The sequence below is a fragment of the Anolis sagrei genome, chromosome 2 (genome assembly GCF_037176765.1).
Source record: "Anolis sagrei isolate rAnoSag1 chromosome 2, rAnoSag1.mat, whole genome shotgun sequence".
In the NCBI taxonomy this organism is placed as follows: domain Eukaryota; kingdom Metazoa; phylum Chordata; class Lepidosauria; order Squamata; family Dactyloidae; genus Anolis; species Anolis sagrei.
Window position 1 is genome coordinate 76,293,688 of NC_090022.1, and position 55,199 is coordinate 76,348,886.

General features: G+C 42.5%; 3 protein-coding genes across 3 annotated transcripts; 1 reads left to right on the plus strand and 2 right to left on the minus strand.

The window, feature by feature from the left end:
- The first annotated feature begins 3,941 nt into the window (after positions 1 to 3,941).
- CDC23 (cell division cycle 23) lies at positions 3,942 to 17,028 on the plus strand. Its single transcript, XM_060765688.2, has 16 exons — positions 3,942 to 4,125; positions 5,795 to 5,867; positions 6,519 to 6,656; positions 6,869 to 6,911; positions 8,203 to 8,308; positions 9,727 to 9,859; positions 10,318 to 10,495; positions 10,577 to 10,674; positions 11,305 to 11,386; positions 11,514 to 11,667; positions 11,795 to 11,914; positions 12,984 to 13,059; positions 13,496 to 13,557; positions 15,261 to 15,339; positions 15,422 to 15,541; positions 15,985 to 17,028. Exons 1-16 carry the CDS (start codon positions 3,974 to 3,976, stop codon positions 16,153 to 16,155), a joined length of 1,785 nt encoding a protein of 594 aa, XP_060621671.2. The 5' UTR covers positions 3,942 to 3,973; the 3' UTR covers positions 16,156 to 17,028.
- Positions 17,029 to 17,913: 885 nt separating this feature from the next.
- Positions 17,914 to 45,034, minus strand: KIF20A (kinesin family member 20A). The gene is made up of 19 exons (XM_060765687.2): positions 44,941 to 45,034; positions 40,535 to 40,692; positions 39,272 to 39,358; positions 38,403 to 38,522; positions 38,147 to 38,285; positions 37,865 to 38,052; positions 37,640 to 37,772; positions 35,757 to 35,957; positions 35,481 to 35,592; positions 35,263 to 35,334; positions 33,826 to 33,969; positions 33,440 to 33,605; positions 26,782 to 26,943; positions 25,847 to 25,974; positions 25,361 to 25,463; positions 22,668 to 22,872; positions 21,056 to 21,147; positions 20,490 to 20,627; positions 17,914 to 18,877 (listed from the first exon to the last, which is right to left on the minus strand). Exons 2-19 carry the CDS (start codon positions 40,685 to 40,687, stop codon positions 18,536 to 18,538), a joined length of 2,685 nt encoding a protein of 894 aa, XP_060621670.2. The 5' UTR covers positions 40,688 to 40,692; positions 44,941 to 45,034; the 3' UTR covers positions 17,914 to 18,535.
- A 2,274-nt stretch (positions 45,035 to 47,308) lies between these two features.
- On the minus strand, positions 47,309 to 51,765 carry LOC132769071 (bromodomain-containing protein 8-like). The gene is made up of 6 exons (XM_067464796.1): positions 51,466 to 51,765; positions 50,677 to 50,826; positions 50,429 to 50,565; positions 48,297 to 48,365; positions 47,412 to 47,641; positions 47,309 to 47,331 (listed from the first exon to the last, which is right to left on the minus strand). Exons 1-6 carry the CDS (start codon positions 51,763 to 51,765, stop codon positions 47,309 to 47,311), a joined length of 909 nt encoding a protein of 302 aa, XP_067320897.1.
- Between the last annotated feature and the right edge of the window lie 3,434 nt (positions 51,766 to 55,199).

Consider the following 55,199-nt stretch of genomic DNA (forward strand, 5'->3'; position numbering starts at 1 on the left):
ACGGCTAGGCTGGCATGCTAATAATACGGGTGACGGTGGTACCCACAGGGATGTAGAATAACTGCAAACTGAATATGCCATCTCAAACCTCCATGGTTAGGACAGTGAAGAGATAAGAGTTCTGTGATCCATCCGAAGGTACCAAGTCCATAGAACCTCTTATGATTTGGGCATATTGGCCGTAAGACACAACAGCATAAAGGAATATTCACCTGAACCCTTATACATAGCCATGCAGAAAGCCATATATAATTTTCACAGGCATCTTGGCACAATAACACATACATAGATCTTTCACAAAGACATAGACCTCATCTCAGGCCCGTAGCCAGGATTTTGATTTGGGGGGGGGGGGGGGGAATGAGTTTGTTTCGGGAGGGGCTGAGTCTGAGTGAAAGAGGGTCTACCCTAGCAAACCTTTTGTATCGTTACCCCAATACCCCCATGCATATGGGATATATTGAGTATGGTGATCAGATCATGATATGAATAAACATAACAGTTTAAATAATGCACCAGTAAGGCCTTTTCGCAAAGCACCATGGGAATTTCGGGGGAGGGAGGCTGAAGCCCCCCAACCCCCCCCCCCCCCCCCCCCCCCCGTCTACATGCCTGCCTCATCTACACTGCCATATAATGCAGTTTGCAACTGCATATAGTCAGCTTAGACTCATATAATGCTGTTCAATGCAGTTAAACTGCATCATATGAGCCTACAGTGACTATACCATGCAGTTGCAAACTGCTATTATATGGCAGTGTAAATGGGGTCATAGTGATAATTACAGATATTTATCTTTATAGCACAAAGATGACAAGCACTATAGAGTATTGAGTCTGGATGTGCATAGTTAATAACTGGGAAGTAATTTTAAGACCCAAATTCACCACAAGATTGTTGGGAGCATAAAGTGGGATGACCTCTTGGATTAATTAACGTATTTGTACTCTCTTTTTCAGCCAAATATCTCATGGCAGCATGTATAGATTTTCAGTCTCCCAACAGCCCTGTGAAGTATATTGATATAAGAAGAATGTTAGGCCCCTTCTACCCAGCTGTATAAAATCCACTTTATCTGCTTTGAACTGGATTATATGGCAGTGTAGACTAAGATAATCCAGTTCAAATCAGATAATGTGAATTTTCCGCTGTGATAACCTGGATTATCTGGCTGTGTAGAAGGGGCCTTTTTGCTGCAGAATGCCACCTGCTGGAAATTATGGCAGGAATTAAATTTCTCCTTTCCAGGTTCAAAACTCTATTATAATATATTGCCCAAAGTCCACAAAAGAAAGAAAAAGTACAAATGTGACCAATAAACTTCCCTTCAACAGACAGGAACAGAATGAAGAATTGAAAACTAGTTCCCTATGTAGATAAAACAGTATGGGAGGTAAAGACGTGTGTGTTTATCTCTCCTCTGCATGCTTAATTGCCCAACTCCTGAAATGGGCTTTTGTGCTATAAATAGACCCAGTAGTTACCTCTGGCAGCCGACTGGTTCTTTGGCATCCCCTTCTGTAGTAGTTCCTCATAACACACACAAAAGTGCAGGGTCTCAACCACAAATCCAAACACACACAAGACCAACACATAAACAAAACAAATATATAACAAATACCAGAAACCAATACACATGATGTTTATAGTAAGTATGAACAATGGAGACTTGAAAATACAGAAAGAGCTAAATAGAATATCATACTGAGCATACAACATGGCCCAAAGTCACGTTGCATACATGACAAGACCATACAAGAAATATATAACAATGTACATATGCACAATAGAAAGACCAAGACTTATACAAGTAAACAACCCCCAGCTGTAAGATCAAGTAGTTGTAAGAATGAAGAACAAATTATAAAAAAAAACTTTATCAAAAGTCCAGCAAACAGTTACTGTTGATTGATAGCTCAAATCATATGCAACCAGAAATGGGATGGAAATGAACACTAAGCTGTGTGTGGCTTGCAAGATTCTAGCTACATATTAGCCAACCTGAAATTCATGTCCTGAGTATTATTACGTCTGCATAAGGTGGTTGGTTCTTGAGGATGCAAGGTCCAAAGCACTCTCAGCACTTTCCTCCAGCACCACAGTTCAAAAACATCTATCTTCATTTGCTCAGTCTTCCCTATGGCCCAGCTCTCACATCCGTAGGTGACTACGGGGAATACCATTGCTTTAACTGTGCGGATCTTCGTTGCCAGTGTGATGTCTCTACGTTTTACTCTTTTATCGAGATTGGTCATTGCTCTCCTCCCAAGAAGTAAATGCCTTCTAATTTCCTGGCTGCAGTCTGCATCTGCAGTAATCTTCACACCTAGAAATACAAAGTCTGTCACTGCCTCCATGTTCTCTCCCTCTATTTGCCAGTCTTGTTGCCATAATCTTGGTTTTTTTAATGTTTAACTGCAACCCAGCTTTTGTACTTTCTCCTTTCACCTTGGTTAGAAGGCTCCTCAGCTCCTCCTCGCTTTCGGTCATCAAAGTGGTATCATCTGCATATCTAAGGTTAGGTTTCTTCCAGCAATTTTTACCCCAGCCTTGCATTCATTAACCCCTCATATCACATGATGTGTTCTGCATACAAATTGAATAGGTTGGGGGAGAGTATACAGCCCTGCCATATGCCTTTCCCAATCTTGAACCAGTCGGTTGTTCCATGGTCAGTTCTTACTGTTGCTACTTGGTCCTTATACAGATTTCTCGGGAGACAGACAAGGTGCCTTGGTATACTCATTCCACAATTTATTATGATCCTCACAGGCTTTAGAATAGTCAACAAAACAGAAATAGATGTTTCTTTCTGAAATTCCCAACCTTCCTTCATAAGCAACAGTACAACAGGTCTGGGCAAACTTCGGCCCTCCCGGTGTTTTGGATTTCAATGCCCACAATTCCTTACAGCCTTTTAGGAATTGTGGGAATTGGAAGTCCAAGACACTGGGAGGTCCAAAGTTTGCCCACACCATAGCTCCATTCCTTAGTACAGTGGTTCTCAACCTTCCTAATGCCTCGACCTCTTAGTACAGGTCCTCATGTTGTGGTGACCCCCAACCATAATGTTATTTTCGTTGCTACTTCACAATTGTAATTTTGCTACTGTTATGATCCGTAATCTAAATATCTGATATGCAGGATGTATTTTCAGTCACTGGAACAAATTTGGCACAAATACCCAATACGCCCAAATTTGAATACTGGTGAGGGTGATTGATTTTGTCATTTGGTAATGCTGGAGTTGCTGGGATTTATAGTTCACCTAAAATCAAAGAGCCTTCTGAACTCCACCAATGATAGAATTGAATCAAACTTGGCACACAGAATTCCCATGACCAAGAGAAAATACTGGGAAGGTCTGGTGGACATTGACCTTGAGTTTTTTGGAGTTGTAGTTCACCTACTTCCAGAGAACACTGTGGACTCAAGCAATGATGGATCTGGATCAAACTTGGCACAAATACTCAATATGCCCAAATGTGAACACTGGTAGAGTTTGGAGAAAATGAGCCTTGCCATTTGGGAGTTGTAATTGTTGGGATTTATAGTTCACCCACAATGAAATAGCATTCTGAACCCCACCAATAGAATTGGACCAAACTTCCCACAGAGAACCCGCATGATCAGCAGAAAGTACTATGTTTTCTGATGGTCTTTGGCGACCCCTCTAGCACCCCTTCGCGACCCCCACAGGGGTCCCGACCCCCAGGTTGCGAAACACTGCCTGAGTAGGTGAGCAGGAGGACCACAATGTCATTTGTCCACTGGCCCCGCCCCTCCACCTTGACACTCTCACCTCTCGACCAATCCCCGTCCACGAGTTTGTGCTTCTCCCGTTTTCATTAGTCGAGGAACGGGACAGGGCGACAGAGGCATTGTCCAATTGGGTCTTCGTTTTCTGGTTGCGCGCGCTTCCAGGAGCCCAAACCAAGTTCCTGATTGGTCGAAACGGCCCACTCTGAAAAGATGGCGGCGGCGAGCGTGTCAGTGGCGGCAACGGCGGTGGTTGGGGCCGGCTTGGCGAGTGCGGACTTCTCCGACCTGCGGACGATCAAAAAGCAGCTGCTGGACGTGGCGGAGCGGAGCCGGGAGCGCGGCCTGCAGCACAGCGGGAAATGGTGAGAGCCCCGGCGGATCTTGGTCCTAGTTCAGGGCTCCTTGTGCACCCGTAGGTTATGGACTTCAACTCCCAGAATTCCTTGCTATCAGTCCAACTGGCTGGGGTTTCTGGGAGTTGAAGTCAAAAACATGTGGAGGGACAAGAGCTTGGGATCCATTGATCTGTATGCCATGGCTTTGCAGGATGGAGAGGGTGCTGGTTAAGACTTGGTATGAGGATGGTTGGTGGTGGCCTATGATAGTTTGAGACACATGTCTCCTGCAAGAGGGACTCATTGTGACCTGCAGAAGGGAGGGATGTGGGGCCCCTTACATTTGACTGAGGGGCTGTGGATGATGGGAAGTGGAGTTCCCCCAGGCCTTGATCCTAATTCCAATGTGGATTTGGTGCAGAGCTGATCCTGGAGCAAAGAGTTGAGTGAATGTGGCATTTTAAGTTGCTCCACGCTACAGATTGAGTATCCCTTAACCCAAGCATGGGCAAACTTTGGTCCTTCCTCCAGGTATTTTGGACTTCAACTCCCACAATTCCTAACAACCTACTGTTAAGAATTGTGGGAGTTAAAATCTAAAACACCTGGAGGGAGGGCCGAAGTTTGTCCATGTCTGCCTTAACCAGAAGTCCAAATTACACCAAAACCATTATTATTATTATTATTATTATTATTATTATTATTATTTGAAACACAACAAGATGAGTTCACAGCAAACACGATCACTCTGCAGGCTGTTTTATTGGATCACACGTCGGACACTTCCCAAGTGGCTAGAACTTAATAATAATAATAATAATAATGTATATACTGCTTTTTCTCTTAACAAGACTCAAAGTGGTGAACAGTGCTAAAAACAATACAGTATATATTTTCAAATCTAAAGACTATACCCACTAAAACAATTTTTTCCACACAGGTCGCTGAGGGTGCATCTACACTGTGGAATTAATGCAATTTGACATCCCTTTCACTGCCAGGGGTCAAATCTATGAAATCAGAGGAGTTGTAACTTTTTACTAGGCCTTCTCTGCCAAAAAGTGTTAATGCCTCGCCAAACTGCAAATCCCATGATTCCCTAGCATTGAGCCATAGCAGTTACAATGGTTTCAAACTGCATTAATTCTACAGTGTAAATGCACTCTGGGGTAGGGAAAGCTTTGCTTTCAGGTGGCTCAGGGTACACAAACTTTGTTTCATGCACACAATTATTAAAATATTGTGTATAAAATGACCTTCAAGTTACAGTATATGTATGAGACAAATAAATTATTCCTGTGTTTTGACTTGGGTCACACAGCCAAGATGTTTCTATTTCAGTGTGTGTGTGTGTGTGTGTGTGTGTGTGTAAATATTCTGAAATCCAAAATACTTCTCATCCTAGGCCTTTCAAAAAAGGGATACTCAGACTGTACTTCATTTGGGCTGGGATGGATTTCCTACCTGGCAGAAATGGGTTTGGACTGGATGGCCTTTTTGGCTTCTTCCAACTCTATGATTCTCTGATTTATGAACAATATGGATTTTTAGATTTCCAATTAATTTAAAGGACATACTGACTGTAATGTGAAAACATAAATGGCATTAGAAATCTTGACGCATGTGTATCTGAAAAGGGTTGGTGTGAGCTAGACGTGTTGCCTGCCTGTGTGTTCAGTTGACTGTTTTGTTGCAGGGCCTCGGAGCTGGCTTTTGCCCTGGACCCTCTGCCCTTGAATGAGTTGCCACCTGCTCCTGCGCTCACAGAGGTATGGACAAGAGGGGGGGTGGGGGGGGGGTTCTCCTTTCCTTTAATTTATGTATCGTTATTTTAATGTTTCTTTTTTTCTAGGTGAGTTGTGGGAAAGGCTTAGGGTGCAATCCAGATATTGAAAGACACCTTAACTCTTAGACTCCTTCCACACTGCCGCTATATCTCAGGATCTGATCCCAGATTATCTGTTTATCCCAGGTTATCTGGCAATGGGGACACATATAATCCAGTTTAAAGCAGATAATCCAGGATCAGATCCTGGGATATAGGACAGCGTGGAAGGAGCCATGGATTCCTTGTAGCAGTGCTGAGATTGTGAGTCATTAGGCAAGCAACAGTAGGGAGTTTTTTTTGCAAACAATTTTTTTTTCAGTCCCCTTTTCTTGGTTTCTCCTTTCCTTTAATTTTTTTTATCCATGAAGCCTAAAAGTAAGAAATCCTGAGAGAAGATCCATTTTAATTAGGCAATGGCACTTGGTCTTACCTAACCAGTTCTCAACCCCAGTGCCTTCACTGTCAGTTTGTGAATGTTTGGTACATTGAAAACTTAAAGGTCAAGAAAAATGATAATTTTCTTTCCTTGGAACTTTTCCTGTCGAAACGGAATTCGTTATGTTGGAATTCAAGTTGTTTTCTTCTTTCTTAGGAAGATGCTCGTGACTTAGACGCTTACACACTTGCCAAATCTTACTTTGATCTCAAAGAATATGACAGGGCTGCTTACTTTCTCCGGGGCTGCAAGAGCCAGAAGGCCTACTTCTTATATATGTATTCTAGATACCTGGTAAGTAATAAAACAATTCAGTCTCTTTTCTTTGATTTTTATTTCTTTTTGTTTGTTTGTTTGTTTTCATGAACAACCCCGTTGCATCTAGAAAGGAAAAACTAAGTTGCCACTTTTCTTTCTGCTGAGGCGGGTAGCTGAACCATTGTCATGAGTATGTGAATATGGTATGATACGAGATTTTTATTGCAATTGTCTTTTTTATTTTACAGTCGGGTGAAAAGAAGAAGGATGATGAGACAGTGGATAGTCTGGGTAAGAAATTACAAACAAATCCTTCATGTTTTTTGTTTTTAATGCTTAATTTGGTATTCTGACAAATTATTTTTCAAATAAATAAAATATGAAATACAAAACAAGAGCAAATATGATTCAATCCTTTACATTCCTTTCCTTCAGTGGCGCAGTGGGTTAAACCCTTGTGCCGGCAGGACTGAAGACCGACAAGTCACAGGTTCAAATCCGGGGAGAGGCAGATGAGTTCCCTCTATCAGCTCCAGCTCCTCATGCGGGGACATGAGAGAAGCCTCCCACAAGGATGATAAAAACATCAAAAATCATCTGGGCATCCCCTGGGCAACGTCCTTGCAGACGGCCAATTCTCTCATACCAGAAGCGACTTGCAGTTTCTCAAGTCGCTCCTGACACGGAAAAAAAAATCCTTTCCTTGCCATACATATTTCTGAGGTTAAACTGAGTATCACATTCTATCATTGAATTGTTCTTAATATGTGCACATTTCTCTATATACACTAGGGTTTATAACATTGCTTTGATAATTATCCAGATCCAAGGCATAGTAAGCAATACATCATTGCTGAATGTGACATTTTATAGTACTACTTTGATGCATCACAGAACTGTGTAAACTTGAAACAATATTATTACGTTTGGTGCAGTGGGTTAAACTGCTGAGCTGCTCAGCTTATTGACTGAAAGGTTGCAGGTGAGCTTCTGCTGTCAGCCCCAGCTTCTGCCAACCTAGATCAATAGGTACTGCTCCGGCAGGAAGATACCAGCGCTCCATGTAGTCATGCCAGCCACATGACCTTGGAGGTGTCTACTGACAATGCCGGCTCTTCGACTTAGAAATGGAGATGAGCACCACCCGCCAGAGTCAAACACGACTGGATTTAATGTCAGGGGAAAACCTTTACCTTTTACCTTAATCTTACTGGTTTTAAGTGACGAGAGACCAAAGAGTATTGATGGAAATCTTGCATGTCTGATTCTTAAATCTGCTTCTCTGGAAGATTTTGAATGTGGGAAGTCTTCAAATAAAAGCAATCCAATTTGTTATTTGTAAAACACTTGAGATGCTGTAACCTCCAGGACTTTTCACCTCAAGTCTTCACTGTCTGGAGGCAGAAATTATTGAAGGAAAGTCCATAATTGTGTTTACTGGTCATTGTTTTGTGTTGCTGTAAAATGTCTATTCCCATCTACTCTATTGACTATAAGCCAGTATAAGTTACACATTCATCAGTTTTGTGTTGGTTGGGGAGAAATGACGGACATACTAATAGCCAATTACTCTTTTGTACAGGTCCCTTAGAGAAGGGACAGGTGAAAAATGAAGTTTTGAGGGAGTTACGGGTAGAGCTTAGCAAGAAGCATAAAGCCCGAGAGCTGGATGGATTCGGCCTTTATCTGTAAGTATCTAAGAAGGACATGAATAAATAATGTAGGGACAGAGGTGGAAAAATGCATAGGGTGTGCTTTTCTGTATATCAATACAGATTGAGTGTGCCTGATCCAACATTCCTGCAACCAGAATTTTTTTGGGATTTTTTCAGACTTTGCGTATATGTCCATGATGACATATCTTGGAGATGGGACACAAGTCTAAAAATGAAATTGTTTATGTTTTATACATTCCATGTCATATAGTCTGAAGGTAATTTTATATATTTAAATTTAAATAATTGTGTGCAAGAAACAAAGTCTGCATATACTGAATAATCAGAAAGCAGTTTCTCAAGTTGCTCCTGACATGGAAAAGAAATCAGAAAGCAAAGGTTTATTAACCGTCCATGTGGACATTTTCAGATTTGAAGTATTTAGGATATCAGAATTCTGGTTAATAGGCACGTGCAACCCATGGTTCTAAATGGTTCTAAAGTACTTACAAAACTAAAGTTCTGGTGGTGAAAATTTTAGAACTCTAACAAAACTTACAAATTTCATTATAAACTGCAGTTCCTAATTGGTTCTGTCATAAAATAATAAATTTTGAAAGTTTTGTTCTTGCTGCCTATTGTTATTGTTATGGTCATTTTAAAGCTAATTGTATTGTTTTAATCTGTTTCTGTAAACCGCTCTGAGCCAAATTGGGAGTAGCGGTATACAAGTCGAATAAATAAATAAATAAATAAATAAATAAATAAATAAAATGCCTACTGGTTCAGGGGTGCTCAACCCGCTTTAATCTTACACCTCTTTTGTTTGGTACTTTGATGAAATGCACCAATACTTCCTCAAGTGCATTGCATGCAAATTCAAGAATATCAATGAAAGACTGCATACACACGTACTGCAGCCTATAGCTAAGGTTTCATTGGAAAAATGAAAACAATATTTTAAAATTTTGAATGTAACAGTAAGTCAGAATTGCTCTGCAATCTGGCTTGGTAAGAAGTGGCATGTTGGAGCATATTGCCAGATTGTTTCCTTTTGTTTTGTCCATAGGAATGCCTGAATAAATCAAGAAACCTTCAGCAGAATTAACTTCCAAACTGGGATTGGGTTTTTTTGTTCTTCTGCTAATCCAGACTGGGTTAATAACTTTAGCGGCAAAAAGCCAAGAGCAAAAAACAGAAATCTTGGTTCCAATATAACGTTAAGCAACTTACTACTGAAGGTTTCCTGCCTTGTCTGCCTTCTCCCTCTAGCAGGAGGAAGCAAGTGGCAGCAATCAAGCATTCTGTTCACAAAACAGAATGAGCAAGAGTCCTTAGTAGTTCTTGCTTACACTTACATACAAAGTCGGCTTGAGTGTCAGGAGTGGACATAGTGATGGCATAGACCCTTGGCTTTGTAATATTTCTTTTTTTCCTGTGTATCCCATCAGGTACGGGGTTGTATTACGAAAGCTAGACCTAGTGAAGGAGGCCATTGATGTCTTTGTGGAAGCTACTCATGTTTTGCCCTTGCATTGGGGGGCCTGGCTGGAGCTTTGCAACTTGATTACAGACAAAGAAATGGTAAGTTTGCAGATTCTTAAGGGATGTATATATTTTTTAGATTCAGCCTTTGCTTCCTTGTATAATTTAAACAACAACAACAACTTTATTTATAGACCACCCTCTTTCCCCAAGGGGACTCGGGGTGGTTTACATACAAAAAAGGCAAATATTTGATTGCGTTGTCAACATATACACACAGATCAAAACAATACAGAATAACATCAGTAAACTCAAATTGAAAAAAAAACCAATATTTAAATAAGGCATAATTACACATAAAGACACGTAATTTAACCATGAAACACTGATATTCTGGATGGTTTTTCTTAAGGAGAAGTAGCTTAATTTAGCTGGAAAACTGTAAATCGCAGATATCTATGTTAATCTATTCCAACCATCTAGGCAAGTGAATACTGTTCTTGGGGGGCCACTGTAGACTCCTCTAAGTGTATCCTTCTTCTGTTGGTTGATGCCAGCTGAAGTTCCTGTCCTTGCCAGATACCTGGATGAAGGAGTTCTTCTTGGCACACATCTACACAGAACTGCAGCTGATAGAGGAAGCCTTGCAGAAGTATCAGAGTCTTATTGATGCAGGATTCTCCAAAAGCACCTACATTATCTCCCAGATTGCAGTGGCCTATCACAATATCCGAGGTCAGTATCATTTCTCAGACATGGTCTACTTCCTGTCTGGCTCCTTGTAGTACTCACTTTTGTGTCTGGCTTTCTCTTCAGATATTGATAAAGCATTGTCCATCTTCAATGAACTACGAAAGCAAGATCCTTATAGGATAGAAAATATGGACACCTTTTCTAATCTGCTATATGTTAGGGTGAGTGTTTTTTGCCCCCCAGCCTCTAATCCCATGTTATCCACATAAGTACAGTGTCTCTAGAACATTAACACGTATATATGTGTATATATTGGTAAGTATAGGCACTAACAGTATGATTTTATGCATGCATTCCAAGAAATGTGTTCCACTAATTGGACTGGGGTTTATTTCTTAGTGTTGGTGCTGTAACTGTTTATATCCATCACTACCCGCAATTCAGCATCATTTTTTTTAAAAAAAATGTATAACTTAGTCCTAAACAGAAGAAAAGAACTCTAATAGTGGTTTATACTGTTATTTCTGTCTGTTTTTGAGCCTTTGTGGCTTGATCCGCTTAACAAGAGGAAGACCGCAAATATGTGTTACTTGATTTCATTGCAATGGTGTTCTTACATTTTCGAAGGGTTTATGGGATGCTTCCACAATATTACTTAGCAAAATTCAAATCTCTATTTCTTACTAGAATATCCTGATTATTCAATCCAGTAATTCAGTTTGAGGGTTGAAAGTTTTGAAGAGCATATTTTTAATTCCTGAATCTACGTCTTCTTCTCATGTTGTTTTACCTTCACATTGATTATATGGTAGCCTTTGACACCCTGTGCTTATCTACCTTTACCTCCTTAGGGAATGAAGCCTGAGTTGAGCTATTTGGCCCACAACCTGTGTGAGATTGACAAGTACCGTGTTGAGACCTGCTGTGTGATTGGTGAGAGACTGTCTCTCTTCCTTGCTGGAAGGGGGTTGTGTTGAATCCCTTGCCCCCTTTATAAATGAGCTGTTGTTTCCCAGTTCCAGGTTAACTTTGGTTCACTGATCATTGTCCTTTCTCCCAGGAAATTACTATAGTTTACGTTCCCAACATGAGAAGGCAGCACTTTATTTCCAGAGGGCATTAAAACTGAATCCCCGGTATTTGGGAGCATGGACTCTCATGGGGCACGAATACATGGAGATGAAAAACACATCAGCAGCTATTCAGGCCTACAGGTTTGTTTAAACTTGCAATTTCCAAAATGGAAGCTTCACTTTGGATTCTGCATTCAGTTCTCCAACAAGAGTCTTCTTCCACTCTGGTTAAGCCTCCACCTCCTTGACCTTTTTCTCTCTCTGACAGGCATGCCATAGAAGTTAATAAAAGAGACTACAGAGCATGGTATGGACTGGGGCAAACATATGAAATACTTAAGATGCCTTTTTATTGCCTCTATTACTATCGACGAGCCCATCAACTCAGGTAAAGAAACCATCATAGCTCTCTTTTGTGTGGCTGAAATAGTTTTAGTGATGTCTTTATCAGTGTGTGACATCATATTCTTATAAAGGTTGGGAGTCATGTGACTCTTTAGCTATTCAGAGCCCCCGGTGGCGCAGTGGGTTAAACCCCTGTGCCGGCAGGACTGAAGACCGATAGGTCACAGGTTTGAATCCGGGGAGATCGTGGGTGAGCTCCCTCTATCAGCTCCAGCTCCTCATGCGGGGACATGAGAGAAGCCCCCCACAAGGATGGTAAAAACATCAAAACATCCGGGCGCCCCTTGGGCAATGCCCTTGCAGACAGCCAATTCTCTCACACCAGAAGCAACTTGCAGTTTCTCAAGTCACTCCTGACACAGCAAAAAAAAAAAAAAAAAAGAAAAGAAAGAAAGAAAGAAGGAAGGAAAAAGAAAAACAAGAAAGCTATTGTAGCAACAGTGGTAGGGCTACATGATACCCACAAACTCTGTACATTAATTACTCTATTTATTTGGAAGCATCCACTTAAACATTGGCATAGCTTTATAGCAAATAATAAAACCATATGGTGTTGTGCACACTATAGTAGATTTACTAGAGACAGAGGATTATTTTTCGTCTTTTTAAAAAAGTCTGCATGTCACCATATGGGAAGGGCATAGTTAAATACAATTATTGTACAGATGTTAGATAGTATTGTACTGGTCCATGTATATATACATGTAAATAGATTTGCTTTATTTTTATGAATATGTAAATTGTAAAGTAATAAAAAGTATATATGTACCTCAAAAAATCATTACTTTTACAAATAGTAATGTGACTTTGACGCCATGTAGGACTTTCTGCATCTCCTCATTGGTTCTTCTTTCATTTCAAGCTGAGTTAAAATCCAGATTTAAAATAAAATATTCTGATTTTAGATCCCAGTGCCAAATTCTAGACTATTACTTGGGCATACTTTTGGATTAGTGGGAATACTGAGTGTTCAGCATGTTTAGGATGGCTTTTGAATTCTAAGCACATTGGGTCCCTTTGTCAGCTTGCTGGCTGTTTTGTGTTTTTCGCAGACCCAATGATTCACGAATGCTGGTTGCTCTTGGAGAATGTTATGAGAAATTAAATCAGCTAGTAGAAGCTAAAAAGGTATGGGGGACTGAAATTTGCAGTTCAGTATTATTTGGGTTAACACCCCAAAATTAATAAAGGCTTTGTGTTTCAGATGGACTGTTATACTGTAATATTTTGAATTCTCTCTGTCTGTGCTGAACCATATGTATTGTATAGTCTTTTTTGTTCTGTTTATGAATTTTGGACAGGGTTAAATACATCAATAAGGATCACTTCTTCAAATAGTTTTCTCATTGCTTTAAGTTCTCTGTTCCAAAAAGTAGGTGCATGTGAGTGTTGCCTGGACCTTTCTTTTTTTGGGGGGAGGGGGAGGGTTGCAGTTTCTAAATTTATTGCCATCTCTAGGCATTTTTTGACTCATTCGCCCCTGCCAAAGGGCATTGAGGTAGGCATTTCGCTTCTAATCTGTGTTAGATGGTTTGTGCTCATTTCATTCTTTTTTTCTTGACAGTGTTACTGGAGAGCATATGCTGTTGGAGATGTGGAAAAAATGGCACTGGTGAAACTAGCGAAGTGAGTAATGAATAGCATCTGTACTGCTTTGGATTATTATGGGCTTTCTCGGCTGGTTGGCAGTATATACACGTGGGATATGTCCCTATTGTTATTGGTGTGGCCATTGCGAATGCCTGAATGAAATTCAGATGTTGTGTTATTACTCTTTTGGTCTATAAATATGTGCAAATATTTCTGCCCGATAACAAATTAGATAGTTTGGGTAGTACTATCAATTCTGTATGTAGGCTTCCAGGGAATAATAATCATGTTTTCTTGGTGGATACCAAGAACGTAAAGGTTTCCCCTGACATTAAGTCTAGTTGTGTCTGACTCTGGGGGATGGTGCTCATCTCCATTTTTAAGCCAAAGAGCCAGCATTGTCCGTAGAAACCTCCAAGGTCGTGTGGCCAGCATGACTGCATGGAGTGCTGTTACCTTCCCACAGAAGCAGTACCTATTAACGTCCTCACATTGGCTTGCTTTCAAACTTCTAGATTGGCAGAAGCTGGGCCTAATAGCAGGAGGTCACCCTGCTCCCTTGATTCCAATCGCCAACCTTTCAGTCAGCAAGTTCAGCAGCTCAGCGGTTTAACCTGCTGCGCCAACAGGGGACCCTCTTGGTGGATTCTTACGCCCATATCACCTTTTTAGTCCTGCCTAGAATTTGTTATTGTGTGCCTTCAAGGCATTTTTCAACTTAGGGTGGCTCTAAAACAACAAGATTTTCTGGGCTCAGAGTGTGTGACTCACCCGAGGTCACCCAGTGGGTTTCCATGACTGAGGAGGGAACTGAACCCTGATCTTGAGAGTTGTAGTACATTTCTCAAATCTTGCTCTCCCTAACTAGAGTATACCCACTGAATTCATTCAGTCATCACTGAACAATTAATTCAAGAAGTCTGCTCTGGTTGGGATTAGCCTTGTGTGGCTTTTATATATATATACTGTAACTGTAGCTAAGTAGCAGAGATGCTAAGAATCCCTTTTAGTGAATTGTAAAGATATTCATTGGGACAGTGGCAAAAATGCCTGATGCTTATCAGGCGCTTTGCTACTTTTGCTGTACAGTAACATAACAATAGCCCTCCAGTGGATAAGGATCGTACAAAACTAGCGAGTTCTAATTCCCGCATATTTTAGTCTGTTTACATAGATGCTGTTCTTTTTAAAAAAATGTTTTACTTAAAAAGCAAAAACCAAAACCGCACAACCAAAAACAAATACAAACCCCAAAACAAAGACTTTATTTATTTATTTACGATATTTCTATCCTGCTTTTCTCGAACTGGAAAATGACTCAAGCGGCTTACAACCAGGCAGCCATTCGATTCCATAACAATATACAATTAAAACAAATTTGTAAAATCCATACAATAAAACCATTAAAAACATATAAAATCCATGCCTTCACTGTTAACCTCATTGTCCAATTAATGTACCCCAACCGATATGCACCAACATCCAACCACCATTTTCCCAATTTAAAAGATAATAAACTAAATTAAAACAATAAAAATGTAAAAATATACACACAAAGATAAAATTTAAAAACACACGTATTAAAAAACTTTTCCTCTCCTCATGCAAGAGCAACTATGAAACTACGTACATATACTTCTTGTTCTACATAAATGTAGTTCTGATGTGGGATTCCAAGTCACTGGCTTTAGTGTCCTTTGACATAGGGCTTCTTCGTGCATTTTCTTGTTCTTTTCCAGGCTTCATGAACAGTTGAATGAGTCAGAGCAAGCTGCGCAGTGCTATATCAAATACATCCAAGATATACATTCCTGTGGGGTGAGTGAGTTCCCTATTACTTAGGAAGGGAAAGCAGAGATACACAGCCAAACACAGCTTAAATATTTCTATCTTGTTCTAGGAGATTGTGGAGCATCTGGAAGTGAGCACTGCCTTCCGCTACCTGGCTCAGTATTATTTCAAGTGCAAACTCTGGGATGAAGCCTCAGCGTGTGCCCAGAAATGCTGCGCATTTAATGATGTAAGTAGACATTTGGCTGTTGGTAGACTCTTTTACTATAATTCTATCGCTGAGAGCAGGATTTAAATGTGGTCCACTCACTATGCTTCCTTAATACAATAAAACAAATCAGTGCCATTTTGAGATATCCTAGGTCAGATTGCTATTTTTGACAAGGTCAGTCAGGTTAAAAGCTGTGATAAGACTTTAAAAGCTTAGGCTGTTAGGAAGGAATTGTAGGAATAGAAGTCCAAACATCTGGAGGGCTGCGGTTGGCCCATGCCAGCCTTATCCAGAAGTTCAAATTAACCAGAAGTTCTGTGCCCTGTTGTAGGTATCCATGTCTATGAATTCCCACCACAAACCTTTCATGGAGCATGGCTGTATTTTTTCTGAGGAGCTTTGGTGCATGGTGTTTCTCATCCAGTTTTTGTTCTTTGCTAATGGTGTCCCTTCTTTTTCAGACCAGAGAAGAAGGGAAGGCCCTCCTGCGACAAATCCTACAGCTAAGAAATCAAGGGGAGACATCCTCTACAGAAATTGCCACGCCCTTCTTACTTCCTTCCTCATTGTCTGCCAATAACACTCCAACACGCCGTGTGTCACCACTGAACCTGTCAAATATTACACCTTAGACCATTCCTACCTTTCTAAACTGTCTTGAGCCAAAATAATAATCCAGCTGGAATCTGGATGTCTCCTAATGCTGGCTCTCTGGGATGGGGTTTATAGCCCGCACTGAATGCTGGTATATTGGGAAAGTTGTTGCACATCAGCAGATGTGTCCAGAATGAGCTGAATACTGTTTTCATCAACCCTTTCTTCTTGGAATGAGATGTCGTACTAGTTAAGAAGACAATTTTCCCTATATCAAAACATGTTGGAATTATTTTCCTGCCTTTCCTAGGAAGTCATCACAACATGATCACTGCTAATGTGCTGAATATATATAACTCTTGAGGAGAAATAGTGCCTTGCTCTTATTTCAAGATGCAAGACTAGGTTCTTGAGCTGCTGGTCCCTCTTCACCTTTCAACAGACCAAGCTGCCTTGGGTTAGTAGCCTAGGGGCCATGTAAATAGCACAACATAATGAAGAAAGGCCCGGTTTAAAAGCTGGTCACTAATCATTGTGAGAATGCTCAAGTCTGTTGTGCAGCCTAACAATATGAAACTATTATTTTTGTTCAGATAATTGGTTCTTGATAGATGAGACAAACCACCCCAGTTTGGTTTTTTGTGGATATAGGCGAAGCTTTTTCTCCAAAGTGGCTTTACCCAGTTGTTTGGAGAGAGGCTGATATCCGTTAAACTGATGCTCTTTTTGGGATGCACAGTTGAAAGACTGAATATGCTCTTTTAACTTAATGGCTGTGACCAGCCTTGAGTGTCCCTCAACTTACTCAAGTCAACCGTGGAGTGCAGAGAAAGCCAAAAAAGGACTGTTATGCAGATAGTAATATTAAAATAACCTTGCATTCTACTTCTGTCATTAAATTGTTATCAGTACATCTCCTTTTCACTTATTTGATAAAACAGACACATGGCTTCCTTTTTGCATATCATTTCCCAAGAGATCTTTTGTTCTCATCCCAATTATCATAGGTTATATGCAGTGGTTTCAAACTGTGGCCCTCCAGGTGTTTTGGACTTTGGCTACCAGTTCCTGGTCATTTGGACAAGCAGGCTAGGCCTTGGGGTGTTGGAGTTCCAAACATCTGGAGGACCACAAATTTGACACCTTTGAGTTATAGTGAGAGACAGACTCATGATCACTGAACAAGGATATAAGGCCAGGTCTTGCTGCTCTTTAATCCAGCACTATAGCCACCTACTACAATGAAGGCTAAGCCCTGCCACATGTGCAATGGAGGACCTTCTCACAGCAACACCAGAGGCACTCCCAAGTGGCCAGCTTCTGGTCAAAGGACATTTAGTATCATGCCAAGTTTTTAACTTTGTGTTTTTAAATACATAACTGTACCCTCAATTAGCTTATGACATGATAAACACTCAACAATAATCTTTTTTCCTCTTAGATGCTCTGGGTTTATTTTTACCTACCCTTCTGTTTTAATATTGCTAACTGTTTGAAAGCCAGCATCTATTGACCCATATTGTATCTGTAATTCTTTGGTATATTCAAGAAAGAGACAAAATGAACATATACAAGATCAAGTTCTGAAAAGCATCTAATGTAGGAAGTATATACCAAAAGAGTAAACAGAATTGAGAAAGCACCTGCTGTATTTGCCCATCCTACAGAACTGTAAAACACAGGTTGTTGTTCACTCAGTTAATTAGCTTAATAGTATGCCTTTTGAGAAAAGGCATACAAAATCATTTTTACAGATAAGAGAATTTGTTAAACAGAAATAAAACACAAAGGCAGACTGCTGTGAGAAAGTATTTTCTTTTTCATCATTAAAATAACTGTAAATAGAAGACATAAGATATATTTATACACTGCATTAAACACAGACTATGAATACATATAGAATGCAGAAACACATATATAGGTCAGGAAAACAAAAGATTATAAATCCAGGTTCCATATACCCTGGAATAGCAGCTGGCCTGAACCAGTGAAAAGTCGTGCATAGTATCTTGGGGAAGGAAAAAAAATACCGTATATTCAGGCCTCAACACTAAATATATCAGGATACATATCGTGCTTCCCTCCAGATGTTGGAAATACAGTCAGTGGTATGTAAAGCTGGAGTTTACATTCTAGCATCTGGAGGCCTCATTCCCATCTAAATCAGTTTAAGTTCCAATTGGAGTAGACTCACTAAATCAGTGAGTGTGTGATTAATCATTAATAGTTCCAGTGACTCAAGGGGTTCTACTCTAATTGGAACTAATACTTCAATTTAGACCATAATACTTTTTGATACCTTGGGTTAAATCCACGCACTCATGCCACTGAAATCAATGGGACTTAAATGCCAACAGGTCCTATAGAAGTATGGCTATATCTGGACTGCTGCTGTGGTGGCAGCAGTCTAAAAGGCTTTCAGTACTTTTTCCCAAAAGCCATGGTTTTGAATGGCGGAGACTTTCGGGCACGTAATATGCGATTGTAGGGGCTCTCTGATGTTACTGAAGGGCAGGCGACTGAGCGAGTCAAGAAGCTGCGCAAGAAAGGCTTCTTGGCAGGAGTTTGGCTTCTAGGTTGCATATTTTCACTGTTCGCACAGAAGCGTTTTTTGGCCGAGGGGGGCAGGGGTGCAGGTGCTGCCACTGCTGCTTGGAGTTTCTGTACAGTTTGGTACTGCTCTGCAATACAGGTTGCTTTCTTCCTCAAATCTATCTTCACCAGCATCATGTTGTTATGAAGTTCAGCCAGAGTCTGGTCCTAGAAAGAAGAGACAACAGAGAGAGGACTTCTGTAAAAGGTCTCACATGACAGACACAGTACTATGTTAATGAAATGCCCCAAAGTTTCAAGGGACACAATTATGGTATGAAGCTTCAGAGACAAGAGACATCTTAGCAGACACAGCCAGGCAAGATACACGATTAGCAACTTCACATAAATGAAAACAATCACATTCCAGTCACTTAGAAACAAAATTGATTCGTTTTAGCAATAAAACCTCTGATTGTCCTGCTTCTTAACCTATACAGCAGTGGTTCTCAACCTATGGTCCATGGACCAGTGGTCCACAACAACTAAAATATGGTCCATGGCCTCACCGTTACTACACTATTGCAATGACAGTGACTGGTCTCGCAAAACTCTCTTATAGTGCCGAGGCTTATTAAATATGGGTGAGCAGATGGTGACTACTGGATGGCATCTGTTCTGTATCAGAAACTAGAGCTGATGTGGTCTATCCAATGCAATTTTCTGAATTAGCACCTCAAATAACCAAACCGAATCTAAAGTTGACCAAAAACCAGTTCGTAACCCTTTTGATACTAATGTTGGAGAGTGGTTCCTGGTAAAAAAAAAAAAGGTTGGAAACCACTGCTATACAGGGAAAAGAATCTGAAGAGTTTCTTATTAGAAGCACTGAAAATGGCCCATCAATAAGGATGAGCTTGAGGAAATTCATAGCACTGAGACGAAGAGTACATAGTTCGTGTGCAATATTATCTTTCTGCTTTGTGTAGAATTATCCTGTTCAGATGTAACTGGATCAGAACCCACTTTTTTAAAGACCGAACAGAAGGAGAAATATTAATGAAGATGAAAGTAATGAAATAAACCAAAGAGAAAGAAGAAGCTAGCTTTCCTAGACAAGGCAGGGAAAAAGAATTGAGAAGGCCTAGGAAATCTTTCCTAACCTGTGATTGGAATTAGCCCTTTCTTGGAAGGCTCTTTCTCCACTGACTGAGAATTTGACAGTTCTCTGTGCTCAGGCTCGCACAAAGAAAGCGGAATGGCAGTGGAGGAGGGGATTCCAGCGAACAAAGGCTGACTGCTCTTCACTTGTCTTAAGAGGGCAAAGCAATGGCAATTGGCATGGAGGGAGGACCTCTCACCAGCTGCTGGGACCAAGGCAAGATGATTTTTTAAACACAATCAGGTATAGGCCAAGAACCTCTATCAGAGTAGCTTTCCCATGCTTTCCCTTGCCTTTCTCCCATGCCTGCAGAAGTCAAAACCCAGGAGAGGAAGGCTGAATCTGAACATGAAGCAGGGAAGCAAGGGTGTGCTTGCAAATGAAAGGAGGTTCTGGGATGGATCGTAAGGGCAAGAGGATAGCCCTCAGCTATAGTCATACATATGTCCCATGTAAGATGTCACTCTTTATAGCTCTCCAGATATTGTCTGGTTTAGGAACTATATATGATTTTATTGGACTGCTGTGTGAAGTTTTAATTGTTGAGATCTGAGGCTGCAGTATTAGTAGTTGCATTTCTTGTGGCTCTAAATCCTTTTGTTCTGCAGGGTGAGATAAAAACTGATCTTAATGAACTAACATTGTGCCATAACATTTTGGCACGATTCCTTCCCTTACCTGCTTGATCAAGATCCTGTCACAATTAGCGAGAGTCTCGCGGAGCTTCCCAGCCCCTGTGCTGTGACAACAGGCTCTTTCAGCTGACTGGAGCGACTCTTCCAGCTTCAACAACTCAGAACGCAGCAGCCTCACATTCTGAAGGAAGAAAGAGAGTCAACACCAGACATCCAGCTCCAGAACAGAGAGAATCAATTACACCAGAAAGCCCACGGCAAGAAGGGCAAAAAAGACAGGATGCAGCTAATACATGGAAACACTGTGTTTTTGGAAGGACATTCCCAGAAGTCTGCAACCACTATGGCCAAAAATAATTTCCAAGCTCTAAGTACACCCACTGCAGGAAGATCAAGATCTGTGCTAAAGGGTTGAACCATACTGTTCCTCCCAATGAAAGCAGATCCATTGAATCAATGAATTGAATTGATTTGCTTTTCAACTATGAATTCGGTGACTTTACTCTAGTTGGGACTAACCAGTATGAATGAGAACATGGTAAAATTGATTAGTGGCATTTGCCAGGGAAACGACCTTCCTCCCTCCCTCTTCTACATAAATGTAGTTACCTTTTGACCTTCTTCTAGTTTCCGATCCACATCGGCAGTTATCGGCTTTGCAGAAGGTGGAGGTTCCATCATCCTCCGGTATTTACGTAACTCTGAAGGGAAGCAGAGCAAAACACTGCAGTTGTTACCTCAACAATTGAGGATTTCATTCTGAAATTAAAACTCTACTGAGTTTTAATTTCAGAGTTAAATCCTGAAACATGTAATGCTGTCTCTTAACAAATATAAGGTACCCTTACAGTTACGGCAGATCTGAACACCAACCATTCTGGCTTTCAAAAACCTAAATACCTTGGCCCATTCCCTTCTAAACAAAGTCAGGCGGCATGACTGTAACAGGGTTTTAGAGTTTGGTCTTGGTCCAAAACCCTGACCCTACAATGATAAACAATGAGGAACCTGAGAAAGTTCATGCTGGATATTAAATAAACTCAGGAAGAGACCCTGTTTTGCATGATCTGCTCTGCAATACACTACTGAGGTTTGATAACCCCAATTTCTGTTTTGATGATTTCTAGGCCTCAGGGTATGCTGGGAGAAGCTCTTGAAGACAAGTATGCAATTAGTGTGAAAATGTTAAGCTGATGAAACACCCAACTGGCATTTCTCTCCCTCCAAGATACAGAAGAGCAGCAACTATTTGCTGGACTTAATCTCCTCCACTGCTTTCTCCTGCCCAGGATCTTTTTGATCGAAGGGTGGGATAGACGTGCTAGTAAACAGATTTCATTTTGCTCTGGCTTTCCCACTCTCTTTGCCTGCTACAATAAATCAAGCATAAGGTAGGGACCTGTAGCTTTTCCACATGTTTTTGGCCTATGATTCTCACTAGCCCTGACTAGTTGGGCATGGTGTTAAGAGAACTTTAAAAACACCTAGAGATATTTCTCTGCTCACTGGAATGCAAGGTGTGCTCTCGAATGGCGATTCCCAAACTCTAATCCTCCAAGTGATTTGGACTTTTAACCTGCAGAAGCCTCAACTGCCTTGTTCAATGATCAAGTATTATGGGAGCTGAAGTCCAAAACACCTAGAAGACCAGGGTTTGGAAAACACTGCTCTAGATTTTTTTATTGTTTTATTTTTTTCCCCACTCCCACCCTCCCCTCCTTGTATATGCAATTTATACATCAAACTACAGAAGTTACATTTGAAATATCAGTCTCAGTCTTAATTTTTCTACTCCACATCTTAGAACATTTTCTAAATATTTCCTAACTGGTTCCCACATCCCCTTAGTTATTGTGACCTTTTCAATTTTATCTATATTATTCCATTTACAATTTATTTCCACATTTAACGTATTAACTATATAGTTATACCAATTGAAAACACTGCTCTAGATTAGCAGCTTCACTGTTTGGCAAAAGAAATATTGTAAGCCACCTTGAGATTGTAAGCCACCTTGAGTCCCTGCTGGGGTAGAGAAAGGCGAGGTAGAAATGCCACAAATAAATAAATAAATAATAGGTGGTGCTTTTGGAACAATTCACTGCTAGAAACCCAATTTCTAAGTTCTTCAAGCAGAACTTTCCCCACCATTCACTATGTGGCCTGATCTCTTCTTAAAAGTCTCCTTGGAGTTTGAGCAGCCACAAAAGGAGAGCCTCACCTTCATTGGCTGTGCTCAACTCTGCCTGGCATTGCTCCAACTTGGCCTGCATCTGCTGCTGCAAATTCTGCTGCTGGTTACATGCCACTCGCTTGGACCTGCGGAATGATTCCTCCATTTCTTGAGACTTTAGGTCTTGGGATTGTTGCTGTTGTTTTGCTTCTTGCAAAGCAACTTCTAAATCTTTGATTTTTTCATCCCTTTCCTGAAGAGGAAAAACAAAGGAAACACAGGACTGGAATTAAAGGAAATGAGAAATTGGACTTACCGTGAAGATTCAACCTGGGAAGACAGGAGAAGCAATCCACTATGATCCTTTCCCCGTCTCTGACAGTTTTATTATGAAGCCTTGACTTACCTAAATTTATTTGTTTTTCTTACTGGTCCCAGGGTGTGGATTGCGTCTCCTGACATCCCAGAATGAACCTTCATGGTAAGTTCAATTTCCCATTCTTGGGATGGCAAGGAAGACCAATCCACTATGATTGGAACTTATCCAAGCCCTTCTGGGTGAGAGGATCACTTTGATGTTACAGATTGCAGCATAGTGCTTCCAAAAGCTGCTTGTGCTGACTTACATCAGTCCAACTTATAGCATCTCACAAACACTGAAGTCTTGGCCCATCCTGCAGCATCACAAATATTCTGCAAGGACACTTCAACAGACAAATCTGTTGATAATGTCCATGATTTTGTCGAATGGGCCCTGACAGAAATTAGGTCTCACTAATAAAGCTGCCTGCTTTGACAACCTTTTTGATGGTGTTATGGGAACCAAGAATGCCACTTTAAACAAAAGCATTCTTCTCAAAGCCTCCCTAATAGGTTGAAAGTCAAAGCCGTGAAAAAGCAGTCCAGGAAAGCCAAAGCTTGCAGCGAAGGTTCTCTAGCTGATGCCAAAGAGGCGGATAAAGAGAACTGGTGGCTAGCCCCATCCATGGGCTATATATATACTCGAGGGACTGGGCGGTGCTAGGGGAGGGACTAAAAATGTCTCTTTTTATATTCTAGAAGGTTCCGAAGCTGGCCTGCGCAGGTGCAGAAATACCATTATGTGCGATTCAGAGTTGACTACGACAGGAAAGTTGTCATTAACCTATTCAGAACTAAATTCAAATTCTAATTTCTCTAAATAAACCCGTCAGTATAGAATAATGGGACTTGAGAGAAGCCTCTCACAGGATGGTGAAACATCTGGGTGTCCCTGGGTAATGTCCTGGCAGACGGCCAATTCTTTCACATCAGAAGCAACTAGCAGTTTCTCAAGTCACTCCTGACACAAATAAAGTACAGAATGGAAGAGACTGCAAGAGCTACCCAGTCCAACCTGTTGCCATGCAGAAAAAGCACAATCAAAGCACACCTAACATGGCCATGCAGCCTCTACTTAAAAACCTCCAGACAAGGAGACTCCACCACCCCTCAAGGCTGCATATTCTACCACCAAACAGCTCTTCTGTTCTGTTTGTGGAACTGTAGCTTACTGACTGAGAAATAGAGATAGGATCAGTTACACTTTTGAAGAATAGCTCCCAAAAACTCTCAGCATGCAGTAAACCGTTTTTCCAAGCTCTGGGGAAAAGCAGCTGTAGAACACAAATGTAAATATCAACTCCAAAACCTGGAACCTTATGGTGCCTCTCACCACTCACAGCTTGCAGACCTATTTGCAGCATCTCCTGTGGAAGATGGGATTTGCAGACCTAGCCTTTGGAAGGATGCTGAGCTGCAGTATTTTAATTTATTTTTGTGTTGGCAACATGATCATTTTACCCTGCTTACATACATCCAGCACTCTCTGATCATATTACTCTCTCACCCAAAGGGAACTGTATCACAGACCTACATCTCCTTGTTTGAGAGAATTTAGCATGTATTGATTTCATTGTAAGGGTGTGCGAAATGGAAGAAATCTGTTCTGTTTTTGTTTCAAATCCCCCCTCCCAGGTTCTATTTTTGGGAAAACATTTCCTGAAACAGCACTCTGGAACCTGAACTACAAATCCAAACACACACACTCACACCCTCCTAATCTCCTGGAATCTTCCTGAAAAAAGAACAGGGGGCACCCAAAATTTGCAACGAAAACAGAATGGATTTCCACTGTTTCGCACACCCCTATTTCATAGTATTGGTGGCAAAAATTTAACAGATGCATATTAAATGTCAACAGTGATGGGTTTTAGACACTCTCAATGCCACAGTTTCTGTGCTTCCAGTCTATGACCCAGACAAATTGAACTATGAGCTAGTAAACGTTGAGCACTAGATTGTTTTTAGGGATTGTGATGTATAATGGATTGTTTTAATTACTGTTTATATGTTTTATTTTTTACCTTGTTGTGTCGGCATCAAATTGTGCCTTTTTGTAAGCTGCCCTGAGTCCCCCCTTGGGGGTTGAGAAGGGCGGGGTACAAGCGCGAGAAATAAATAAATAAATAAATAAACTAGCTAACTCTGTAGGTTAGGCCTGGTCTATACACACATTCATTCCACAGGAAACATTTTCATTGCCAACTTCAGCCAGTGAAAATTCTGCTGGGTTGCACAAGGCACGGATATCTCCCTAAAATGCCTTCTATATCATGTCACTCCAGGGCCACATGAGGTGAGACTGCTTTATGAATGATCTCAGCTGCAAATACTTGTCTTCAGGATGCTTTGCATTCTCTTCTCTTCTAGTTCAAACATACCTCAATTTCCTCTAGATAATAGTCTGTCAGCAACTCCTTCTGATTGTTCAGGTTGCTCTCGTGCAGCTTCTCAAGTGCCTCCTTTTCGGCTTCCAAATAATCACTGCAGGAAAGGAAGATTAAATGAGAGGGGGAATGAGAAGAAAGAGACACATTACACAGTGAACCAATGGAAGAGTTATTTTGCTGCCTGAGGTGAAATATAAAATGATATTCCTCCTCCAATACCAAAGTACCCACTCAGGAATAGTGCCCTTATCACAGCATTCACAGCTTTGCCTAATCCTAGTTTTCCTGTCGTAGTCACTGTGAATCGTACATTTGGTATCTCTGCGCAGTGCAACTTCCGGATTAAGAGAACTAATACTAGTATCTCTCTGCTGTTTTGTAGCATCCTCTGCTGGAGGCAGAATATCAAGAAAATGTCCCTGCTAAGGATTAATCAGCACCTTTCATAGATAGGACAGAACTGAAAAGCAACGGTACCTCCACCACCGTTCCTTCTCTTGGAGCTTCTCCATCATCACGTTGCAGATCTCCTCACGGACCTGCATTTCCATCTGAAACTTCTCCCGGCGCTCCTTCAGTATCAGTTCTTGTACAGCCTCAAGAGCCTGGGCAAAACACATAGTACGGGGGAAAATGATGAGCCAAGAGAGAACACAGCAAGGGCAGCTTAACCGGAAGAGTAAAAAGTATTACAGAGATCCCACAATTTGATTTGTTCGGGTTCTAATCAACCATATGGTTAGAATCCTGTGGGTGACACACGCTGGTATACGTATCTTTACGCATGAAGATCTACAGCCCTGGGAAGGAAATATTCAGTAGCACGATTTTATGCTACACCGGCATTACTCAAAATGAGTGAGTTTCCAGGAAATAATCAGTTGTACACAATGGATACGTTGGCAAAATATTCTGGGAATCCCATACATCAGATGCCTTAACTATGCTACAAAACTGCTGAGCAAGATCTCATCTTCTCAAGCTCCTGCAAGTCCTAGAGATGCTAGGTGACTGCTATTAACCGTGTTGGAATGCTTTTCTAATAATGTCCAGATCTTATGAAAATTATTTTAGTGCCTTAAATCTGGCTTGATTTTGCCAGGTTTTCAGCATGTAAGAGTTCACATCTCTGCCTCTTCTTGGCTGAGACCTAGGCATAAATCGGTCTGTCTATCTATCTAGACCAGGCATGGACAAACTTGGGCCCTCCAGACTTGGGCTGAGGAGGAAAAGGAAAGAGCCTGAGGCTGTTAGGAATTGTGGGAGTTGAAGTCCAAAACACCTGGAGGGCCCAAGTTTGCCCATGCCTGATTTAGGCCCAAGGACAGCAAGGTCTTTGCTACAAGCTTGTGTCTTTTACTCATGCCATTTGGCAACATTAGGCTTGGCCAATGACAAAGAAATGGACTTGCCTCTTTGCCAAATACAGTCACATCTACTTCATCCTCACTTCCTTCATCGGATGCTGTTTCTTCATCCAAAACATCCATGGAGACCTTGGGGCTTCGAATGCCATGCTCCTTGACAAGAGACTGGATGGTCAAGAGTCCCACCTTTGAAGGAGCCTGGATGAGCTAGGAAGGAACACAGTGTGGCAAGTAAATTCAAAGGCCTTCCTGCAAGAATTCATTTTCTTCCAGTTTTTGGCCACAGCAAGGATTGCCATCTTCCCTATCACCAACTTCTGAGAGTCTTCTGACCAAGTTTTTCCCCTGTTATGGCTTCTAAAAAGGTCTTGAGCCAAAGTGGCCTTTAATATATATGCAAAGTGCTTTTTCTTTTAATAGGAAGCAGATGGTGGCGGGATATAAATAAAGCATTATTATTATTATTACTACTATTTTAAGGTTGAACTTTATTTGTGTTATGGAAACCTTGTTCTTGTAAATAGTAAAGCCGTATTATTTTGCTATAAAGAAAACCCTCCTATGAAAGAGAGTAAGGTTGCTTACCTGTAATCATGTTTCTTCTAGTGGTAACTGTGAAATTCACACCTGTGGTATTTCCCTGCGTCCACGCAACTGACTCGGATCTTTCTTGAAAGCTTTTCCTAATTAGGGACTCCAGCCCCGCCCATCTACTCCTAATAAAGCCAGGCAGCGGGGCTTGGGGCCTTAATTCCGTACCGCGAAAGACAGTCGGAGATAAAAGGCATGACAGAATGTGGGGAGGATGGGCGGGTTGTGTGAATTTCACAGTTACCACTAGAAGAAACATGATTACAGGTAAGCAACCTTACTTTCTTCTGCGTGGTACTGTGAAATCCACACCTGTGGTAGACTAGCGAGCAGTCCCACGGATGGTGGGTGTCATGCTAGTGCAGAAAAAAGTACTGCTCTCCCAAAAGCCATCTCCTTCTTGGCAGCTAAATCCAATTTATAATGGGAGACAAAAGTATGCGGTGTTGACCATATGGCCACCCGACAGATATCATGCAGAGGCACACTGTGCAAAAAAACCATGGAGGCTGCCAATGCTCTAGTGGAATGGGCATGGATCTGAACAGGTAAGTCCAGTCCTGCCATTTCACAAGCTAGCCGGATAGCTGCAACTATCCAGGCCGCCACCTCTGGGTAGAAACAGGAAGGCCCACAGTATCCCTACGGTACTTAACAAAAAGTCATAGTGAGTTCCGTAATGGAGCTATGCGGTGGACATAAAAAGCAAGAGCCCTCCGCACATCAAGAAGGTGCAAAGACTGCTCCAGGGGAGTAGAAGGATTTGGAAATAAGGTTGGAAGGACAATGTCCTGAGACATATGAAACTATGATGCTGCCTTAGGTAAGAAGGGAATGTCTGTGCCCAGCATGACGTTATCCTTATGAAATTTCACGTAAGGACTATCGACTCAAGAGCCATAAGCTCGCTAGCGCGACGAGCAAAAGTAATAGGCACTAAAAATGCTGTTTTCCATGATAGATGGAACATGTCAGAAGTGGCCATTGGCGCAAATGGTGGTTTCATAAGGGCGGAAAGAACAATCTCCAACCTCCAAGAGGGGGGCACAGGCCTACTTGGGGCCAGAAATTTGTAAAGCCTTGCAGAAATCTCTTTACAAGAGGATCGGATAAAGGAGAGGGAAGAGAATGCTCGCTTCTAAACGAAGCTATATTTGCCAGATTGACCTTCAAGAATGATAATGAGAGTCCTGAATCTGACAGAGAGATCAAAAAATCCAGGAGGAGGGAAGTGGAAGCAGACAGAGGCTGAACCCCTTGCTTTTGTGAAAAAATGCAAAAATGACACCACTTACAAATGTAACAATGTTTAGTGGCAGGTCTCAGGGCAAGGTCAAAAATGCCCTTTACTGGTTGAGAGAGGGCTGAGGCTGGAGCTGCCACGCCGTCAACCAGAACTGAGTGATCTGGGAGTACGGGACTGGGCTGTTGCCCATAGCCAGCAAGTCTGGCCTGAGTGGCAACTGAATGTAACAGCTGCCTGCAAGTTGGAGCAGAATGACAAACCATGGCTGGCGGGGCCACCATGGTGTGATGAGAATGCAATCTACCTGCTCTGCTTGAAGACGAGAGACCACGCTGGACAGCACTGGCAATAGTGGAAAGATGTACAGGAGGGTGGATGTCCAATCCAGGAGGAAGGCATCTCCCAACAGCCTGTCTGGTGGAGGCAAGACGTGCTCCAAAGAATTGGCACTTCATGTTGGCGGGAGAGGCAAACAAGTCCAGAAGGGGAGTGTGCCATCTGACAAAGAGTTCCCATGCCTGGGAAGGAGGAAGGGACCATTAGTGGTCAGTATAAACTGTCTGACTGAGGGAGCCAGCAAGAGAGTTCTTGATGAATGGCACTGATGGTTATGGTATACCAGTCCCAGATCCTGATGATGAGGGCAAGCAAATCACAATCGTAGTGGTGGTGGTAAGCTGGACAACACTGTCCATGAGCAAATGAGAGATAAGGTGCAGTGCCATTTCTACTGCGAGTAACTCCAAATAGTTGATGTGCTCCATGCCCTCTATGGCCGCCTAAGGACCATGGATGGTGTGACCCTTGAGGTGAGCTCACCACTCTGAGAGGGAAGTGTCTGTTGCGAACATCGCCCACACAGAGATTGGAGCGATGAGTCCACTAGTTGAGAGACCTGTGGATGGCTAAAGGGACAATGACACATTCATTGGGCTCATCCTGCATGGGATGAAGTGCCCGAAGAAACCAATTCTGGAGAGGCCGAAGGTGCAAACAGGAGAAAGGAGTGGCAGCTGTGGTGAATGCCATGTGTCCCAAAAGGCACTGGACATCCCTGGCATGGATGTATGGCTTCTGCCAGATTCAAAGAGCTAATGAATGCAGATTCAGAAACCTGTCTGCTAACAAGTAGGCCCTTGCATGCCAAGAGTCCAATACAGGCCCAATGAATTGGTTGTTTGGATAGGCTGAAGAAGAGATTTTACCTTGTTGATAAAAAGACCAAGCGTCTGCTATAAAGACAGAGTAAAGTGAATGTTCCTCTGTAGATACTCACAGGACTGTGCACCAACAACCAGCCATCAATATAGGGGTAAACTACTACCCCGTGCACCCAGGGATGAACAGGCATACAGCCATCTCCTTAGTAACACCTGTGGAGCTGTGGAGATACCAGAATGAAGAACTTGAAATGAAAAAGCCTGACTGCTAGTAAAAAGTGACAAAAATCTACCGTCTTGTGGTCTAATACCACATGAAATGGGCATCCTTCAAATCAATGCTACTGAACCATGTCTTGCTGGATAACAGAGGGAGGATGGTTGGTAATGACAACACCTGAAATTTGCAATATGCAATATATGCATAAAATCCTGTAAGGTCCAAAACTGGCCAAAGCCCACTGCCTTTATTGGAAACCAAAAAACAGTTGGGGAAAAGGGAAAAGAAGGAAACATAGAAAGATGTAAAGAAGCTACTGCTCCTTTTGAAACAAAGTAATTACCTCCTGCTAGAACACAGGAGGAGGAGTGGCCCGTAGAGTCCCTACTGGGGACAGTTTGAAAAATTCAATTGCATAAACATGCTCTGTAATCTCCAACACCCATGAGTGAGAAGAGATCTAATGCCATGCATCTAAAAATGATGAGGTGGAGCTCCAAAAACTGGAGCTGAAGGGTTGGAGGCTATGAAAGAAGAGAAAATGCATGCGAAAAAACTAATGGCCCTGATCTACTTCTTCCCTGTAGTTTGTTGTCACCCCTGGATAATTAAGCTGAGGGGCTGGCCACCACAATCCAGGCTAGATTGTGGTAAAAAGCCAAACTTAGAAGCAGGCTATGTTCTGCCATGGGCAGTTATCCTGCCATTGCTCTGCCTTCTTTGGAGAGGGTAGAGGATCTACACATGCTGGTGGATGGCTGCTGCAACAGCAGCAAACACCTTTAGTACTGTATCGGTGCTGTGCTTAGCCGTAGCGTTGTGATGAGAAGCTAAGGTGAGATACTACTGACAGAAAGCCCTTGGGATCTGTTGATGTTGTAGGGGAAGAAGATCCAAATAAGGTGCTGAGCTATGCCACAAGAGCACCTGATAGGCTGCCATACAAGCATGGTAATGAATCATGCAAGTGAGTAGGCTAGCAGTGAGGTGGATCTTCTTATCACAGTGGATTAAACAACTTTGACCACAATAAAGTTCAGTTTAGTAGGCTTAACTAACCACTCTGCTGAAGAGGTGCGTATGCAGTAAAGTGCATTTACAAACTTAGAAATTCCAGACACAGATACAGGAGTTGCCCTTTGTTTTTCTCCAAGCTTAAGCGAATATGGAAGTGCTGGGAGAACTGGGAGAACTGTACTTGGAGCTTGTTTCTGCTGTTGCTCAACTGAGAAAAGCAGATCCTCTAAGCAATCAAGGAGGAAAAATTAGGTAACACATCCTCTAAGGAAGCTGGGATGGAAAAATCCTCCTCAAGAGTAGGAGAAATCTGCTACTCATAGGAGTCAGAATCTACATCAGACTCATTGACTGGTTGCAGCTGAAGGAAGCACCAGAATGAGCTTAGGAAAAAGTTTTAATAAACTCCTGAAAACCAAAAGAAGGGTCTACAAATCCTTGAAAAGGAAAGGAGGGTGCAGTTTGTGCCTATGCAAAAGAGTAGCAACCTACCTGTTGAGGCATGGGCCAAGTGGAGATGGGGCCCAAAAGACACAGTACTTACAGTCTGAGCCGTCACTGAAGCTCCCAGGCAGCATGACGCAGAGGGAGGATAGTAGCCCGAAGGCCCCTCCAAGGAGTTATATTCCATGGGCTTAGACCGAAAGCCTTGGCAGCCATCACTCACACAGGTGGCGTGGCTACCTTGAGCCTCCCCTCCCCTGAGGGGGGCAAAAGCATGGCAGGAATTGTTGCAACCCGAAGGCCCCTCCAAGGCGTTATATGCCATGGGCGTGGAGGCAAAGCCTTGGCTAGCCATCACTCACACAGGTGGCGTGGCTGCCTTGAGCCTCCCCTCCCCTGAGGGGGGCAAAAGCATGGCAGGAATTGTTGCAACCCAAAGGCCCCTCAAAGGCGTTATATGCCATGGGCGTGGAGGCAAAGCCTTGGCTAGCCATCACTCACACAGGTGGCGTGGCTGCCTTGAGCCTCCCCTCCCCTGAGGGGGGCAAAAGCATGGCAGGAATTGTTGCAACCCAAAGGCCCCTCCAAGGCGTTATATGCCATGGGCGTGGAGGCAAAGCCTTGGCTAGCCATCACTCACACAGGTGGCGTGGCTGCCTTGAGCCTCCCCTCCCCTGAGGGGGGCAAAAGCATGGCAGGAATTGTTGCAACCCAAAGGCCCCTCCAAGGCGTTATATGCCATGGGCGTGGAGGCAAAGCCTTGGCTAGCCATCACTCACACATGTGGCGTGGCTGCCTTGAGCCTCCCCTCCCCTGAGGGGGGCAAAAGCATGGCAGGGATCGTTGCAGCGTCCACTGCCTGCTGGGGTAAATGGGGCAGGGAAAGCACGGGCAGTGAGAGCAAGCTGTCCTTAAAAAAAAAGAGACAGCTGAGAGGCGTGGCTGCAACCCAAAACAAAGTTATTGGCACAAAGCCACAGTGGCAGTTTGTTGCCACAAGCTCTACCAGTTCCTGGGTCTGTAAGGGGTGGTAGGCTGGTAAAAGTCTTCTTCCCTCCTGCTTTCTGAGCGAGGGGAACAGAAGAAAAAGAAGGTAAGTTACTGCCCATTGCCAAAGGCAAAAAAGCCTGCGCCTCAGAGGACACGGCATTTTTTTTTTTTTTAGAGGGAGGGAGTGGGTTTGACCTCCCACTAGCCTAAATAGGATAAACAAAGGTCCCAGAACACAAGTTGGAATTGCTGTCTGTTAGAGTAGTCAAACTGGAGTCCTTGAGTCAAACCAATAGTTGTTTTAAGAGAGAACACCGAGTTGTTGCTGCTTTCGCGGACAAAAGGAATTAAGGCCCCAAGCCCCGCTGCCTGGCTTTATTAGGAGTAGATGGGCGGGGCTGGAGTCCCTAATTAGGAAAAGCTTTCAAGAAAGATCCGAGTCAGTTGCGTGGACGCAGGGAAATACCACAGGTGTGGATTTCACAGTACCACGCAGAAGAAATAACATTGCTCTGTGTGTTTTTGTTCTTTTTACCACTTTTGGCTACTGGTGCTGGGTCACGCTGCTGCTAAGTTGCTCTGCTGTACATTTATGAGGGTCTTTTGTTAATAAGCCCACTTGCTCAACATTTTCTACATTTTTCTTTTTACTATAATACCTTCCCACATTATCCAGGGGGTATGGAAGTAATTTAGCTATTTTAGGTCCAAGAGATCCCTTTTTAAAAAGCAGGAGAAAGCTGAAGTTGATAGCCCAGGAAGAGCCAAAGACATGGCAAATTTGCAGCTCCTAAAGTGTGGGGTATCTAGGGATTTCATACATATCTATTTTAAAATGTGTGGGCATGGCAAGGAAAGAATGTTCTCCTGAGGTTTTATGAGGGACTGAGGAAGGCCCCCAGTCCCTGTCAGTTGCTGCCCCCGCCTTATACCCTTGCAATGGGATAGAGAGAAAATAGCAAGGAAACAGCTGATGCCGGCCCTCATCCACAGAGACCCGAGGCTCACAGTGGCCACTGGTGCCTGCCGCCTTACCTGGCTGGCAATGGCAGAGAATTTAGTCACATGGAGAGTTTCATCATACGACGATGCACATGGGTTGATGTTAACAATCATACAGGACTGCCCACGCCCGGTGAAGAAGCCTTGGAAGACACGAGTTAGCTTGCTGTCGCGAAAGGGCACAACATTCTGCTTCAGCCTATTTGGGATTTTTTTTAAAGAAAGAGGGGGAGGGGAAGAGTTGACAAGAGCATCTGATAAATGCAATTCTATGAGCTGCAGAACACTTATACATAATCAGCAATTTAAAAAATTGGACTGGACTTAATACAGGAAGTACTTCTTTTGAGTTTCCAACCAACTGGGTGATGCACAGCATATTTTTTTTAAAGGTTAATTGAGGAGAAATTCAAACTCACTTAGACTGCTGGTTCTGTCGCAGAGTCCTGAGGCAACGCCCCAAAGTATGCAAAGACGTGTTGATGTTATTTGCCTCTTTCATGCGGTCCCCAGTTCTCTGCTCTTTGCAGCGCTCTGAGCCAGCCAGGTCACACAGGGACAGCCTGGGGAGAAGAGAGGATGCTGTCAGCATTAGGATTCCAGACGGTCCCAGTCCCTCTCATGGAGCTTTGTTTTTTCTCCATGCTTCAGGGGTGCATCTAAGCTGTTGATTAAATGACCCCTACCTAGTTGTCATGGCTCAATCCCGGGTGCTGTAGTTTGGTGTGGCACCAGCACTTTTTGACAGGTAAAGTTAAAGACTTTACTTGTCTTTGTAAGACTACAGTCCCCAGGACTGGCAGTTAAAGTAGTGTCAAAATGCATTAATTCTACAGTGTGGATGCACCACAGGTTAAAAATCAGATCTGTGTACGTATGGGGACCTCTTTAACCAAAGATTGAAATCAGCTCCAGAAAGGGTCTTGAGGGCTTCATTGCTTTGGGGGATAGGTGCAAATAAAAATAAATTATGAATACGCTCCTTGAGCTTCAAGCTGTTACTTCCAGTAATAAAACTAACGTCCATACAGCCGACTGCCCCCTTTGGACGAAGAAAAAAATCCTAGAACCGCTGGGAGAGAGGGCAGAAAAGTCAATTTTGGGCCAGAGCATGAGTTCCCACTCCTATTGAACTTTCAAACAGTAAAATCTGTTTAAGCAAGGAACAGACTGATTTGAAGAACAATGGATTACATATTTTTGAAGGTTGGACAGCTAATTTTTGGGAGCGCTTATTTATTATTCTTCCAGTACAGAACCCAGCAATATGCAACAAATTAAAAGTCTAAAAATACAAAAAAGAGAATTCTATTAAAACAGTCAGTTAAATAAGTTTAAAACACATGTGAAAGATAAGAAAGAACAGCATGCTCAATTAAAAAGCCCTTCTACCATATGAATTAAGAGTCAAAGGCCCCTTTTTGTTTGTGGACTGAACCAGAACAGAGCAGCCTCCAAGAAGGCCCCCTTCTCCTGTGGGATTGGGACTAGGTGGCCCTTGCGGTCTCTTTTAAATATGAGTCCATGTTCATGCAGAGCACTACAGCCCAATAAAAATTCTGTTTCAGAATTTAGGTTGGTCATGTTCAGCAGAAGAGAAAAGAGGGCTAGTTATATCCCACGTTGATTTCAATTGCCACCCAGAGCAAAGGGAAGGAAGTGACTGAAATACTTCAGATACAAAGTTGTCATTGTGAGCAAATTCTTGTATTTGGTATGGATGGTGCTTCTCTCGAATACTACACAAACCCCTGAGGCAAGACAAAAACAAAGATTGCCCTTCCTTGTTCCCACTTTCAAAAAATTCAGCCACTTGACAGCCCTGAAAGTCTCCATATGTAATTTTTTTTACTTACTCACTGATCGTGGGCACCATTTCATTGTTGCTTCCTTGAAGGTGTAGAATTCGAATAGAGAAGATGCTGTGACTGCAGAAAGCAAGAAAGTACAGCAGTTTGTTTCATACTCTTCACTCTTTTTACATTCCTGCGTATACCCCAGCCACTATGGAATTTCGAACACAAAAAGCCCTCCCTCCATCAGCACTACTGAATATAACAATAATATTGCAAACCTGCGGCTAGAATTCTGGTTCATGTGAGTGCTGGCAAAACTTTGGTTTCTCCGACCAAGTTTCAAGAGTCTCCAGGCCTCGTTAGCATCTTTAATGTTGATCCAGTTAAGATCTGAGAAGAGGGAAGAGGTCATGGAGTTCAATATATCAAGCTTTCTATCACCATTTGTATCACATGTCGATGACATTTTATTTACAGGAGTGATCAGCTGGATCCTGCAGAAACAGAGCAGCTGGACTGAGGTGACAATCCTCAGAGAGGAGGTGGATCTTTACCTTTGACATAGGGATTGCCTGTTTGGTCCTCACACAGCCGCAGAGTGGGCCTCTTGGGGTTCGGGCCATGCGGACTCATCTCCAGCAAGTCATAAATCAGCTCATTGTAGATCTCAAAGAAGGAAATCCAGATGGAAAACTGTACATCCTCTTGATCCAGTAATGATACTTGATCCGAGTCATAACAGGGCAAATGTGTCTCTGCCAAGGAAAGCCAAGAATGGATCTTGTCAGTTATCATATCACAGCCTGGCCCCGTTAACACAGATTTCCTCAAATCCCTTCAAATAGAAAGTTGCTCCTTCATCAAAGCCTGCACCCAACCTATAAACTTCAATAGCTCTCCTTATCATTGTTAAAGCGCATGTCTTGCCCTATTAAGGAGGAATCTGCAAAGTTTCTCACTTGCCCCTGAATCACAAATGCTTTCTGAGGCCTACACAGTTGATGACAAGGGTATTAGCTTTACTGAGACTGTTACAAATCTATCTTCCCAGAAAGTATACAATGTCTCTTTCAAAAAGGACAATTAATTTAGATGAAAATAAGTGATTATAAATCAAAACCCCTTGAAGATAGTAACCAATCTCACGCTAGAAGCATTGTATGGGAAAGTATGAAATGTAGCCTTAAATGACAAACTATCAATGGAAATCAGGGTATTCAGGGGGAAATTAAAAGATCAGAATTAGATTCTTATTGGTTGGTTTCCATTAAACATATTTTAGAGAGTCGTAAGGGGAAACAATACTACCTTGTTGGTCAGGAATTTTGGATATGACATTTGAACTTATGGCAAAGGAAATTATACTTGTTCAGGCCTTGGTGGTGAGGATATGTGTTTTTAAAATGTTACTTGTTCTGTGTTCTGTTTACACTGTAAGCGGTTAATGTAAGTAAATTAAAAATTAAAAATAGCAATCAAAACCTCTAAAGTCAGCAGGAAAGTAAGAAAAATATTCAAAAAGAAGTTCCAAAAACCAAAACCACAAAACTTTATTTACCTGTCTTTTTAAAAAGCCAAATGATGTGGTATCAGAGGAGCCTGACTGCAAGGGTATTGCATAGATAGAGTACCATAGCTGAAAATACACTATTTAAGATATACCCAGGGCCAGAAAGTTTACCATATGATTGCAAAGAAAGAAGATGCCAATTCAGGTAACTTGATTTTACTGTTACTTGGAGCAGCATCTTACAAACAAGCTGGAATGTGTCCAGAGGTGGGTGACTAAAATGATCGAAGGGTCTGGAGAACAAGCCCTATGAGGAGCAGCTTAAAGAGCTGAGCATGTTTAGCCTGCAGAAGAGAAGGCTGAGAGGAGACATGATGAGAGCCATATATAAATATGTGAGAGGGAGTCATAGGGAGGAGGGAGCAAGCTTGTTTTCTGCTGCCCTGGAGACCAGGACATGGAACAATAGCTTCAAACTACAGGAAAGTTATTTCCTCCTGAACATAAGAAAGAACTTCCTGACTGTGAGAGCTGTTCAGAAGTGGAACTCTCTGCCCCAGAGTGTGGTAGAGGCTCCTTCTTTGGAGGCTTTTAAACAGAGGCTGGATGGCCATCTGTTGGGGGTGCTTTGAATGCAATTTTCCTGCTTCTTGACAGGGGGTTGGACTGGATGGCCCATCAGGTCTCTTCCAACTCTGTGGTTCTATGATTCTATGAAACAACTCAAATAAACACCCAAAGGAAATGGGCATGTGGACGCTTTTGCTGAATTCCAAACATGCCAGATGTTCTTGATTACTTTCTTTTTTATGAAGTTTTCCTTATTTTGAGTTTTGATATTTTTCATTTCTTGAAGTCTCTCAACTTTGATTAAAAAAAGCAGGAAAAAAAACAGTCCCAGAAGCTGAATGTGAGGGCTGTAGGTACCTTCCAGCTGACTGGCACTGGTCTGGCTGGCAGACTGGGAAGCGGAAGAGAGGCCACCAAAGCCGCTGTCAACGCTTGTGGTTGCTTCTTGGGATGCTTGACATTTGTTCAGAGAAGTATAGAAGAGCTCCTCCTACAAAGCAAGAAGAAAGGAAGATTACCACATTATTGACTGGGTAAAACTTAAGTTACCTCCACAGAATCAAAGGACTTGGGAGCACTCACTTCTTTCATCCTGCCACACATCAAAGCCTGTTTTTTCATTTCCTCCTGTCGAACCTGCTTGCTGTCCAGCCAGATTACCTCACTCGAGAGGATGGGCTTCAGGTCTGTGGCTTGGTACAGCTGAGTCCCAATACTGTTGAATATAACAGCCAAGGAACGGGGCAGGATTCCCCCATCAGCCCCATTTCCTGTATGCCAAGGAAAAAAATGTGAGAAACCCCTCAAAGCCAGACTCTGTCTCTAGGGCAGAACTTATACCAGCAGATACAAAATGTGTATTACCTTGGATAGTATAGGTTTTCCCTGAATTAGTGACGCCATAGGTATAAACAAGCCAGTTCTTTCCATTGAGCACATCCTTTACCACATCCTTCATTGCTGCATCAAAGAAAGACTTCTGGCTCACCTCCGGTCCAAAGATCTGTATTCCAAACACAAGTTAATCCTCTGCAAGTTACTAAAAGCTGGGTGAAAGAACTTAGAAAAGTTACAATTCTTAGTATTCATCACAACTGAGAGACTAGATCTGAGTGCGTACCTGAGTGAAGGTGCATTTATGTATGGCATGACCGATGCCTCGTTCTGAGTTTTTATTTGTGAAAGAATCTTTGGGAGCTTTGAGAAGAAGAGTTTCGGGATTCTCGATACAAACGCAGCCCTGGGAAGGGAATGTTCAGTAGTCAACACAATATACTGTGACAGCACAACCACCTTACTGAAAACAGGCTTACAGATGATACCTTGCCTCACAGTAAAATGACTTCCAAGATGCCATAATAAAACCAGCCATAACAGACAAGTCCTTAGACCTCTCTCTGGTGATATTCGCCAAAATGATTTGTTATCGTAAAGCTCCGTTATTCCATTTTAAAATGTGTTTTTTTTTGTGTGTGCCTCTAACACTAAGATTGCATATTTGTTTCTAAAAACAGGCTAAACCAGGAGATCCATGCTTTGGATTTTAAAAAGGGATATGTAATTGCTAATGAGGACATTCAGAATTACTCCCCTGGCATGCAAAGAATACAGACTGTAGGACTCGTGAGGTCCTTTGAATTACTAAATCAGGAGAGATACATTCTGTTTTCTAATTCAAAGCCCTGACAGAAGAAACACCACATCCACAAACTGCCATCACCCAGAACTAGCCCTTTATAAGTCGTTGGCCTGCAACTCCTATGAGTCCCAGTCAGCAGTCAACAGTGAGGAGTGATGGACCTTCCAGTCCAACATTCAAAGGGCCAGTCATTCCACCCTGAAGCAAGTTTATGATTGCCCATCTGAAACCCTATTTCGATTTAACAGGCAGAACCCAATGCACCAATGGCAAAACAGCCAAATGCCACAGGTTCCCTCTGACAAAAGCTCTCCTAGGCCACCTTGCTTCTCTTTGTCCTAGACACTCACTTGATCTTCTTGCTTCTCCACTTCAGATGGCTTCAAAGGCCGCACCCTTGCATACACCTTCACTTTCCCACTGGCATCAGAAGCAGCCTAGAAAGAGGACAGTTATTTGTTACCTAGAGCAGGAAACACTGCCAGCCTGAGACTGCAGCTCTTTACACACTGATCTGGAAGTTAATTTTCCTTGTCATTTAGTAGACTTCTGAGTATTATTTATTTATATCCTGCTTTTCTCCCACGGTTGGGATTCAAAGCTGTGTACAGTGTTAAAAACAAAAATTACAGACATAAAATTCGACAAAAAGCATAACTAAACAAACAGATTGCACAGTTCATAACCCATATAAAACAATTAACAATTCATAAACTACAACATATACTATTAAAAAATCCCTGAACCTCAGGCAACTGAGGATATCTATGCAAGCAAACATGTTTAGCATCATTCTACAACTGTTTAACAATTCAATCATTGAATATATGCCTAAGGTCTGTCTCCAGAAGCCCAGTCCTGACAAAACAGCTGGTGTTTAGAAAGCATGACTGTGATGTTTATTGCCTACTCTTGATAATCAATTCTACTAAAGATCCAGATTTGGAACAGCTAGTTCCCAATGTTCTTTCTACATTTTATGTGGGTGCCATTAGATCAGTGGTTCCCAATCTTTGGATCTTCAGATGTTTTGGCCTTCAACTCCCAGAAATCCTAACAGCTGGTAAACTGGCTGGGATTTCTGGGAGTTGTAGGCCAAAATACGTGGGGATAACCACAGGTTGAGATCCACTGCATTAGACTCAGTGAATTCAGAGAAGCTATATTCATTGGTTCTCAGCTCACAGCCACTGGCATTCAATTCTTAGGTACAGAGTCCACATTCGGCAATTACTCACTGGCCAATACATATTTTGGTGCCTCAAATATTAGCCCTGTTTCTGGATATATTTGACTTGCTTATTTTTTTTAATGGCACAAATTCCCCCTCCCAGCTCTAGTTTTTGTGATACAGAACACATCCATCTGCTCACCCACAGAAAATCATAACTACATCTAAGAAACTAGGGCAGTCTATCCAATGCAATTTTCTGAATTACCACAATGCCAGGAAGAGGCCTAAAAATTAAGAATTTTGGTTGGGCTTTGTTGTTCTTTGCCACTGAAGTAAAAGAATTACAGAGGATCTCCAGCTGTTTACTTGGTTTGTAGAAGCCAAAAAAAATAAAAATCTAGAGGGCAAGGGTTTTTGCTCCTCACCTAATCACTCTTACCTGCTCATGGGATGTAGAGATGGCAGAAAGATCTGGCAAGAGACTTCTGCACAAGCCAGGCCCACAGTCTGCCACCGTGGATTCCAGTACAGGGGAGGCAACTCCTTCTTCATCTGAAAATACGCTCGCTGGAGACTCAAGTCTATGTGTCATAGTGACTGAAAAAAAAGCCCAGAGGAAGAAGAGTTTAGAAAGAGACTTCACTCCAGGGTTCCCCACTGCTGTCCCTTTCTGCGTGAGGACAGTGTATGGCAAGAATGGTGATATCCCCCCAGGCGGCAGGATCTCCCGCCTTCAAGCTGGTCTGAACTGCAGCAGGGAGTTCCGCAGTTCCAGAGAGCCAAGTTGGGTCTGACTGATGGAATGTGCCCCAGCGAGCAGCTCAAGCTAAATGCAAGGCTGCCAGAAGCCTTTCTTTCACTTTCCCCTCTCCCTCTCTTTGTAACAAAGCCCCTAATAAAACACTTAAGATTTGAAACTTTAAATCCTTTCCGCTTGATACTTTGTGTCCTTTACTGACTGGAACTTTCCTAACACAAAATAAACCTTTTTCTGAGCTCCGGGGAACCGTGAGCTCACCGGGGATGCCTTCCTGGCTTCCCTGGGCCCCCAAATCTGCGTTAGTTAAAACCGTGGATACGGAGGTTTTCCTAATGGGCCCCCTTATCCGCCAAAACAACAACATGGCGGATCGGCCCCGTTCAAATTTCCTATTTTTCTGCATTAAATTCTAAGACTAACTGCCATCTTGGTTTTCTCATTTTGGACTCCTGCACCCGGGAAATAATTGTTTTTGTTCAAATATTAAATCTGGCCGAGTCAACAGCTGATTGTCAAATTTTCGCTGGCTTTTCCGGACCGCTGCATCCCGCTCGCTGCCGCTTGCTCCTGTATGGTCCCCGCCGCCGGGGACCCACCGCCGCTGCCCAAGGGGAGCCTTGGGAGAGGAGGGTCGGGCAGGGAGGCCCGATCCTCGGTTGGGAGCACTAGTTCTACCAAGGACAGAGTAGTGGGACCCAGCTCCCCCTTCAGCTCCAGCTCCTGCTTCAAGGAAGAACCAATCTTCTGTTGGCCAGCCCGGACCATGGGCTGACCTCCACCTCCAAGCCCCTTCGCCCGGACTTTGGGATTTCCAGTTTTCCTTTTTTTCTTTTTTTATGAAATAAATAAAGATATTTTCTTACTGCAATGAACTGGGGCTGGGATGGATTGTGGGTTGTAAGAATATGAAATGCCTGTAAGTTTGTGATGCCTATGCCTTATGATTATGATATATGTAACCCTTATGAATTCCTCTGGATCCTCACCCCCCTTGACCCTCGCCCCACAAAGAACCAGCGTGACCAGGAACTGCCTGAGGAAAGAGCCCCAGCCTCTTCCTCAATCACCCATTGATTGACTCATCAGCACGGACAATGCTACTGGTCCCCAACCCTAGCCCTCAGAGCAAGGCCAGCGAAGGGAGGGCGTCAGCAGAGCCTCGGAAAAAGAGACTGATTAATTCACCCAGATGTTGTTGACCCTCCGGGTGGTCCGATATCGATCTAACCCATTCAAATCACTCGCCAGACCCATCAAGGACAGGAAAGCTCTTTGTTTACCAAATATCACCCTTTTCCCGCCCAAGACAAAGCCCGCATTCCAGCGGACAGGAAATCCAAATCCCATCATCTCTTCCCTTTGTCTACGGCCGTCCTGCCCTCCTCGCTCCTGATTGGCCCAGGCTCGGAGGCGAGCGGAGGGCGCCCATTGGCCCTCCCAAGGCGCGGGAACGTTCTGATTGGCTGAAAACCGAGGCGGGCCGCCAAGCCTCCTCCCAGCTGTTCCAGCCTCAGCCAATCAGCGTCAAGCCGGCCGGCAAGGGGCGGCGGGAGTTTCAAACTGCTTTCTTTTGTCCTGTACTGTATAAAAATGCCTGAAATCTTTGTATCTGTATGCTTGTAGAGGAACTATCCCTACAGTTGCATCCAACTCAGCTGAATTGCAAATAAACCTCGATCGCTGGACTTCTTCCGCCTCTGGTGAGCTGATTTCATATTAAAATATTCCTGCGCCCTTGGATTGTCTTCCGGAAAAATCTCACCAAGGTATCCAGGACTCTCTTTGGTGTAGTCCTAGGGCTCTCCTCTCCGGAGGGGCCCCCAAAAGGAGCTCGATATCAATGGGAATTATGAAGCTTTCCAGACATAGTTCATCTCCAATTTTTAGCAGTCTTTATTATTTATTTGCCATATCAATATCCCGCCTTTCTGACCCCAGAGGGGACTCAAGGCAGCCTTACAACAGGCAACAATTTGATGCCATACAAACAAGTATCAAATAAACACTTACAATCAAAACCAAACAATTAAAACATTAATTATCAGTCTTTACCAGCTTAGATAACAATAAGGAATATTGGGAGTTGCAGTACAACATCTGGAGGGCATCTTCCCTCAGCCATGTGGCACATGTACTTGAATGACAAGGCAAACTGTGCTCGGGGGAAACCATGTCTAATAATGAAGCTCCATGCAGCTTAAAAGTAAAGCAAATTAGCAACCGCCTGTCTACCCGGGGTGTGCTGACAGCACTCTTAAAGCTTACCTATAAAGCTCTAAATGGTTCAGGACCTGCCTATTTTTGTGACTGCATCCTCCCCTATGAGCCCACACAGTCCTTAAGATTTTCCGGGGATGCTCTTCTCTCGCTCCCACACCCGTCTCAGGCACGGCTGGTGGGGACGAGAGAAAGGGTATTCTCGGTGGTGGCCCCTCATCTCTGGAACTCCCTCCCCAGGGAGATTAGGCTGACACCCTCCCTACTCACATTCCGTAAGGAATTAAATACGTGGATGTTTCATTGTGCATTTGACTGACGACTCCAGTCCTGATTTTGAATTCTTATATTTCATTACTACATTTTTAAGTTAAGCTGAATTGATCCTGTTTAATTGCTCTGTGTCCGCGCTATTTCCTATGCTACTATAAGTTTCTATCCACCCTATTGACCACCCTATCCTTTAACCAGTTTTGCATAGTAATCCCCTTCCCCCCTCCAAAAATGAGTCTGTTGTTGCTTTCGATGCTTGTTTATTATTGTTTATGCTCTTTTATGCTATTTTAATATGCTATTTTTTATTTGCAGTATTTATATCCCGCCCTTCTCACCCCGCAGGGGACTCAGGGCGGATTACAATGTACTTAAACATGGCAAGCATTCAATGCCATAGACACACAACATATATAGACACTCAGAGGCTATTAACTTTCCAGCTTCTGGCCACCAGGGGAGCTGTCACTTCCTCATTCTTTGCATACTTGCATACTTCCTGGAGATTTTTTATGGTCTCGTAAATCAGTTAATTTAGCCTCCCCACAAAGTGGTACCTAATTTTCCTACTTGACAGAGGCAACTGTCTTTCGGGTTGCAAAGGTCGACAACAAGCTACACAATTTTGGTCGGGAGCTCACTTCAACCCGGGCTGGCTTCGAACTCATGAACTTTCGGTCAGTAGTGATCTTAATGCAGCTGACTCCCAGCCAGCTGCGCCACAGTCCCTATTGCTCTGTTTTTAATTATATGTTGCCTTGGGCTTGGCCACATGTAAGCATCGCAGAGTCCCTTCAGCGAGATGGAGTCGGTGTAGAAAAATAAGGTTCTTTTTCTTCTTTGGTACCACTGCCCCATGATTCAGCAGTTGGCCTACCTTAGGATGAGTTCTTCTTGAGATGCAATGAAAACCTAATAAATGTAAGGAGAAATAACACACCTGATTGGCTATCCCAGGTATGGGCAAACATTGGCCTTTCAGGGGTTTTGGACTTCAATTCCCAGCATTCCTAACAATCTCAGACCCTTTTGCTTAAGCTTAAAATTAGGATGTTGTTGTTCTTACTACTACTAGAGGGCGCCATATTGTCTCTCCAGCTGAGAAGGAGCTCAGCAGGCTCAGCCTTTCCTCCTAGGAAACTATTATTAAATGCTAATTTGCTTTACCCTTTACCTGCTTTGCTGTTTACACAGGCTGTGCAAGTAGGAAGTAGGTTTTGTTTATAGCAGCCATATGCCAACTTGGGCCCTCTGGGTGTTTTGGACTCCAACTCCCACCATTCCTAACAGCCTCGGGCCCTTTCCTTTTCCCCCTCAGCCGCTTAAGAGGCTGAGGGGGAAAAGGAAGGGGCCCGAGGCTGTTAGGAATGGTGGGAGTTGGAGTCCAAAACATCCAGAGGGCCCAAGTTGGCCCATGCCTGGTATAGACACACACAATGCCGTTGAACTGCATGATATGGCAGTGCAGATGGGCCTGTGTGCTCCTTTTCTGGCCGTTACTGATCGGCTCCCGGTGAACCCAAGCAGCAGCCACAAGGGCCTAAGTAACAAGGGCCAAAGGCAACCAAAAGAGTGTTATCCGCTGAACGGCTCACCCGGCTTCTCTCTCTCTCTCGCTTGCTCTCCACCTTCCCGATTCCTCGCTCACCTCCTTCTGGCTTTTCCCCTTGTTTCAAACCTCGCGGCCGATCCGATCAGCCAATCAGGGAGCGAAAAGCGCAGCATCCAATCACCGACCTCTGCGTCGCCGTAGTCTGACCAATAGTGAGGTTGCTCTTTACTGCCCTGACCTTGTGGGCGGGGCTTGCTTTGTTTCTTTACAGTTGGTCCCTCCCTTCGGCAGAGGCCTAAGAGTGCGTGCACGCTGCAGGTTTAATGCAGTTTGGCACCGCTGTAAGCGGAGCCCCCGGTGGCACAAGGGTTTAACCCACGAATGGGAAGCTGGAGCTGACAGATGGAAGCTCACCCCTCTCCCCAGATTCGAACCGCCGACCTTTCGGTCAGCAGTCCTGCTAGCACAAGGATTTAACCCAGGCATGGGCAAACTTCGGCCCTCCAGGTGTTCTGCACTTCAACTCCCACCGAGTGTTAGGAATTTTGGAAAATGAAGTCCAAAACACCTGGAGGCTGTTTTGGACGAAGAAATTAGAAAGCCGAAGAAATTAGAAAGGTGAGCTTCTATCTGTCAGCTCCAGCTTCCCATGCAGGGACATGAGAGAAGCCTCCCACAAGGATGGTGAAACCTCCAGGTTTCTGCTGGGCAACGTCCTTGCAGACGGCCAATTCTCTCACACCAGAAGCAACTTGCAGTTTTTCAAGTCGCTCTTGACACACAAAAACCCACTTTAAGTGCTATGAGTCAATGCTGTGGAATCGTGGGTGAGGTGACCATCACTCATTGGTGGGAAAGACTCAGGAGCTTACAACAGGACACCTTGCACAGTTAAAAGTGGTTAAATCTGTATTAAGTCTACAGTGTAGATGCGCCCAAAGACTAGTGGTGTGTCGGCTACAGTGTGTCACGCAAATGAAACAAGAAACCTCTATGTGAAATAAGCAGTAAGTCCCACCCAGATGGGTCCCTAATAGTGGTTCTCAACCTGTGGGTCCCCAGGTGTTTTGGCCTACAACTCCCAGAAATCCTAGCCAGTTTACCAGCTGTTAGGATTTCTAGGAGTTGAAGGCCAAAACGTCTGGGGACCCACAGGTTGAGAACCACTAAGTTTAGTTCAATGGTGTGGATAAGGAAAAATATGAAAACACTAAAAGGTTTCTGAGCAGCACTTAGTGGCTGTTTTAGACATTTATATGAATCTGCAGCATGCGGTGTTTACAATGGACTTTGCAGAAGATACTTCAGCTGTACTTCATAAAAAGAGAAATTAGCCCTTTTAGCAAGGCTTGCAAATGCTGGTTTGTTATCAATAAATGTTTCGATTTTTATATCTATTTTATATGCCTAGATTTCTCAGGTAGAAAGGGGTCCCAAGTGGAAAAGTTCCACTACCTCATCACATTTGAGCATGGATCCACTTAAAATACGGTTGATGCCTCCTGCAGCATTCTGGGGTTGGTTTAGTGAGGCCCAGGACCTGCCTGGCTGAGCATTACAAGCCCCAGAATTTGACCCCTCAGAGGCCTGTGGTCGGCACTTTGCCCACTCCAATTTATGCCAGTGTTGAAAATCCTAAAAGGTGAATCATATATTGGGTTGTTGTAGGTTTTTTCAGGCTACATGGCCATGTTCTAGAGGCATTTTTTCCTGACGTTTCGCCTGCATCTATGGCAAGCATCCTCTGAGGTACTGAGGCCTGATGGAACTAGGAAAATTGGGCTTATATATCTGTGGAATGACCAGGGTGAGACAAAGGACTTTTGTCTGCTGGAGCTAGGTGTGAATGTTTCAACTGACCACCTTGATTAGCAGTTGATTGCCTGGCATCATATATAATATATGAATCATATATTGTTGGGGACACCTGTATAATCTTCCTATTATACTGCCCATATAGCAAGCTAACAAAAAAAAATCAAAACAGACATAGGCTCTACATTCTGCAGCAATCTAGAACAGAACAGGTCTGGGAGAGTTAAAAGTCAACACAACATTTATTATGGGAAAACAAAAATACTTTAACCTCTTGTGGGCACCAACTATCCAAAAGGGCCCCAAACCTTTGGTTATGATGCCAATAGACATTCTTTGGTTTAATGCTCTGAGCTTCTCTTTCCCTACATTTCTTCTTCACTAAGGTTCAGTTAAGAAGAGAATTATTTTCCAGGAATCAGCACTAACCAGAATATAATTAAATTTCAAGCTATAACGAAGCCTGCTAAAAAACAAATGGGGGAAATATGAGATCACAAAGGATCTTAGGGAAGGGACTGGTAAACTTTATTGAACTATCAAGTAATGCTTCAGGTGGGTGGTCTGAGCTCTGGCACCTAAACTTCAGATGGGTTTTAGTAGTCCGGGTCCTCAACACCTAGAAGGAGAGAAAGACAGTAAATCTCCCTACACCAGGATGACTAATATGAATGTTCCCACGACATGCAAGCTCCTTACCTCTCAGGAAGCCTTGCATTTCTTCTGAGCACAGCAGGACCTCACCCAGCATCTGGAGCTGCTCCAGGACCTCTCGCTGCATCTCCACAGCAATGCGGTGTATGTGGTGGTTGGAACTATTGTACATGATTGCATTCTGGAACATCAGCATGAGATCCCGCTGCAACTCAATCATGTTTTGAATCTGGCCTTTGGACAGGTTCCTCTTTATGGAGGAAAGATCCATAGGCCTATAGGAAGCAGGGAGATATGAATGTTAATGGTTTATAGCTGCTTTCCCAACCTGCTGAAATCCCCATTTAATATGATTTCCACTATTCGGTTATTCATAATGTCTGAGGATGGTGGGAGTTGCAAAAGTCACTTTGGAGTAGATTACAATTTACATTGGACAAATGTCTTTTTTAAAAAGCATTTTTTGCAAACTCTGGTTACAGTAATCAGTTGCAGAGCCAGAAAAAAGGAAAAATTCACTTAGGATTACAAAATAAGTTGCACATAAGAACTCTTCCCTGGTTCCCAAACGTTGAGAAAATGGCACTACATAGAACTGTATACAACATTACATCTGGGTGTCCCTTGGACAATGTCCTTGCAGATGGCCAGAAGCAACTTGCAGTTTCTCAAGCCACTCCTGACACACACACACACACACACACACATTGTATAGAACAGTTCTGATATTACTTTTTGTTCCAATGTATCAGGAAGCACTACCATATTTGTGGGTGATGGGTCCAATTGTTTCTTTCCCAGAAACTTGCCAGTGGCAGCCAATGGTACCAGTCCAAGTAATATCACTGGTGTAGGACACAGATGAGATAAAAATGCAATCTCACTAAAATTGTGATCCACACCAGCTCTCCCGTTTAGTCCCCAACTGACCTCTTCACGACTTCATTGTAACCAGGAGCCTGCCTCTCCGAAACAGCCTTCAAGAAAGGTCCACTGAATCTAGGAGGAGAAAGCCAGATAGGATAAAGAAAGCTAGCTAGGCTTTTCTATGTTCTTTGTCCAATGACTGAATGCATCATAGGACTTCATTCCATATGTTGATTGTGCATTCCTGCATGGCGGGGGTTGGACTGGATGGTGCTTGTGGTCTCTGTCAACCCGTTTGATGATTCTATTGTAATCTTTCCTACCCCCCTGGAAACTAATACTAATACCAATCAGATGGGAGGAAACAATGCTAACAAACAATGAATTAGGTGCTCAATATAAACCATGGATGTTGTAGTGAATAATTCCAGAAGCTACACAGGGTTGAACCAAGAGGATCAGACTAGTATGCTATTGGCCCAGTGCACTGGACTGACTCTAGCCCTAATTCCTGAAGTTCCAGCCATGCATCGTCTGCATCTTCACTCACAGTACTTCTCACTCTCTTCACATCTCTTCAGCACAGCATGCTCTGCTACACTTTGCCCTCCCCCATCACCATTTTCAACTCTGATCTTTACAAGTAAAGTGCACTTGGCTGCATTTAACTTGTCTTTTACAATTTCCAATTATTCCAGGACTATCAGGGGCAAGTTTCCTGAACACATATGCTCCCTCTTATATTTGAAAGATGAGTCCTCCTGTCCTCTCTCTCTGCACCTTAATGAATACTGGATTTATACAACTGGACGCGTCCAATCAATTAGATGCGGTTTGCCAAAAAGGTGAGAGATAATCTAAGAAGGCATTGTGAAGAAACAGGGCATCAAGGTCATGAAGTAACCTAGAAATGATTTTTGAAAAAATAAATTAGCAGATGTCATAACTAAGCTGTCTGCCAAACCAGTGTATTTATTTAGTTATTATTTATTTACTTACTATATTTATATACTGCCCCTCTCAGCCCGGAGGCAACTTGAGGTGGTTTACAGTTGGCAATCAATGTCTTGACAAAATAAAGTCAAAACATTACATACAATATAAACCACATAAAAACCAATAAAACAATTAAAACTATAAAGTACAAGTCCTCAGCGTCTCATCATTAAAATAATTTTCCGTTGCATCATCCAAGCGTTCCATGACTCTCAATTAATCAGTTATACTGCGTCTGCAAATGCCTGCTCACAGCCAGATTTTAACTCTCTTTCAGAATGTTAGGAGGGAGGGAGCCAATCTAATGTCTCCAGGGAGGGCGTTCCATAGCCAGGGGCTACCGCTGAGAAGGCCCTGTCTCTCATTCCCGGCAATCGGATCTGCGAAGAAGGCGGAATCGAGAGCAGGGCCTCTCTGGATGATCTTAAGCACCTTAGGGAGAGATGTGTTGGGACAGGTAAACTGGGCCAGAACTGTTTAGGGCTTTAAAGGCTAAAGCCAGCATTTGAATTGTGCCCCGTAGCAAACTGGCAGCCAGTGGAGCTGGCACAATAGAGGAGTTGTATGCTCCCTGAGCGCCGCTCCTGTTAACAACCTGGCTGCTGTCCGTTAGACCAACTAAAGCTTCCGAACAGTCTTCAAAGGCAGCCCCACGTAGAGAGTGTGTACAGTTCACGTTCACCATTAAAAGCACTAAGAATAAGATTCTGAGAGTAAAGGAGAAAGCTGAAGCATCAAGCTTTTCTCCAGGCCAGAGCTGTACAAGAATGCACCCCTTTAATTAGATATGAGGGATGGGGGAGAGGGGGAAGGGTTGCATACTTTGGTTCTCTTCCCTTCCCCAAACCACAGTAACACACCTGTGTCCAGTCACCATCTTCCAGATGGACAGCAGAGTTCTTCTGAAGACCAAACGCTGTTGGAGCAAATCTTCTTGACTTGGTTGCATCCTAGACAGTAAAAGATGCAACATGAGCCATAATATACTTAAGGAGAAGTGGTAAGAGTGGAATGGGAGTAAAATGGTACAAGTAGTTAATGTATACAATTCCAAGTGTGAACTTTTGACAGCAAGCCTCAAGTCATTTACTGGGAATGAGTCCCATTAACCCCAAATGTGCTTACATTTGAGAGGGAACAGGACATACTGCTTTCTTATCACAAGAGACTTGAGATATAAATGTGCCAGCAATACTCACAAAGGCAAGGAGGATGTACTTGTAGAAGGAGAGCTCATCTGGGAGGTTCCACAGGGACTGGTGTCATCGTTTCCGTAACTCATGTGGAAGTCACTGTCCTCAACTTGCTCTTCAATGTTTTCCACAGCCACCTCCTCCTAGTAACCAGAGAACATGCATGGGCTCACTTGGTAAAGCAGCAATGAGAACCCCAAATTCAACCCCAGATCTTGCTTTTTAAATATATGGAAGGTACTTTCTTCTTTTACTTCTTCCTGTATGTGGGCTAGAAATTCCTTTGTGTCTTCTTTGTGAGTCAGGCCTCCTTTCCCATTCTTCTCACCAGCGGTATCAAGAGCACGAGGACTTTGTGTCAGATTTGTGCCACCAATGCACAGTGGTTCCATCAAATGTGCCACCTAGAACAGAAAATGGCAGGTTCTGGACTGTTCTAGAACCAGTGACTGGTCTGAGATCAGAGCACGTGGGTTTTTCATCCATATTCTGTCCTCCCAATAGGTGTACTTTGCAAAACAGACAGAGTGGTAATGTAGGTAATGTAGGACTGCATTCCAATAGTATGAGATCTATATCAGAATTAGGACTGGATAAAATCTATATCAGAATTAGAAACTGCCCATTTAAACAAAATAATGCATTAAAAGGAATGCTGGCTCAGCCCAAAGGTCCCTTCAGCTGAGTTTCCCATTTCTACAATAGTTGACTAACTGCTTATGGGTAAACACAGGAGGACTTCAGTTTGATATAGGACTCTCCTTCTTGTGTTTCCAACAACTACTTTCATATTACCTCTGATGTTGACTACTCCTACTCTAACTAGTACCTATTTTTAGCTTTATCCTTCTTCCCTTCACCTTCACCTCCATCTAGATTTCTCTACTAAATAAAAAAAGAAATGGCCTATTTGGGAGGCTGTTGCACCAAAGGCATTCCTTGTAGCTGAGTAGATTCTTTTTCAGCTGATTTTTTTAGCTGATTAGTTGATCTAGCTGCTGCCATATCATCTCATGATCACTTTCTCCTGCTATTAGACATACCTCTGATATGAATTGCAAGACAACTTCCTCCTTGCACTTCTCAGCTTCTTCTTGGTCCTTCATGCTGACTTTTTCACATGCTGCAATGTCACCAATTTCTGACCTGCCATTCTCTTCTTGGCTGCTGCTTTCCTCTAAGTCCTCCTCATCTGTTTTTTCCACTTCTCTCCAACTTCGCCATTGCAATTCAAGATCTAAGCTAGAATCCGGAGAACTGCAAAAGGATTGGTAACTGCTGCTTTTCTCAGATTCGGTAAAGAATTCCTCTTTGGACTCTAGCCAGGTCCACACATGACCCATCTACAAAGGTACACACAAGATGGAAACAGCATTTGTCAAAGCAATCTTTTCTAACTTAAACTTAGAAAATGCACTCTGGGATGGTCAGAGCTTCAAATCTAGATGTACAGGGAGTGAGATGAAACAAAGGACCTTTGTTAACTAATCAGAATTATAACCCGAAAAGGCTATATTTTCATAAAACTTTTAAAAATTACCGTATTATCCCAACCAAACATACTTATCACAGAACTTTATGATCTTTGTCCTGGGTTCAAGGAGGGATGGGTAAAGATACAGGATCGGAACACAGCTGAAAAGATTTTCCTAAAGTATCAACATGCTGGGCTCACCTAACTGAGTAAACTTTTAATTTATGTATTGTTGAAGGCTTTCGTGGCTGGAATCACTGGGTTGTTGTAGGTTTTTCGGGCTATATGGCCATGTTCTAAAATCATTCTCTCCTGAGTCTTAATTCAGTATCATTTAAGGATACTTCCAAGCTACTCGGCTCCAGAAAGTTCTGAATAGGGTCTTGGTGCAGAGACCACAAAGAAGAATCTATTTCCATACAAAAGACTAAAAAACCTATGATAAGGCATGTAACTATTCTGCATGCATGAGAATTGCATTTCCTCAACAGATGCAATGTGAGATATACAAAGTGCTCCCTCCAAAAATATTTACACAGTTTAATTGCTACTAGTAACTATGATTATTATTTTAAGTTTAAATAAATACATATACATTGAAGAATACATGTTATAAAAATAATTTAACCATTATTGTAATTTTATGACACTTCTCTATTATTGGAATCTTTAATGCTGGTGAAGGTATATACAATTTGGGGAAACAGTCTCTATTGAACTTATGTATGACAAATGAGTAAGTTTGCATTCCTTACTAATGAGATGTACTACAAGTCTCATATGCTTTATAAATATATAAAATGTTGTGTGTGTGTGTGTGTTAATAAAATTATATTATAGGTCTAGCTAATTATGAAAGATGTTTCTGATTAGATTAAATGGCTACAGAAGCAACATATCTAGATTATGAAATGTCTATGAATATGAGAATGTTTTCAGACTAGAAATGTCTTTATGATATGATCTTCTACCGTAGGTATACTATTACACATATCCACAGTGTGTATATTTGTAACAGTATAAGCAAATTATTTCTCTTAATATACAAAAAAGTTAAAGGTTCCTCCCTTCCTCTCCTGTTTGGGATGAAACTAAGGCAATATACTGCAAGCCAAGTGCACTTGGCTACTCACTCAAAAAAGCAGCCACATGAAAAGGAACATAGTAGCACCAATATGTACAACAGGTATGTGAAGCAAGTATAGGAAATAGGTAGGGCAGAGACACTTCAGTCTCACCTCAGTATCTAAGTAACTCCCAGTTCATTAAACCAGTACTAGTCAGAAGAGACAGTACTGGACAAGGTGTGTCAGCAGTTTGGCTTTAAAAAAATGTGAGGATGTATTATGTATTGAGTCCCAGCTGCAAAACATATGAGTTACTGCATACATATCAGCTACATGCAGTTTGCAAACATACAAAGAGACCATACCTTTGGTCTCTGTGCCACTAACAATCTGAGGAATCTTGGGATTAATTCAAATGTGTTGAAATAAATAATAGGGGTGGGCAAAGCTTTGGAGCTCTGTTTCGTAATTTGGAGATTCAGATGATATTTCACATACAAATCTCCGAATTACTAATCAGAAAGGACCCCCCCCCTCCCCCAAAGGATTTATGAATCAAATCGCAAGTCTCCGAAACTTTTGGAGAGATTTGTAAAGAGCTGTTGTTTTGTAGTTTTTCCCTCCCAATGTAACATACTCTGTTGCCAGGTCGCCCATACTTGTCTGGGATGGGAGGAGCAGGGACTGATGTGATTGACAAGGGTAGTTGCGTTTATTTTCCTTGTCAACCAATCGGAAGAAAGCCAAATAATGCAGCTTTCTGCAAAGCCGGTCTCCTCCCGTTTGCTGGAGATAAAGATGTGTTCCTTTTGGAGGTCCATTCTGTTTCTGTGTGTTTCTTAAGATTAAACTTACAGCTTTGTGATAATTCTGTTTATCTCTGTTCCTTATCCAGTCTATAACCTTTAACGTGGGCAGCCCTATTCTTCCGACATGAGCAGAATTCTGGGAAATGTAGCTTGGGAAGGAGAGGACCTCTGTAGCAGAGTATTCAAAATGCCCTGCCCTAGACATTTCCCAGAATTCTGCTTGCCACCGAAGAACAGAGCTTTCCGTCTCATTGATATGAAAGTGGTTTAGATTAATCACATGTGCATAAATTGGAAAAAAATAAATAAATCAGTGGATAGATTATTCTGAATCTTGGCAGGCTTGCTGCCCTGCTCATGGTGTCTCGCTGTGCCACAATTTGAGGGAATACCTCTTGTAATTATTATTATTTAATTGAAACAACTAACTTGGCAGGCATAAAGTTGTAAATGTTGCCTACAAGTGTGCCAAGTTTCATCCTGATAGCTGAAAAAAATATGGAGAAACTAAGCTTTGAATCCCATTGCTATTAACGGAACAAGCCATTACGAAGCTTTGGAGAGTCGGATTATGAATCGGAATTGGACCGCTCTAAACCTTTATGAACTGAATTGGAGGCCATCCAAATCTCTGAAACAAATTACTAATCCAATGTATTCGGTTTTATATTTTATTTTTACTGTGTTTTATCAAGTTTTTTTTTGTATTTTATGATGTTATGTTGTTTTATATTGTCTAATGTGTCTTGTCCTGATGTAAACTGTTTGTATGGGGGGTTTTTTGGCAATGAATGTTTGCCATATTTATTGGAAACTGCCCTGAGTCCTTTTGGGGAGATAAGGCGGTTCATAAATAAAGTTATTTATGATGATGATGATGAATCTTTCAGCTGTATGACCCCCCCTCCCCCATCCATGTATTTGATATCCAGTTTCACTTAACTATGCTCCAAAAAATACTGCCCCCAAAATACTGCCATCAGCCATTTATGAGCCTCTAGATCTTCCAGTGTGGTTCTATGACATGGTTGCAACCAAGATATAGTCAAAATATTGAGTTTACTACAGTCCAAGTATAGTCCAAATGTAGGGTTCATGGCAGGTCTTAGAATGTATCTCCTGTGAAAATGGAATTCATACTCTACTGCCCTTTGCACGATGCTCTTTCAGGCTAGTGACAGAAATGGAGTTAGAAAAATCTCAAAACTCCGAACTCATCTTCTCATTTTAGTTTTCTATCTGAAAGGGATTTTTTTTCTAAATATGAAATATGAAGTGATAGTGTTCCAATTTTTATATAATATCAAATAGGTTACTTTCAGATTTTTCATTGTACTTTTTTTTGGTGGCTTTAGCTCTGTCCTATGAACTACCTAGAGTTCTATTAACTGCATAAAAATGCAATGAACAAACAGTTCACCTATACA

What these genes read in the sequence shown, in the direction of transcription:
- KIF20A (XM_060765687.2), bottom strand. Translation starts at nt 40,687, where the DNA reads ATGACACATAGACTTGAGTCTCCAGCGAGCGTATTTTCAGATGAAGAA. An exon ending in TCTCTACATCCCATGAGCAG is followed by an intron (nt 39,359 to 40,534) that starts GTAAGAGTGATT and finishes TCCTCTTTCTAG; the next exon opens with GCTGCTTCTGATGCCAGTGG. An exon ending in AACCAGAATTCTAGCCGCAG is followed by an intron (nt 35,335 to 35,480) that starts GTTTGCAATATT and finishes TGCTTTCTGCAG; the next exon opens with TCACAGCATCTTCTCTATTC.
- LOC132769071 (XM_067464796.1), bottom strand. Translation starts at nt 51,765, where the DNA reads ATGGGTCATGTGTGGACCTGGCTAGAGTCCAAAGAGGAATTCTTTACC. An exon ending in TAGCCCACATACAGGAAGAA is followed by an intron (nt 50,566 to 50,676) that starts GTAAAAGAAGAA and finishes TCTGGTTACTAG; the next exon opens with GAGGAGGTGGCTGTGGAAAA. An exon ending in TACAATGAAGTCGTGAAGAG is followed by an intron (nt 47,642 to 48,296) that starts GTCAGTTGGGGA and finishes TGCTTCCTATAG; the next exon opens with GCCTATGGATCTTTCCTCCA.
- CDC23 (XM_060765688.2), top strand. Translation starts at nt 3,974, where the DNA reads ATGGCGGCGGCGAGCGTGTCAGTGGCGGCAACGGCGGTGGTTGGGGCC. An exon ending in TGAGACAGTGGATAGTCTGG is followed by an intron (nt 6,912 to 8,202) that starts GTAAGAAATTAC and finishes TCTTTTGTACAG; the next exon opens with GTCCCTTAGAGAAGGGACAG. An exon ending in CTAATCTGCTATATGTTAGG is followed by an intron (nt 10,675 to 11,304) that starts GTGAGTGTTTTT and finishes TTACCTCCTTAG; the next exon opens with GGAATGAAGCCTGAGTTGAG.